At 36.2% G+C, this 72,089-nt stretch overlaps 4 protein-coding genes and 2 long non-coding RNA genes across 7 annotated transcripts; 3 read left to right on the forward strand and 3 right to left on the reverse strand.

Moving 5' to 3' along the window:
• Positions 1-16,760: 16,760 nt before the first annotated feature.
• Positions 16,761-27,160, forward strand: LOC107814213 (adenylyl-sulfate kinase 3-like). The gene is made up of 7 exons (XM_016639578.2): positions 16,761-16,934; positions 18,357-18,505; positions 18,737-18,886; positions 19,598-19,716; positions 19,792-19,876; positions 26,455-26,501; positions 26,634-27,160. Exons 2-7 carry the CDS (start codon positions 18,382-18,384, stop codon positions 26,730-26,732), a joined length of 624 nt encoding a protein of 207 aa, XP_016495064.1. The 5' UTR covers positions 16,761-16,934; positions 18,357-18,381; the 3' UTR covers positions 26,733-27,160.
• An 885-nt stretch (positions 27,161-28,045) lies between these two features.
• On the forward strand, positions 28,046-28,769 carry LOC142178441 (uncharacterized). Its single transcript, XR_012706583.1, has 2 exons — positions 28,046-28,183; positions 28,500-28,769. It is a non-coding gene; the product is annotated as an uncharacterized LOC142178441 (long non-coding RNA).
• Positions 28,770-28,961: 192 nt separating this feature from the next.
• Positions 28,962-31,071, reverse strand: LOC107814212 (uncharacterized). Its single transcript, XM_016639577.2, has 3 exons — positions 30,703-31,071; positions 30,014-30,409; positions 28,962-29,285 (listed from the first exon to the last, which is right to left on the reverse strand). The coding sequence occupies exons 1-3, from the start codon at positions 30,925-30,927 to the stop codon at positions 29,133-29,135; spliced, it is 774 nt and encodes a 257-aa protein (XP_016495063.2). The 5' UTR covers positions 30,928-31,071; the 3' UTR covers positions 28,962-29,132.
• A 680-nt stretch (positions 31,072-31,751) lies between these two features.
• Positions 31,752-37,937, forward strand: LOC107814214 (eukaryotic translation initiation factor NCBP-like). Of its 2 annotated transcripts, XM_075247018.1 has the most exons (7): positions 31,752-32,521; positions 32,836-34,062; positions 35,541-35,636; positions 35,719-35,823; positions 35,939-36,016; positions 37,363-37,482; positions 37,572-37,888. In XM_075247018.1, exons 2-7 carry the CDS (start codon positions 33,955-33,957, stop codon positions 37,701-37,703), a joined length of 639 nt encoding a protein of 212 aa, XP_075103119.1. In that variant the 5' UTR covers positions 31,752-32,521; positions 32,836-33,954; the 3' UTR covers positions 37,704-37,888. The 2 variants fall into 2 exon arrangements, with proteins under 2 accessions (XP_075103119.1, NP_001312848.1); NM_001325919.1 differs by lacking the exon at positions 31,752-32,521 and having other exon boundaries at positions 33,770-34,062; positions 37,572-37,937.
• A 4,509-nt stretch (positions 37,938-42,446) lies between these two features.
• LOC107814211 (ethylene-responsive transcription factor ERN1-like) lies at positions 42,447-43,340 on the reverse strand. The gene has a single exon (XM_016639576.2). It carries the CDS (start codon positions 43,302-43,304, stop codon positions 42,447-42,449), a length of 858 nt encoding a protein of 285 aa, XP_016495062.1. The 5' UTR covers positions 43,305-43,340.
• Positions 43,341-57,575: 14,235 nt separating this feature from the next.
• Positions 57,576-59,565, reverse strand: LOC107772982 (uncharacterized). Its single transcript, XR_001645201.2, has 2 exons — positions 59,451-59,565; positions 57,576-58,098 (listed from the first exon to the last, which is right to left on the reverse strand). It is a non-coding gene; the product is annotated as an uncharacterized LOC107772982 (long non-coding RNA).
• Between the last annotated feature and the right edge of the window lie 12,524 nt (positions 59,566-72,089).

A 72,089-nucleotide genomic window follows, 5' to 3' on the forward strand; every position in this document is an offset into this window, starting at 1 on the left:
TTAAAAAAGCCCAGACCCAGCTCACATCTTCTTTGTCCTTTCCCTCTTGCTGCTTCCCAAACTCCCCGGTAAACATTACGTAAAGTTCGAGCTGAGTGTGATACTGCCTCGGTTCCAGTTTACGTGAACCTATTTCCTTTTTGGTATGTTTCAAAAAAATAATTTTGCTTAAACTTATAATTCTACCCTTAATGAGAAGTTTTTATAACCACACAAATACTCTGGACCCATTTTTGACTTGTTTAGGACCACAAATTCCAAAAGTGTTCATTTTTTCTTAAACTCCGTGTACAGTCAAACAGATTCACATGAATTGAAACGAAGGAAGTAATAAAATAGAGAAAACTACCCTCTATAGCCCCTCAAAATTTTAATAGCCTATGGTTTTTCCCACTTACACAAAATAGCCCTTCGGCCCAAACATATTACATCTAATAGCCCGAAATGTCTATTTTGTATATTTTTTGTATAGTGACAGTCTATTTTGTATAATGACAGTCTATTTAGTATGTATTTTGTATAGTGACAGTCTATTTTGTATATATTTTGTATAATGAAAGTCTAGTGTATATAAATTGTATAGTGGCAGTCTATTTAGTATATTTTTGTATAATGAAAATATAAATTGTATAGTGGCAGTCTATTTAGTATATTTTTGTATAGTGACAGTCTATTTTGTATAGTGATAGTCTATTGTATAAAAATTGTGTAATGACAGTCTATTTTAGTATGTTTTTTGTATAGTGACAGTTTATTTCGTATATACATTACATAAAATTTGTATATAGAGTGTATCGTGCATCTTGCAATGTATCCATAATATATCATTAATGTATCCCGAGCGCTTTTGTGTATCCCAGGATCAAACTCTTCCTTTCCGGTTACATTGGCTTGGCCTTTTGGACAAGCAGATAGCACATGACCAAAAGTTTTTACACCCATGAGCTAAGGCACCACCCTTCTTTCCGACCCGGATTGGAAGAATTTTCCACATACTGAGGTTTTGGGTCTTCATGAGTAGTTCTTGTCGACGATCCCTTGAAAAAAGTCCTTTGTTGAGCCGGCTTTCGCCCCTGACAAAGGACTTTCCCTGTAGACTGTTGTACAATGTATAAATTTTGTATATATAAAGTGAACCTGGCTGACGGATTTGCTGTAATTTCTGCATTAAAACAGATGCAGATATGAATACAACTCATACAACAAGCTCGCGCATAATTATTCACTTCCCAAGATGCTGAAATATATTGAAGTATTGAACTCTCTACCCATTGTTCTCTTTTAATTTTGGTTTTTCTAAACTCTACATGTAGAAACTAAAAGATTTCCATGACCAGTGACTACAACATGTAGAAATTAAAAGGCCATTAAAGTCTCAGACCGACAAACAACTATATATGTTGCTGAGGTAAGACTTAAAGTAGTAAAAGTTACAAATCTATAGACCATGAACATGAAAATTATTGCAGCTGAAATGAAATGTCTGATTTCCAGCTAGTGTGACCACATATGAAACTTGCATTCTTGGTGTAAGCTTGTGGTCCATTTTAGAAAATTCCAGATTGGTTTGACTTCCATTATTTTGGATCTCAACCAAGACCTGAATATATATCATCATATAAGATGTATGAATTAGTTAGAATCCAATAATCAAAACGATTGAATTAGTGGACCTTTTTCTATTAACTGAAAGTGCAGCCCTAGAATGTCACTGAAGCAAATTCAAGCTTTTAAGTAATTTATTGTGGTTGGCTATTAACGGATTGATCTGTGGGTTTAAGTTTGAGATTTGATTGATTCTGAATCAATATTATATAAAAATGGAGGATAGGTACGGGGATATGAGAGTTCCTCTAATCTGGCCGGCCATTATAATTTGTTTGGGGCTATAAATTGTATGGATTAATTCATGGCTAGCAAATGATAATAGTTGTTGCGGTCAAACACACTCACGCAAGTATACGTGGTCGTCAAGTAATAGAGTAGTGAATAAAGTATCGTTCACACGAAGACTTATGATTAACTTTTGACTAATTCAAACTCGAATAGCTTATCGATTCAAATTATTTCTTACAAAATAGATAATTTTCTGAATTACTACCTAAAGACTATCAAGTAATGAAATACTAGGAATCAACCACAACACTTAAATAGTTTTGAATAACAATCAATAGGATATAATATTCCAGGGTCACGGGTTATCTAACAATCATGTTGCATTCTTAGTTTAAAATAACTAATTGATTTATCTGGATTGTTGATTGACAGGGTTGATATTACTCATAAAAATCTGTCAAGTTCTTACTCGCCTATTCAAGCTAACTTAATGCCTATATGTCTATGGAATTAAGATTAACAAGAACGTATTTACAATTCCTGTATTGCAACCGAGAAAGGCAATTAGGTATATTTCTATCCTAATTGCGAATCCGTTTCCCGATGTCCGGGTTCAAGAACTTGCTCTATTTAATTCTATATGCAATCTAGAATTCCCACTTTTGAGTTCAACTCTAGATTCGTAGATAGTAATTCACTGTTAACTACTCAGCAAATTAATTAAAAACAGAATTAAATAAGCAACCCAATATGATAAAATCAACTTTGTCAAATTAAACTTCAAACATCAACATTCATGTATCGCCCATGACCCTAGAATAATAGGGTTCTTAGCCACTCATGTTCATGCAATCATCAAATAATTCACAAGAGTGCATAAGAATCAATAAAATAAGGAAAAATAAGAACTCAAGATGAATTCTGTAGTTCCCCAGCTTTGTCGTGGCTTTTTCCCCCTTCCCAATATGTTAGATGACCTAAAGGAGGCGTTTTTGACTTATATATTGCGTACAAAAGTCGTGGGCCAAAGTTATCCTATTCCTAGTCCAAATCGGCTTCAGGGATTGATGCTAAGGTGGATGCGACGCATCCACCTCGTCCTCCATTTCTCAGCTTCACATGCGAGGGTGGATGCGACGCATCCAACCCTTGTTCCTCCATCTCAGCTTTGCCTAGGTGCGGATGCTATGGCGGATGCTATGGGCCGACTTCACTGCTAAGGGTGCAAGAAATCTGATTTTTATCTAGATTGGATGCGACGCATCCAATCTCTCTTCCTCTACCTAGAGCACATTTTCTTCATATTTTTTGCACTCCAAACACCCTAATTCATCACACACAACTCAATTAGTCATAAAACCAATAATTAAACCATGTTGGGCATTTTAAAGATCAAATAACATCAAAAAGTGGTTAAAACATGGGTAAAGTAACATCAACACATATCGAAATATGCCAAATATCACTACCCCACACTTAAACCTTTGTTCGTCCTCAAACAAACCATCACTATAGTAGACAAAACAAAATTAAGATCTTATCATTCAAAGCACACCACACCTATGACCATGGTCATTTGCCACAATTAGGCTCTAGAATATGCATCATATGCACTTACCTTTACTTGTGTCATTCTTTTAAAAATATTCAAACAAAGACAACATGCTCACAACAATCCTAACCTCAAAAACCGACTCAATATCACTATGCACTCATGGATTGAACACCCAACATCATAGAAAAGTCTAATAACGCTACCTATCCCTCGTGAAACCATGTGCCCTCACAACAAGAACAAGAGAGCGAGTTCAATCCACACATTCGAATCTCATGATCAAATATATTTTAATAACTCACATATATCAAAGAAAATCGCTCACTCTCACAAAGAAGTCACATGCATGCAATTGGTACCATAGGCTTGCCCTTAATGTAAATCTCTACTAATGTAAGCTCGCTCGATCTAGAATCAATTAGGACTTTTTCATGATTGTAATGTGGGCTGAGGGACGGGTAGGATATATTTTAGGAATAGTGACTCAACCTCCTAAGCACTTTAACACATCACCAAATAACTTAAGCGCAAATTCTTCAACACCATTTCAATTTCAAAAATAATATCATCCCCAACAATATTTCCTCTTTCTTTAAGCACTACTTTAATTCATACCCACTAGCAAGAACAAGACAACAATTTATTCATCTATATTTTTTCTTTTCTTTTTTTTTCTTTTTTTTAACTATTTTTTCAATTTTCGCTAGTGGTGTATTATTTTACAAAACAAGTGCACTTTTCTTCCTTTCATTGGTTCCACTCAAAAGCCACCTCACACTTAGTTCCTTCTTACTTCTTTTAGCGCTCATCTAACAACTAAAGTGCTTCAAGAGGTAAAAGGATAAAAACAATGTCAATTAAGAATAAAAAGGGTATAGACTTATAATGTGGGTACCAAATAAAAGTCAATAGGCTCAAATTGGTTAACTAGGGATAAATTTTATTTATGATAAGCAATAAGCTCAAAAAGATCAAAGAAAGCCTAAAATCATTTTTCAAACCGAGCATCACCTCAAATTTCGCTTCAACTCACATACCGGGCAAGTTCTAGACACAAGTACAATATATGAACAACACAAAAACCTCACCCCACATGGCACATGACTCACTAAGGACACATTCCGACTCTCAAACAATGTAAGTATTCACGGAGCAACGAGATATTAAGCATTAAGCACAAAGTGAACATAAGTCATGTAAACGAGACATAGGTGTCACAAAACATGCTATCCAATTTATAAAGGCTTCATGATCAATTTTAAAATATAGGAAAGGCACTACACATGCCAAAGCCTGAATATGCTACTATCAAACAAGTCAAGAGATCCCTAGGAATCTCATATTTCTTCCTCTATTTATTTTCTAACTCTAATCTATTCTAAAAGAAAAAATTTACTACCCGGTTCAAAATACATCTCATGAAAAAGAACCGATGCACAAAGAAAATCACAGGGGATTATTACTACCTACACAAAATTTTTACTAATTACTCAAGGCTACTACTCTATTTTTGTGCTTTTCTTTAGTTTTCTGTCAATCTCCTAATACTAACACTAATTTCAAGAATCAACTGAGAGTTACTCCATATAGATGAATTTACTACTATTGCATGCCATTAATCTAGTGAATATTACAGCCCCCAACAGTCAAATTGTAACAGTTAAGTACATTCATCCACACAAAAAATATGAATAACCCCCACCCCACACTTAGAACTGTGCGTTGTCCTCAATGCACACAAATAAGGTAAAGTAGGGTGAGAAGAAACTCCCTCAAGTCAAGGTGGAAGGCTCATCCGCAGTCTGTGGAAGAGCATCTGCATCCATGGCATTCATCAAGACCCCCTCCGGCCTTGCAATATAATCCTCACGCATAGGGAGAGCTGTCATTGTCCTATCATCACCAACTGGAGTTGATTCTGTAGCAGGTGGTACAACGACCTCAGTAGGCCTGGTGTGTGGAGCCTCAGGGACTATAGGAGGAACAGGAGTGGATGGTCCGGCAGTGGACGATGCAATCAGCTGTGAGATGTCTATATTTGCACGTTGAACCAGAGCTCTGAGGAGTAATGATATCTCCCTCATCATCGTGGCCTGCTCAGTCCGGACTCGGCTTAGATCCGCACGAGTCTGACTCAACTCGTCTCTGGTGGCACTCAACTCTACACGAGTCGCTATCAACTCAGCCTTGTTCTCTTGCATATCCGCTTGCATTTGCTCAAACAACTGTTGAATGGTGAGCTTAGAAGACCTTCCCTTGTTCGGCTCTAGTACCTGAGTAACATCATATGGTTCTGGAGCATTAGGCTCAACGTCGTCATTCTCCTTGTCCCATAGTACTCCCATCTCTGTCAAGAAAGCTGATAGGGTATTTGCAAAGAACAACCTCCACTTGTAGTTCATCCTGGTACGTTGCATTTGGTCATGCATGATGGCTCCCAAGTTGAGCGGTATCCCCTCTAATAAAGCATACAATACTAGTGCTCGGTGTCGAGGGACATCAGTTTTGTGTTGGCATGGCATCAGGCAGTTGCATATGAAATTTAAAGCCACACGTGCTAACACACTCATGAATTCCTTGGCTATATAATGGTACTCCATACTCCCATGCTTCCAATTTGCATCCTTCCTGGTAGGGCATAGGACAGACTTAATGTGTGCATAATCTGGTGTTTTGTATATGGAGTCAAACCTATCTGTTAGTGTGTGTGGCACCCCTAAGAAATTATTCAGAGCTTCAGCTGACACATTAATATCTACCCTTCGTACTCTCACAATGCTGCCCCTGGAGTGACGCCAATTGGCGTAAAGCGCTCTGACGATAGTGAGGTTGGCCTTGCCATGGCCCTTCAAAATAGGTCCCCATTGTTGCACCTCTCGAATTGATTGTAGAAACTCTGGGTATTTTTTCTTAAGTGCTCCGATGTTGATAGGCTTTTCTGGAATGTACTTCTTTGAACCCAATATCTTATTATAAGCTCGAAATGCCTTTTCATTAACAAAGCTCTTCTCCCAAGCAGCTCGGTCTATTGGTTCACCCTCATCTTCGACACTCATGTCGCCATGTAGAAGCTCATTATCCGAATCTGACTCGGACTCAGATTCTGCAGTAATCTTCTGCTTTCCTTTATCATTCGGGTCACTCTGCTTGGAGGCTTTTCTCTGGTATGTCACAGGTTCTCTTATCTCTATCCCTTTGCTTGGTGGATTTAATGATGTTGTTGTAATACCCTTTTTCAATGTCCTCATTACTAATGGTTCTTCCTCTTCTTGCTCTGATTCATCAATCAACTGCCTAGTCTGCAGTTCCTTCTCATTCTCAGTCCGCTTCCTTTTTTCTGTGGATTTGGGGCACCTGCTGCCTTTCCGGTAGGCTTTTTGGGCGGTTGCTTGTTATTATATTTGTCTTGTTGCTTGGACGGTTTACTCGTTGCGGCCATTTATGAACCTAAGTACCTACAATGCAAAGAAATCAACAATTAGCGTATAAAACAGTGAAGTTCAGCTATAAAGCAGTTGCAACAGCTTGCACTTCCAATTATTCGCAGAGTCATGCCATTCAATAATTCATGAAACTATAGCTCATGGCTTTCAGCAGGGATGTGATAACTCTCTTCAAATTTTACAAATAAGCATTGCGCTATATAGATATCATTATGCCCAACATGAGGTTTATCCGAGCGACGCTCACTAACCATGTTCAATTGCACATAGCACCTCACTCGACCGCACACTTATTCTCACGATATATCATTACGCATATCGCTCACACAATTTAAATCAAGTAACACTTTATAATTCACGATGTCTAGCATGTGCCGGATGTTCAATTTATTTAGACAATATATCATAGGCTCAAAACATTGCTGTACACAATCAACACAAACGACCTCACACTTATTCACTAGCATATACTAATGTTGCTCGGTTACTCAGACTTCACCGGCGCCTAAATTTACCTCATGGGCAATTCGTCGAACATGTGATATGCAACAATTGTGCCTAGTTCATTCTATCAGTTGTGTAATTCGACTACCTTCCCAAAATTAACGAGATGAAAGGAATTATAGTTTATCATCTCGCAACCATTACAACTAACAAGAACGACAGCCCTAAACCTCAAACTTTTTCAGTTCCTCTCTTAATCACATGTGTGATATTTGAAATTGGCAAAACCTAACTTGTTGCTACCATTGAGAGAGGGAAGAGAAGAGTAATAGGAGAGAAGAAAAAGAAAGAACGAGGAAGACGATACGTACCTGTCGTATTTGGATGCGTCGCAAGAATTCCTTTTTTTGCCAATTAAATTAAAAGAAAGAACGAGGAAGACGGGTTGAAGGGAAAATTGTGAGGCAGGGGATTTAGGTGGTTAAGTGTTTTAAGTAATACTTACCTGAGATGCATATTTGGACGCGATGCGTCCTAAGTGACTTCTCTGAATTATTTTTGGAAGCTGCTGTGGACGCGATGGGCAGACTTCACTGCCTTGTGCAATTAGTCCATCAATTTTTTCATGTTGAGGGGGATGCGACGCATCCGCCTCATTTTCCCATATCTGGACCCCTTTTTTTATTTATATTTATTTTTTATATACATACAAGATCTAATTCCTACAAAACAATGAACTAACTAACTTGGGTGGCCTCCCAAGAAGCGCCTGATTTAACGTCGCGGCACGACGCAACACGTTCTTCATGCCTCCACTAAATCCATCGAGGTCTTGTGACGTGAAATGTCACCACCCCAATAGTGTTTTACTCTCTGGCCATTTACCAAGAATGTCGCATTGGAACCCGTATCACGCAATTCCACCGCACCATGAGGTTTCACACTAACCACTTCAAACGGACTCGACCATCGAGATTTAAGCTTTCCTGGAAAAAGCTTTAGCCTTGAATTAAACAAGAGAACTTCTTGACCTGGCTCAAACTCACGATGTTGGATGTGCTTATCATACCACCTTTTGGTCTTTTCTTTATACAATTTGGCATTTTCATACGCATGCAATCGAAACTCATCAAGCTCGTTGAGTTGTAGCAATCTCTTCTCACCGGCCAAGTCCATCTCCATATTTAGCTTTTTAATCGCCCAATATGCTTTGTGTTCAAGCTCGACGGGCAAATGGCATGCCTTCCCATAAACCAACCTGTACGGAGAAGTACCTATGGGGGTCTTGTATGCAGTGCGATACGCCCATAATGCATCATCCAGCTTCCCGGCCCAGTCCTTTCTATTCCCACTTACTATTTTTTCCAAAATCTGCTTTACCTCTCTGTTGGAAACTTCTACTTGACCACTCGTTTGGGGATGATAGGCAGTGGAAACCTTGTGCTTAACTCCATATTTTGCAAGAATATTATTCAGCAATTTGTTACAAAAGTGAGTTCCCCCGTCGCTTATCAACACTCTTGGAGTCCCAAAACGTGTGAAGATGTGCTTCTTTACAAAGCTTACCACTACCTTTGCGTCATTAGTAGGAAGAGCAATGGCCTCCACCCACTTAGAAATATAGTCGACCGCCACCAAGATGTACCTGTGCCCATTAGAATATGGGAATGGTCCCATGAAATCAATCCCCCAAACATCAAAAAGCTCTACTGCCAGAATATTTTGCAAGGACATCTTGTGCTTCCTCGTGATAGTTCCGGTTCTTTGGCATCTATCATAATTTTTAACAAAGGCATGTGCATCCTTAAATAATTTTGGCCAATAGAAACCTGATTGTAGCACTTTTTGGGCGGTTCTATCCCCGCCGTGATGACCTCCATATGGCGAAGCATGGCAGTCATGCAGTATAGCATTCATCTCTTCCTCAAGAACACACCTTCGCACCAACTGATCTGCGCACTGCCTATATAAGAATGGCTCATCCCACATGTAGAGCCTCACATCATGTAAGAATCTTCTTCTATTGTCAGGTGTCAATTCTAGTGGCGTCACCCCACTTGCAATAAAATTCACATAATCTGCATACCATGGGGCTTCACCTGAGGTGACTGCTAATAATTGCTCATCAGGAAATGTTTCTTTGATTGACCCTCCTTCAGCTACATGGTTCCGACTTTCTAATCTGGACAAGTGATCAGCCACTTGATTTTCTGTCCCTTTTCGATCTCGGATCTCTAAGTCAAATTCTTGCAAGAGGATGACCCAACGAATCAGCCTCGGCTTGGCGTCTTTCTTTTCAAACAAGTATCTGATAGCTGAATGATCTATCTAGACGATGACTTTGGTTCCCACTAGATAGGATCTGAACGTGTCAAACGCCCACACCACTGCAAGCAACTCCTTTTCAGTAACTGTATAATTCATCTGAGCTGGATTCATAGTTTTGCTCGCATAATAAATGGAGTGAAAGATTTTATCCCTCCGTTGCCCCAAAACCGCTCCGATTGCTATGTCACTTGCATCGCACATCAACTCAAATGGTTGTGCCCAATCTGGGCCAATGATAATTGGTGTAGTCACCAATCTTCCCTTTAGCTCCTCAAATGCTTTCAGACATGCATTATCAAACTTGAAGGTGACATCTTTCTCTAGGAGCCTGCATATCAGAGAAGAAATTTTCGAGAAATCTTTAATGAATCGACGATAAAAACCTGCATGGCCCAAGAAACTGCGAATGCCTTTGACGGATGTCGGTGGGGGCAATTTTTCAATCGCCTCCACCTTTGCTTTATCCACCTGTAGACTATCTTTTGACACCTTCTGCCCCAAAACTATACCTTCACGTACCATGAAATGGCACTTTTCCCAGTTTAGCACCAAGTTCGTCTCTTCACACCTAGCAAGCACTTTATCAAGGTTTATCAAACAACTATCAAAAGAACATCCAAACACAGAAAAATCATCCATGAACACTTCTACAAATCTTTCAATCATGTCAGTAAAAATAGCCATCATACACCTTTGAAAAGTCGCAGGTGCATTACAAAGACCAAATGGCATTCTCTTGAACGCATACGTGCCATAAGGACACGTAAATGTAGTTTTCTCTTAGTCCTCTGGGGCTATAACAATCTGATTATACCTCGAATAACCGTCCAGGAAACAGTAGTATTCCTGGCCAGCTAACCTATCAAGCATTTGGTCAATAAAGGGAAGGGGAAAGTGGTCTTTCCGGGTGGCATTGTTTAATTTTCTATAATCTATGCAAATTCTCCATCCAGTGACAGTTCTTGTAGGAATTAAGTCATTATTTTCATTAACTACTACAAGTCATCCCCCCTTTCTTTGGCACACATTGAACGGGGCTTACCCATTTGCTATCAGAGATTGGAAATACAATACCTGCATCAAGCCACTTAATCACTTCTTTTCTTACCACTTCTTTCATGATTGGATTTAGTCGGCGTTGATGCTCTACACTTGGCTTGTGTCCGTCCTCCATGAGGATTTTGTGCATGCAGAAAGCTGGACTAATGCCTTTAATGTCAGACATTGTCTACCCAATTGCTCGCTTGTGCTCACGTAGCACTCTCAATAGCTTTTCTTCTTGCAATTTAGACAAGTGAGAAGAAACAATAATAGGTAAAGTGTCAGAACTACCCAAATAAGCATATTGAAGGTGAGGGGGTAGGGGTTTAAGCTCCAGTTTTGGAGCTTCTTCAATTGACGGCTTTGGAGGATGCCCGCTTGGCTTATTCAGAGGCTCAAACGGGTGTATTCTTTGTATGTAAGCACATGATGTATCTAGGATATGCATCATCTCCTCAACCTCATCATCAATCGTCAAGCTATCGAACACTATGAGTGCTTTTTCTAGAGAGTTGTCTAGATATACACTTGTGTCAAGAAGTTGCTCGTCCGCCTCCACAACAGATATCATAGAGAGCTCCTCATAGTGGCGGGGAAGTTGGATTGCTTTGTAGACATTAAAGAATGCTTCCTCGTTGTCCACCCTTATAATCATTTTTCCCTCTCTCACTTTAATTATTGCATCACCAGTAGCCAAGAGAGGTCGTACCAATATGATTGGAACTTGTTCATCAGCCTCAAAATCTAGAATAATGAAGTCAGCTAGGAAGATAAATTTTCCAATTTGCAGCAGCACATCTTCAATCACTCCTTCCGGGTAGGCTATGGACCTATCAGCTAATTGCAACATCACAGTGGTTGGTCTTGGAGCTCCCAAACCCAATTGCTTAAACAAGGACAAGGGCATTAGATTTATGCTTGCCCCCAAATCACAAAGAGCACGACCCACATCACTATTCGGACTGGGATAGTGAAGCTGCCAGGATCCTTAAGCTTTTGGGGAAGCTTGTTTTGGACCCTTGAAGTGCACTCCTCAGTAAGTGCAACTGTCTCGAACTCAGTCAATTTCCTCTTGTGAGCCACTATATCTTTTATGTACTTAGCATACTTTGGAATTTCACGAAGTACATCCACCAATGGAATATTTAATTGAACCTGGCTCAGCATAGAGAGAAATTTGTTGAACCTTTGATCGTCATTCTTTTTCTGCAATCTCTAGGGGAAAGGTGGTGGTGGCCTTACAGCCTCCACTGGCTCTGAACTTGCATCATTTTTCTTTGACTCGTGTATTGCCTTAGGGGTCAGCTCCCCCTCAGGTATAGGTTTGTCCTTTCTCTTCTTTGGCACTTCCTCTAGTTCCCTCCCGTTTCTAAGTGTAACTGCATTAACTTGAGGGTTTTTCTCTGTATCACTGGGAAGAGAGCCTGTAGGTCTAGTATTTTGATTTGCTGCTAACTGCCCCATTTGCCTCTCAAGATTTCTGAAATCGGTCCTGAGCTGTTGATTGTCTAGCAACAACTTTTTCAGCAAGTCATTCGTACTCTCTTCTATTTGTTGGGGTGGCTTCTGAGGCTGATTAAAATTTCCTTGAGGCCTATACTGATTCTGATTCTATTGATTCCCGCCCCATGAGAAGTTAGGATGATTCCTCCAATTTGGATTGTAAGTGTTCCCATATTGTACATGCTGATTCATCGGACCTCTATTTTGTTGCTCCACATAGTATATAGATTCAGGATTTGTGGGACACATGTCACTCATATGACTGTCACCACATAGTTCACAACAAATAGACATCTGTTGTACATGTTGCATCTGTTGTGTTTGTTGCATTGTCATTCTGTTCATCTGATTTGCCAGCTTTGCAATATCTGCTCTCATGGCTGAGAAGTCATCAAGCTTAATCACCCCGGCTGCCTTCTGTTTAATTGCTCTTCTTGCGTCCCCATCTCCTTGCCAATTATGGTCATTAGCAGTAAAGTTATTTAGCAAGAGTTGTATTTCACTATACGGCCTTGCCATGCAACTACCCCCACAAGCTGAATCAAGATTCATCTTTGATGCCTCGTCTAGCCCATCAACAAAAGTGTGACCCAATTCCTCATCAGTCTGACAATGATATGGGCAGTCTCTGAGTAGCTTCTTGTATCTTTCCCAAGCTTGACGAAGTGTCTTGCTATCCTGTTGTTGGAACCCAAGAATTTGGCTCCTCAGCGATTTGGTCTTCTTAGTAGGGAAAAACTTAATTAGGAATTTCCTTGCTAAATCATCCCAAGTGTGGATTGAGTTCGCAGGCTCCTTTTGCAACCATTCCTTAGCTTCCCCCAACAATGAAAAGGGAAATAGTGTTAGCCTGACATAGTCTTTGGAAACGTTCAGATAATTGTAAGTGTCCGTAATTTCCAAGAAGTTCTGAATGTGCCTCTGCGGGTCCTCATGAGATAGACCCACATATTGCCCTGTGGACTGAATCAGCTGTACCATTTACTGTTTGAGTTCAAAATGCCCCGTGATATCAGGCTTTACGATAGCCTGAGTCATATTAGCAAGATTGGGCCTTGCGGCTTCTATCACCGGACGCTCCTCATTACCTGCCATCTCTATTGGCTGTGGTTGAACTACGATGTCCAACTCTCTTTCTATTCTCGTTCTAGCTTCGACTTCCCTCCTCACTCTATGAAGTGTTCGTTCAATCTCTGGATCAAAAGGAAGGAGGTTGTTTGCACTTCTAGTCCTTCGCATTTAAGAGAAGATTCTGCGTTAACACAAACAAGGCAAACTGAAAATTAAAACTTGAACTAATAAGTAATAAAAGCTTAACTCAGTCAAGTAGCTAATTTCTAAGTCCCCGGCAACGGCGCCAAAAACTTGTTGTGGCCAAACACACTCACGCAAGTATACGTGGTCGTCAAGTAATAGAGTAGTGAATAAAGTATCGTTCCCACGAAGACTTATGATTAACTTTTGACTAATTCAAACTCGAATAGCTTATCGATTCAAATTATTTCTTACAAAATAGATAATTTTCTGAATTACTACCTAAAGACTATCAAGTAATGAAATACTAGGAATCAACCACAACACTTAAATAGTTTTGAATAACAATCAATAGGATATAATATTCCAGGGTCACGGGTTATCTAACAATCATGTTGCATTCTTAGTTTAAAATAACTAATTGATTTATCTGGATTGTTGATTGACAAGGTTGATATTACTCATAAAAATCTGTCAAGTTCTTACTCGCCTATTCAAGCTAACTTAATGCCTATATGTCTATGGAATTAAGATTAACAAGAACGCATTTACAATTCCTGTATTGCAACCGAGAAAGGCAATTAGGTATATTTCTATCCTAATTGTGAATCCGTTTCCCGATGTCCGGGTTCAAGAACTTGCTCTATTTAATTCTATATGCAATCTAGAATTCCCACTTTCGAGTTCAACTCTAGATTCGTAGATAGTAATTCACTGTTAGCTACTCAGCAAATTAATTAAAAACAGAATTAAATAAGCAACCCAATATGATAAAATCAACTTTGTCAAATTAAACTTCAAACATCAACATTCATGTATCGCCCATGACCCTAGAATAATAGGGTTCTTAGCCACTCATGTTCATGCAATCATCAAATAATTCACAAGAGTGCATAAGAATCAATAAAAGAAGGAAAAATAAGAACTCAAGATGAATTCCGTGGTTCCCCAGCTTTGTCGTGGCTTTTTCCCCCTTCCCAATATGTTAGATGACCTAAAAGAGGCATTTTTGGCTTATATATTGCGTACAAAAGTCGTGGGTCAAAGTTCTCCTATTCCTAGTCCAAATCGGCTTCAGGGATTGATGCTAAGGTGGATGCGACGCATCCACCTCGTCCTCCATTTCCCAGCTTCACATGCGAGGGTGGATGCGACGCATCCAACCCTTGTTCCTCCATCTCAGCTTTGCCCAGGTGCGGATGCTATGGGCCGACTTCACTGCTAAGGGTGCACGAAATCTGATTTTTTTCTAGATTGGATACGACGCATCCAATCTCTCTTCCTCTACCTAGAGCACCTTTTCTTCATATTTTTTGCACTCCAAACACCCTAATTCACCACACACAACTGAGTTAGTCATAAAACCAATAATTAAACCATGTTGGACATTTTAAAGATCAAATAACATCAAAAAATGGTTAAAACATGGGTAAAATAACATCAACACATATCGAAATATACCAAACATCAATAGTTTCCACCTACCGGGTACAAATGATATTTGCTCTAATAAATAGGGTATCGTGAATACCTCAAAGTAACCGACCAATATGCAAAATCAAGATTCCATTCTCCCATAAGAATTAGTAGTATTTTTTATTATTATTTTAATAGAAAAATATTTATTGTCCTTAAAGGCATAGCTCTTTGTCGCCAAATTCTCAAACAATTTTTTTTTTAATTTATATTTAAAGTCTACTTCTACTAATACTGTAGTGTAATCTTAAGTTAAGCCATTTGAAATGAAACAAAAAGTTTTGAAGTTTCTGTTTTTATACGTTACAACAATAACAACAATAACATATTCAATAACATATTCAGTCTTACTCCTACTTGTGAGGATAAGGAGGTTGTTTTCAATAGACCCTCGATTCAGGAAAGCATAAGTATCACATTAATAAAAATATAAACAAGAAGAAACAGTACCAAAAAACCGTATAAAAGCAGAATAAAAACAACAAGATCTTAAGGTAATCAACAATGAAAGAAAATAATGGTTAGTCATGAAAACCTATTGCCCACAGAAAGCGAGACTGCGTGCCAATACTACTGTTATGAACACTCTAAACTACCTACTTTACTACCATAATTTTCGACCTCCATACCTTCCTATCAAGAGTCATGTCCTTGGTCAGCTGAAGTTGCGTCATGTCTTGCCTTATCACCTCTCCCCACCTCTTCTTTGGTCTACCTCTATCTCTCCGTAGGCCCTCCAATGTCAACCTCTCACACTTTCTCACCGGGGCGTCTGTGCTCCTCCTCCTCACATGACCAAACCACCTAAGTCGCGCTTCCCGCATCTTGTCCTCAATAGGGGCCACACCCGCCTTGTCGCGAATAACCTCATTTTTCTGATCCTATCTAACCTGGTGTGCCCGCAAATCCATCTCAACATCCTCATCTCTGCTACTTTCATCTTCTGTACATGAGCGATCTTGACTGGCCAACACTCATCCCCATACAATATCGTTGGTCTGACCACCACTCTGTAGAACTTACCCTTAAGTTTCGGTGGCACCTTCTTGTCACATAAAACACCAGAAGCGAGTCGCAACTTCATCCATCCCGCCCCAATACGATGTGTGACATCTTCATCGATCTCCTCATCCCCTGAATAATAGACCCAAGGTACTTAAAACTCCATCTCCTAGGGATGACCTGCGAGTTCAGCCTCACCTCCCCTTCCCCCATTGAGTCTCGCCACTGAACTTACACTCCAAGTATTCTGTCTTGGTCTAGCTCAACTTAAAATCTTTAGATTTCAGGATCTGCTTCCATACCTCTAATTGCGCGTTCACACCGCCTTGCGTCTTGTCAATCAATACAATATCGTCTGCAAATAACATGCACCACGACACCTCCCCTTAGATGTGGCGCGTCAGTACGTTCATCACCAGAGCAAACATTATATTTTTCTCTAAATAAAGAAGAAGATGCATTTATTTCTAATGAAAAATTTTAATAAAATTAAATGGAATAGAAAATTAATCAAACTAGTAAAATTCAAGTCCTGAAAATGAAAACTCTTGCGATATGTAATGCTTCAGCGCTAACTCTCGTCCGTGAGCTTTTTGTGCACGAAATTTTTTATTTTGTGTCTCACATAACTAATACTAGTTGGGTGAGACCTCCTTTTTGTCTCGTAATTTTGTGGTCCCAAAATTTTGTGGACCCAAATATGTAATATATGAGTCCGCAAATATATAACATAAAAGAGGCTTCACGCAACTAAAAATCATCCATGTGCGCTAATTCTTTATATTCCTGCTGACAAAATTTAAAAAAAAAAGGAAATTCCCATATAGTTTTTTCTGGTAGAAAAGATAATTAATATTAGGCCGTTGCTTTCACTCAATTAACATCGTACTCGGTCAGCAACGGCTACCGTCACACTGCCTAAAACTTGGGAAAATCACAGAGCTTGACTAGAGTGCCTACTACACTTTTCTACAGTTTCCATATTCATAAATTTGGAAGAGGAAAAGAAAAACTCCCAATTCCAAGTTCATATTTCTGCTCTTCTTTCACAGGTAAATGGTTATATTTCCGGCCATTATTCTTTTACTCGTTTTTTTTTTTTAAAGTTCTCTTGATCATTTAGTTTCTTAATGAAGGGTAATATAAATTTGCATTCTTGTTCTACTTATCTATTAGCTTTCTTCAAAATGTGTTCAAATGATGGTTTCTTGCTTTAATGTGCATGTTTCTGCGTTTCCTGTTCCTGCCAATGTTGATAAAAACTGCACAAATCCCTTCGATTTTTGAGCTCTTGTTAGATCTCTTTTTTCTTCATAGTTCACATGAAATGTAGCAACTAGAGTTTGTAAAAGTGGCAAATTTGAAGGACTAAAACTGCTCAAGGATATATTTAAGGGATTATTTTAAATCTACCCCACATTTTTTTTTTCATTTTCTCAAGGAAATTCCAAGATAGTGAGATTCCATTTTCACTTGAGTACTCAAAATCCCATTTGGCTGATGGCGAAGCGTTTGTGTTTTTATTGGGGAACAAAGATTTAGAAACTTTTACACCGGATATGTTGTCGTTGAAAGAATTAGAAACTAAAGTAGCTACATTTGATTGATACATTTATCTTTTGTTTGGGAAAGAACCTTATCATTCTTTGCTGAACTTATATAGCTCAATGTGTACCATGAAACGCCTTTTTATTACATAAGGTAGAAGTTGGTATGAAGAATGAATGAGTCATACCCATCTAGTCATTGATTTTAATATTTTAAATTCACTATTCACTCGTTTTTTGGGTCATAATTATTAAGTAGGAGGGCTTGTGAAGTGGTCTGATGCGTAGCATTGGTATTGCTATGTAGGCTTTCATTTAGCGAAGGGTTTAAATGAGAAAAAAATCTCAATGTATAAAACATCTGTCCTTTGGAAGCCATAATCACAATGTCCAAAAGGTGCTAACTTCTCATATCCCCATCTTTCCTAATCAAAGTTTAGACTATTTTGTAATGTTAGTTATTGTATGTCATGGTTACCTTCTTATGCCTTTAACTTGATTTGTCAATGCTTTTCCAAGAAGGAGCCTGTTTTACTCCCTATTGGGTCATAACTTGTTAGGTTAATATTAAGAGTTATTTCTTTACCTCTGAACTTTATTACAAAGATCATAAGGAAAAGGGGAGTTCTAAAGCATAAAGATTCTTAAATACTCCAAAATCTACTATCCTTTCATCTGTATTGAAGTAATTGGTCAATGAAAATCCTGTTATAATGCATCAACTGCTTAACTATGTAGCGAAACCAAGAATTTCGCTAAGGGTGTTCAAAGTTTAATATATATGTATAAAAAGTAAATTTTGATCTATATACACAGTATAATTTACCGATGAAGGGTGCTCAACTGACCACCCTTCACTCTATGTGGCTATGCCACTGACCTAGTGTACTGCTCTTATTAATTTCTCACATTTTCATGTGTTACTAGGAAAGGCGAAGGGTGTTATTTCTTGATGTCTACAGTGGGAAATCCTGCAAACATATTCTGGCATGAAAATCCAGTTGGTAAGGCAGAAAGGGAAAAGCTGCTCAACCAACAGGGATGTGTTGTGTGGATCACAGGTCTCAGTGGATCAGGTTGATGTTAATATGTGTTGTTGCTTACTATTTGTCTATTGTATCAGCTGTGTCGAATTCATATAGTGTGGACGTGTGTTTAGAGGTGGAGGAAAAAATGCCCTCCCATATTCAGTTTGAAATTTAGTCTGAAGTCTGAACTATTATTATAAGGTGTTCAAAAGTTTCAGATGCTCACCTTTGCAACATATGTTTACCATTAGTTTCAAGATTCAATCTGAATTTGTGCAGGAAAAAGCACACTTGCATGTTCCCTAGGTAGAGAATTGCAGTCAAGGGGTAAGCTTTCCTACGTTCTTGATGGCGACAACCTTAGGCATGGTCTGAACAAGAATCTTGGGTTCTCAGCAGAAAGCCGGGCTGAGAATATACGTAGGACTGGTAAGTGTATTCTTGCCAAATACTCCCTCCGTTTTAATTTATGTGAACCCATTTGACTGGGTACGAAGTTTAAGAAAAGAGAGAAGACTTTTGAACTTGTGGTGTAAAATGAGGCACATATATTTTGTGTGGCTATAAATCATTGCATAAAGGTAAATTGTTTCCAAATAAGGAAAGTGGTCATTCTTTTTGGCATAGGTTAAAAAGGAAATATGTTCACATAAATTGAAACGGAGGGAGTAAGTACAACAACCACGAGTTCAGTAAATTGTCTACTACTGATGTTTGAGATGCTTGCAGAAGATATTTGCTGATAACTTGAGCAAACAATAAGTTGCATATCCGTTTTTCTACGACTCAAGATGAATTTTAGATTTGGAAGAAAAGTCCAGTCTTCAAAATTTCTCATTTCATTATTTTAAGCACGCAAACGACTTGTAAACAATTGGAGAAGGTGACGGTTAATTTCACCTTCCATTCGTTTCCACACTTCACTTCAGTTACATGAAAATTGAGTGTATGATGAAGTGGGAATTGAGTGTTTCTCTCGCTTTAGGTTCAACTCCATCCTGATAGGAGTAGTTTGAGGAACCTTTTTATTTTCTCGTGGATTAAATTTAAATTATTCTAGATACTTTTCAGTTTGGTATGACAGATATTGGTAAACATTTTGTGTTCCTGATTATCTGTACTCTCTATAAACTTGATCAGGGGAAGTTGCAAAGCTCTTTGCAGATGCTGGATTAATTTGCATTGCAAGCCTGATATCTCCTTACAGAAAGGATCGAGATGCTTGTCGTGCGTTATTGTCAGATAAAAAGTTTATTGAGGCAAGTCTAATGTTGAACGAATTATTGTAGAAATCTTTTGCATTATCTAATGTTCCTTTTCTCGTGATTTTCCAGGTTTTTCTGAACATGCCTCTACAATTGTGTGAAGAAAGAGATCCAAAAGGCCTCTACAAGCTAGCTCGTGCGGGGAAGATCAAAGGTGTGTTTTAGCTTCAGGGTAGTAGCCTATATTGCTTTTTTTATATATGTTGCTCGCAAACGCACACGCAAGTATGCGTGGTCGATAAGTAATATAGGATTGTAAGTGCAGATATCGTACCCACAAGGACTTGTGATTAACTATTTACTAAATTAAACTAAAACAAATAATCTATTCAAGCGATTTTCTAAAGTATGAATCTTTAACTAAAACTAATCTAGAGTAACAATCCCGTTGAGTCTTCCACTTAAATTGTCTAATTAATTTTTCTGGTTTATTGGTTGACAGGGTTAATATTACTCGTAGTCTTCTCCCGAAGTATTACTCGCCTATTCAAGCTAACCTAATGCCTATATTCCTATGGAATTAGGATTAACAAAAACACATTAATAATTCCCGTATAATAACCAAGTAAGGCGATTAGGTATATTCCTATCCTAACAGCAAATCCGTTCCCGATACTCAGGTTCAAGATCTCGTTCTACTCAATCTTATATGCAATCTAGAATTCCCTCTCCCAAGTTCAATCCTAGATTCGTAGATAGTATTCAATTGGTGATCAAGCAATCAAATAATTAAGCGCAAGATTGAATAAATAAACCAATATGCTAAAATAATAAGAACAATTCAAGCTTCGACTACAACGTTCATGTAGCACCCCACAACTCTAAAACTAATAAACTATGAAATTAAAGGAAGAAAAGAGAAGAAAAACTAGTTAGAAGCCTCCTCCAAGCGTGGTGTGTGTTCCCCCACGTGAATTCCCCTTCAAAGTATGTTAGATCCACTCCAAATCAAGTTTATGACTCCTTATATACGAGTTGGGATCGTGTAGGACCGAAATAACCTTGTCTCGGACGAAGTAGGAAAAATCCCGTCACACAGGGTCCAGGCTAGCGCCTCACGCTTGCCCTGGCGCTGAAAGCAGTGAGTTTTCCGCCTCCAATTCCTTCCTTGAAGCCAGTTACGTTTTTATTTATTTGCATTGTGTATCTCTTTCTTGTCTTCAATAGGGGGGACACCAAATGGTGTCCCCTTTTTTTTTTTATTCTTTTAATTTTCTTTCTTTTTCTTCCGCGTTTTATGCAACTTTGCTCCAAATCTCTTCATCTTCACACCGTTTTTCCTACACAATTAAAATATATTTTTAAGCATAAAGTAATATAATTAACACTCAAAAGACGATTAAAAGTACTAAAATGTGAGGCAACAATGGGTAAATATATGCATTTTTGGCCGAATATCACAACCCCACACTTAAACTCTTGCTCGTCCTCGAGTAAGCATTAGAACCACTCTCAATAAATCAAGCCTAGAAACACCATCACTTCGGTCGATACTAACAATTAGGCTCTATAGCAACTCAAACCATCAGATATATACTTCCTGATCATCGTGCAAAATATACGAGTCACAAACAAACAACAAACTTGTAACCTCCTAACCTCAGAGACAAACTCTAGCTTATCAAATTTAAGCTCGCTCACCTACTCTGTCAAATTAAGCTAATAACATTACCTATCTATCATGAAACAAGTGCCCTCACAAAAATAAATGGTCCATACACTCAAATCAAAGAATGAATATAATTTAAGGACTTAGCATCAAAGAACAACTCTCTCACTCACAAAGAATTCACATGTATGCACAAAGAACCATAGGCTTGCCTATTATGTACATCTCTACTAATTAAGTATGCTCGAATATAATCAAATATGACTTTAACGGGTTGTAATGTTGGCTAGGGGATGGGTAGGAGAACTATCTAATAGTGACTTACACTTCCCTAATCACTTTGCACTTTTAGACTTCATCATCCATTATTTTCATCTCTTAATTTTATTTTTCAGTCCTCTCTTCCCTATCTTCATCTATTGTTTCACAAGTATTTCCCTCATATCAAGAACGTTTCATTTTTTTTTCAACGCAATTTTTTTTCATCTTTTTTTTTTCATGTCACATTCTTTTAAAGAGAGTCTTTTCATCACTTTGCAGCTATGATTGGTCACCATTTTTTACTTAATCATCCTTTTCTTCAAATTTATTAATTTATATCACAGTCTAAGCAACCGTGCTCAAGGAAGCAGGGTGCAAAAACTAGGGATTCAACAAAAGAATAAAGGTAAAAAATACAGCTTCCAAACAAAAGGCTACATGCTCAAAGGGTTAATTAGTGGTACAATATCTGAAAAGGCTAAAATTCACATATCAAAGAAAACCTACTATCATCTTCTAAACAGAGCAACACTTTTATTTCGCTTCAATTACATGCAGGGCAAGTTCTAGACTAAGATGCAAAACATGGAATATATGTAAGAAATACTTCACCCCCATGGAACAAGTATCAATCAAGATGGATCAATTCTACTCTAAGATAGAGAGGATCATAGCGAACAACAAAATATGCTATTTTATTCATTACTCACTCAAGCTCAGGCCTAAATATGCAAGTATCAAACAAGTCACAATGTTTTTCTTCTCCATCTTTTACTACTCCTAAAAAAAATCTATTCCTTAAAATAAAAATAAAAAGTTTACCAGGTTCAAGTTACATCCCCTGGAAAAGAATCGATGCACAAAGAAAAACCAAGGGGGATTATTATCTAACTAAAACTAACTAGAAACCAAAAGAAAATATTTTTGGATTTTATTTTTCATTGGACCTTAATACCTCAAGAAATTTGTCCACAAAATCCATCATCGGGAAAAGTCTAAATTTTCTGAAGTTTTTTTTTTCTCAATTTTCGTTTTTTTTTCCTTTTTTTTTTCTTTACACAAAAACTAGTACACTAAGAAAGAGTACTATAACTAAACTAGGATAGCACGGAAAATCACCAAGACAATCTCCTCACCCTACACTTAAAATTGTGCAATGTACTCAATACATCCAATAAATAAATAGAGGGTAAAAGAGACTCACTGGTAGGCCAAAGGCCGAAGTATTAGCAGCTCACGGGATACTCAGACTTCTCCCAAGTATGGTCCTTTGTGCGGGCACCCCACACTTAGTTCCAACCGCTTGCTCGCTTTTGCATACGCCTATTGGCTTTATTCCATGCTCCTACTCAGACTTCTCCCAGTATGGTCCTTTGTGCGGGCACCCCATACTTAGTTCCAACCGCCTGCTCGCTTTTGCATACGCCTATTGGCTTTATTCCATGCTCCTACTCTTACAAAACACAAACACTACAACGATAACACAATTAAAAATAAAAAATAAAAAATTGGGTTGTCTTCCTATAAGCGCCTTATTTATAGTCGTGGCACGACTTACACTACTTCATCACTTTTCCTTCCACTTTGAGGAAATGAATTGCGCTCCCTATTTTGCATCAATTTTTCTATCACGTTCCTGGGGCGGTGGTGTAAAAATAAGAAACCAAGCAATAGGTATCGCATCTTGCACTTCTTGGCCTTTAAGTGAGGGATGTCGTTTTGTCTCCTTGGCATCACAAATTTCAGAATACATGCACTTTGTTCCCCATTCATTGACTCTTCCATAGGCTCGAATGGATCAATTCTCGTGTCACCAACCAAGCACAATGTTGAAAAATGGTTAGAACGAGGTCCGATGCGCTCCAACTCTAAAATCGCTTCACTTTTGACATCCTTACTTTTGCACACTTCCTCAACCTTGGCATCATCAATAATATTTTGGTTGAATAGTTGGAATTCCTCTTTTCGCTCCACAAGCTATCCATTATCCACAACAATTGGTTGTAGGGCATCAGACGCCTCAACCTTTTATTCAATTTAGCCTGCAGGTCATGGATATCTGAGCCAAATTGGTCTATCTCTTACCTGAGCTCAGTTCTTCCTTCTATCAGTTGTTCTGTCATATTTGAAAGACCATCACGAAGAAACTCATGAGATTTTTTTCAGTTGAGCTTGTTCCTCTAGCCAAGATTGGCTCACTATATCTGCTTCTTCAAAATTATCTTCTAGTGGGAACTCGCTCTCTTTAGCCACTTCGTCCGCCTCGCCCTTCATTCTCATGATTGCTACACTAATTCTTTGTATAGCCTTTTGATTTTCATCTTGTTGCTCGGCTACTTGCCTCATCATGTCCATAATACGAGCAACACGTTCTACATCCTCCACTTCATTGCTCCTATCAAGCTCATAAACATTATTAGAAATATCATAATAAGGGCTCAGAGAAGGGTAAAAAGAATTAGGACAACCTTCCCAATGGCCACTTTGACAACCACACACATTACAAAAATTTCACTCATAAGTTTGAGATTCACAATTTTGCCATAAGTGTGGTCCTCCACAATATGGACAGGGATCACCAAAATAAGAATAACTAATATTCGACCAATTCTCATTCCAAGATGCCATGTAAAAACAAATATAATACTAACTACACTAAACTAAAATTAAAAACTTGAATAGAAAAAAAATAAAAGTCAAAATAGTCAATTTTAAAGTCCCCGACAACGGCGCCAAAAACTTGTTGCTCCCAAACGCATACGCAAGTATACGTGGTCGACAAGTAATATAAAATTGTAAATCTAGATACCGTACCCACATGGACTTGTGATTAACTATTTACTATATTAAACTAAAGAAAATAATCTATTCAAGCGATTTTCTAAAGTATGAATCTTTAACTAAAACTAATCTAGAGTAACAAACTAGGAGATTAAAGAAACAAGTTGGCGAAATTAGACAAGAATTCAATGGGAGCCGATATTCTAGAACTATAGGTTAGCTAACAATCCCGTTGAGTCTTCCTATTGTCTAATTATATTATCTGATTTATTTGTTGACAGAGTTAATATTACTAAGCAAGGCGAGGCGAAGTACAACTCGCCTATTCAAGCTAACCTAAACAAGAACGCATTAATAATTCCTGTATAATAACCAAGCAAGGCGATTAGGTATATTCCGATCCTAACCACAAATCCGTTCCCGATACTCAGGTTCAAGATCTCGCTTTACTATCTTATATGCAATCTAGAATTCCCTCTCTCGAGTTCAGTCCTAGATTCGTAGATAGTATTCATTGGTGATCAAGCAATCAAATAATTAAGCGCAAGATTGAATAAATAAACCAATATGATAAAATAATAAGAACAATTTAAGCTTCGATTACAACGTTCATGTAACACCCCACAACTCTAAAACTAATAAACTATGAAATTAAAAGAAGAGAAGAGAAGAGAAGAAAAACTAGTTAGAAGCCTTCTCCAAGCGTGGTGTGTGTTCCCCCACGTGAATTCCCCTTCAAAGTATGTTAGATCCTCTTCAAATCAGGTTTATGACTCCTTATATACGAGTCAGGACCGTGTAGGACCGAAATAATCTTGTCCCGGGCAAAGTAGGAAAAATCCCGTCACGCAGGGTCCAGGCCAGCGCCTCACACTGGCCCTAGCGCTGAAAGCAGTGAGTTTTTCGCCTCCAATTCCTTCCTTGAAGCCAATTACGTTTTTATTTATTTGCACTAGGGGGGACAAACACTAAAGGGTGTCCCCCTTTTTTTTCTTTTTCTTTTTTAATTTTCTTTCTTTTTCTTCCGCGTTTTATTCTACTTTGCTCCAAATCTTTTCATCTTCACACCGTTTTTCCTACACAATTAAAATATATTATTAAGCATAAAGTAATATAATTAACACTCAAAAGACTATTAAAAGTACTAAATGTGAGGCAACAATGGGTAAATATATGCATTTTTGGCCGAATATCAATATATGTATGAATCTGGATTCCTAAAATTGATGATTAACTCAAGTACAGTGGCGGAGCCACATGCACCCAAGCCGACACCCCTTCGTCAGAAAATTACACTGTTTAGCTCGGTAATTTTTTTAAGAATATGTATATATACTATATAATGACACCCCTTGACTTCTTGGTGAGTTTGTTTCTTTATATTTTGACTCCACTTAATAAAAATCCTGGCTCCAGCACTGGTAATCATGAAATTACAATGTTTAGTTATTTGATACAGAATTTTACAACAAGTCTAAATAATACTCCCTCCGTTCCAATTTATGTGAACCTGTTTGACTGGGCACGGAGTTTAAGAAAAATAAAGATTTTTGAAATTTGTGGTCCTAAACAAATCAAAAAGGGGCCCAGAGTATTTGTGTGGTTATAAAATCTTCTCATTAAGGGTAGAATTGTAAGTTTAAGCTAAATTGTTTCCAAATTTAGAAAGGGGTCATTCTTTTTGGAACAGACCAAAAAGGAAATAGGTTCACATAAACTGGAACGGAGGGAGTAAATTGCATCTGTCTACAACTGTCGTGGAGAAAATTACACTTGTAAACTATCTGAGGAATCCTTGTTGCCATGGTGTTTTAAGTTAATAAAAGTTAAAAAAGCATTAATTTGAAATATGTTACTCAGACGACTGACAATTTGAGTCGTGAATTCTATTGGTAATCTGGAACCGGAGTGAATTATCTCACTATATAGTAAGCATCATTTGCTTGCAAAGTACTGTAGTGTAGTGGTTTATAATTCATAGTTTGGATTTGCTTAATTGGTGGTGAAATGATATCTTTGACTTTATTACTGAAATGAAGTACTTCAAATTATTATAGAAATTTAAGCACCTCAATTCCCAGGTTTTACTGGAATAGATGATCCTTATGAACCGCCTTTGAATTGTGAGGTATGTATTATATTACTTCTGCTGGCTGCTAAGCTTTGAAGAAATTGTTAACTCCCTTCTGTTTTTTTCATAATAACTTGTGTTCAGAACTGATATCTTTCACTTTTTTTTACTTTTTGCTTCTCTTGTTAGATTGAAATACAACAAAAAGATGGATTAGTTCCTGCACCAAATGAAATGGCTGGGCAAGTAGTTTCTTATATGGAAGACAGAGGCTTTTTGGAAGCTTAGCGATCGCGCTTGCTCCATATAACAAGAAAAGACTCAACAGATGGGAATTACAGAGAATTTTTAGTTCTCTCCATCTGTTTCTACCATTACATTTTCTGTTTGATATCATCAGTTTTAGATTTTACATAGATGATCTCATCTATGTACTACAGTCGGCTGGCTTGCTTCTTCCGACTAGTTAGATGTGTTACTTAGATGATGAATATGCTACTCATCAATTTGCCACTTTCTTGAAGACAATGTTGAATGCCAGAGTCTCCTTATAAGTTCAAGGTTTTTCAAGCAGAGAAAACAAGAAAGTCTGACATTCCATGTTTTTATGGAGAATCTACACTACCAAGAAGATATTCTTGTTGAATTCTCTTAGCAAAGGCGTCTTGTGCTGAGGACTTTCACCAGTGGAAATAATTAAAATTATGCAGCTTGCTTATTTTTTTTTTACTCTTTAGTGATTAATTTACCTTTCACTTCTCGGAAATGAAATGATGTCAAAGATATCTTTGTTTCCACGAGCAGTTCTTCTGCTGGTAATGATTTTGATGTTAGTGACTATATTATAGAGCTGAAACTGGAAATAGACCTATTTTATATGGTGTCACCCCGTCAAACTTCAAGAATGTTGTGACATGTTTGGTAGTGAATTGACAAAAAATAAGATAAGCTGAAAAGTTCATGCCGGAAATTTTGGGTCTGCCCATAAGGGATGCTCTAAGGCTCATTAAGGTAATTATTTTAACCCTAATTGTTTATATAAGCACACCTAAAGTGTAGAATTAAATATAGAAGAGAGGCAGACTCTCAAAGAATCCTATTTTCTACCGCATATCATTAGGGTTTAGACCCTGATTTAGGGGTTGATCCAATATACTGTGACAATCACCACCGATCGATAATTCCAGCCGCGGTTCATCCATTCCTTCCGCTTCCGCTACGCGAACTAGTAAGTTCTTGTTTTAGATTAGTGCGTTCCTTCAGTTCCAAACATGATGCCAATACTGTTCTGCAAAGACTGGTGCCTGCATAATATCTGAAGTTAGAAAATGTAAGTTCAGCTCCACTTTTTCAAATGGAAGCTCACTGCTTAATAGTAATTCTTTACTTTTATTAATGATGTGAAACAACAACAACTCTCAGGATTAGTCACACATTTACTGGCTCTTATTACTTTATTGACTGATTAAATCATAAAAGAATAAAGAAAAACATGCTAAATGCCGTCAAAAAGAAAAATAAATAAAAAAAAGAGCTGTTTGCCAAATGTAAATGGCCTACGTCACTTAACCACCCACTTGGCTTCCAAATTCCACAATATTCTAATTAGTAAAGTTACTTTGGTTTAAAAAATAAGACGAAATGAAAACCATAAAGCAAGAATCAGACAGAGATTTTCAGCAAAAGAGAGAAAGAAGAGAGAGAAATTAAAAGCAATGGTTTTTAACAGTCCAGTGGTGGTGAGTGTGGCGAATTTATCTGCAGATTTTTGCCAATATATAGCTTGCAATCCGGAAAGACTAAGCAGTGATCAAGTTCTTTATCTAATCTTTTGTTACCCCTTTCAACAGCTTCATCGCTTCACACTCTGTCTCTGGACTTTCTTTTGTTTCCCTCTGCCTAACACATATCTCTCTTTTCCCTCCTCTGGTCTGTTTTAAATGTCCAAGATTCACACCACATGCTACTTGAATAATCTTTTGTTTTATAACCTTCCCGTATCCGATACTTACTGGCTTGACTAATCTGGATCCGTGTTGTGTATGCTCGTTACAGGGGAAGCGCTTCCTACCAAATGGGACTTGAGTCGGACATCTTTGCTAAAGAGCGGAGGGATCCTATCAATCCGTCACACCCTGTGGTAGTTTCTGGAATAATGTTAATATATGCCCACATGTACTGTGTCTGTAATAATCATCCTTTTTCCCCTTACTGAGGAATATGTCATTTTGATAGTCTTACTATGATTTTCTTGTAACTCCCTGTTGGTTATGCGGGAAAGATTTTCTGGACTGGTTATGATATCTAAATTGGTTAAAGATTTAATTTTTGGCTGTTTTTGTTGTCAATTAAATGATTAGTTAATGGTTGTCCTAGATTTGATGATTAATTGTGCTGTTGCTTCTATTAGTTGTGTAAGATTTGTCAGCGTAGAAACTCTTTACACTTAGCACTACTCAAAGCATAAACTTTCCGGTGTCGGTTGGTTTGAAAACAAGTTATGCCTGAAACAATGCATTATTGAAATAGTTGTCTATTATCTGAATCAAACTCCACAGTTACAAAACATATGACTTTACTACAAATTACTCATGGAATAATCTGGGAATTAAGTCCAGAATATATACATCTGTATATTGTATTCCTATGTTTAGATACTGGGATCGAATATTGAAATGTTAACATGATTCATGAGACTGATAAACAGTCTTGAATATGCTCTAAGGAGCGTAATAATAACCCCTCAACGTCTGTTATGCGTTTCTTGGTTATTGGAACTCCACTTACTCCACAAATTGTTTCATTCAATTCTGTTGTCTGCTGAACCACTTGCTTCATTTTCTGCAGTTCCACATATATATAACACTTCTGTTAGATCAGTTAGTTGAAACGACTGCAGAGGCATATGATGAATGATAATTGAACATTTCACAATTACTAGATACCAGAAAATAAGATTTAACTTATGAAGACTAAAAGGGCAACCCGGTGCACTAAGCTCCCGCTATGCGCCGGGTCCGGAGAAGGGCCGGACCACAAGGGTCTAAGGGTCTATATTTAACTTATGTAGACTAATACTTACAAAACTTTTTTGTAATATCGGTTTATTTCAACTTGTTACACCAAATTGTGTACTCTATTTTTCAGGTTACCATATCAAACTTGTTATAGATACAGAAGTTACTTATAGGAAAGTTTTCCTAATGATCAATCCATAAAGCTATATTTTGACTATTGACTATTTATATGTATCTCATCCACCAGAGTGAATTTCTCTTGTATTTTTCAAACATGTTTTGAAAACGTTTTTCTTAAGCTGAAACATTCTTTCTATCTCACCCAAGATAGGGGTAACGTCTGAGTACACTCTACCCTCCCTAGACCTCACTTGTAGGATCACATTGGTATGTTGTTGTATTCAGTAGGGTGAATTTAAGTTCTTCCAATTACATACTTGTTTTTGGTAAACCAGTAATATTCAGTACTATAGTTGTTGATGTTGCATCAAGAAGATCCACCAAAAAAGGATATCAAAGCAGTAAATAAAAATAATGGAAATTTAGACAAACCTTGTCATCAGAAAATTGAAAGTTAAGCTTCTGATTCTGCTTATTTTGTTTCTGTTTTTGGTGATTTCCTATGAAGATGCAAATGGCAGCAGCAGCAATCCCAAAGGAGCAAATAGCACCAATTCCAGTGAAGCTCCAGTTCCATAAGTTCAATCCACTATTGTTCTTTTCAATATCTGCTTCCATGTTTTCTCTTTTCTTGATCACAGTACTCTCTTTGTCAATTACCTCAGCGTTATCCTCAAACTGCAAAGGATCTGAATCAATTTGAGACACACAAGTCTTGTTACTGAACTTGGGTGAGTCCAATTTCATGTTTTCATATTCTGTTTCCTTCATTTTCTTGAAGAAAACTTGTGACACTTGATCTTGTTCATTTTCCACCATAGTTGCTCCCTGTTGAGATACAATATACGTAAGTAATTAAAGTATGCTCTCTTTAATATTTTAAACTTTTCGATGAGATCACATAACTTTAACATGATATTAGAGCAAACAAGAGGTACTGGATTCAAATCTCACTACTAGCCAAAAAAGCAAAAAATATCTTCGCATATTTGTTCAATAGAAAACAATTATGCCCACATGTGAGATGACTTTAGATTAAAAGGAATCATTCTCACAATTCAATGCCACCAAGTCTGGAGCTTTGATCTTTTTTAGAAATGCTTAGATGGTAACATGTTTACCTCAACTGGAACCTTGGTGATAACTTCTTTAATAACCTCATCATCTTCTTGGATTTTTTGTGAATTTGGATTCAGCTGATTTGGGAGTGGAATAATTAGCTGATTTGGCACTCTAGAGTGTTCTGTTGAGTCGACAAATTGAGAATCATATTTCTTAAATCCATAATCATGGATTTCAAGAAGTCCATTATTAGGAAGAAGTTCCCACTCAGTTTCAAGATCCATTTTTCACTGAATGAAATTAGCAAGGAGTTGTTACAGTAGAATTGGTTTAAATAGTTTGGAATTCCGTAGAGTTCTTATTCTTTTAGGAATTGAAAAGTCATAGAGAGTAATGTGGGATTTTATTGAGAGAAGACACTCAACATAGATTATGTCTTTTTGCTCTTAGGAGAGTGAATGTTAAATTTCTCCTCTTAGTTATGATGGTGATAGAGTCATATAGGTGGAAGCTTATCACTGTTTGAAAAATCAATAGGATGGACCACATATAAGGAGGCTAATCTATACCAGATATTTCTCTCAATTATTAATTGGATTAATTAATATATAGTCATTCTCATTACTTCAATAATGTCATTTCGGATAAACTTGAACCATGACGTGAATTAACTATAGATTTTCTTTATATTTGTGGCACATCCACTCGATATTCACTATTTGCTTAGATTTGAATTACCTTAGTTTTTCATAATTTTTCCTGTCACTTTTCAATATCTACTGCTTCCTTAAATTTGGATACCTTAGTTTCTCATAATTTTTGCCCACTTTATTAATAGTAGTTAAGCCATATCCTTTTTAATACAACTTTAGACTAAACTATGTTCTCAAAGTCCTTTTATTTCATCTCTCTTTTAGCTAATGTGATTCTCAGCCACGGTGTAACTGTAACTCCAATCTCTCTATCCACCAAAAAAAAAAGGACAATGCAAGATATTATTATTATTATTATTATTATTATTATTATTATTATTATTATTATTATTATTATTATTATTATTTTGATAAGGTTATTATTATTATTATTGTGGTGGTGTGTGAATTAATATAACATATTATTCATTTAAGGCTCTTCCAATTTCTTTAGCAATTGATGTGAATGGTTTTTTCATTCTTACTTATATGGGGTGGTAAAGGCCAACGTCATCCTATAGGCTCCAAATTCTACCTAATTGCTAGAAAGTTGAATATGAAATTAACAGCAGAAATGTAAACTCCAAACTCTAATGATGCAAAAGAGGAGTATTAACCTTAGATGATTATTCAATTTGATCAATTTATCACTCAATCACAGGCCGTTCTGTCATTTTCTGATTTTTGATTGTCTGATCACACTCAAAATTATGTATCTATTTATCGTATTTTTATCCCTGCTCGATAATTTTGTAGCAGGTTGTTTCAGACGTTTTCTAGGAAAAGAAGGAACCACTATAATAACCACTACGTGTGTTTCATTCTCTTCGATTGATTTTTATGAAGTCACACCAGGAACTAGTGTTTGCTATCGAGTTTACTTAGTAAAATTATTTTTCTTTGGTTTAAGACAAAAAAGTTACTAAACTATTTATTTGTTTCTCCAGAAGTCATACACCACCATAAAAACCAATTTTTATATTAAAAAAATAATAATTTAACCATCCTCAAATTGTATATATTTATCCCTTAATGCTATTACATAAGTACTTTCTTGGCTTAGCATTTTTATCATTTCAATTCTGAAGTACATCCACAATATTCAAGTAACTATGAATTAGATAAGAGAAATATTAATTAAGGAATTGAGATAAGTTTAACTTTAACCTAAATTTAAAAAAAATAAGTAGAATTTCACTCCTATTTTTCTTCTATAGATTTTAAATTTTTTATGTTAAATTAATTATTGAAACTCTAACTAACAGATACACTTGCGACATTTCCATGAGAATAATTTCGTATATATATTAGGCGAACAAAACTAATGGTTATCTAATTATTACACCTTTTTAAAGTACTTTAGTAGTTTTCATAATTATTTAGAGTATACTATATAGTTTTGAGTTTTTTCTAAAATAAAAAGATAAAGCACTAATAACTCATATGTTAATTTTAATTTTTAAAAGTAATGATGACTCTAATATATAGATATATGCTGAGGAGTAGAAAATATGTTCCAGAATAATTATTAGAGTGATGGAAAAATAATACTTACTAACAGTGTTGATATTAATTTAGATATGAAAAGAGATTTGTTTGACTACCAAAAAATAGATTAAACTTTTAAAACTTTTTACACTATCTTTATTATTTAAATAGATAAACTATCTTTATTATTATATTTTTAAAAATGACTCTATTTTTCAACGATAAGGTTTTGAACATCAAAAGAGTGCAGGAGTTGGTGGTTGAGCCTAGAGTTTCTACATATAAAAATAAATTTATATTTTCACGGTTGGATAAAATTATTTCTTTTTATTAAAAGAGGTTGTTTCAGTGGTTCTTATGCTTTTTATGGGTGTATATGACTTTTGAAAAAATAAATGAATAATTTCGTAATTTGTTTATTATAAAATAAAGAAAATTGACTTTGATAGGTAAAATTTATCAAGTTAAGTGACCATTCGAGGAATTAACTCTGCGTTACTATTTCTTTGTCTAACTTTCAACTTGTGCTTTTAGTCCTTGAAATATTGATAAACTATAATATTTACTTGTGATATCATATCTGATTAAGCGCATTTAATTTCTAATTAATTAAAATATGTATTTTTGGGGTCTTTAGTGAACCTTCACCAATTAACTAATTATTAACTATTAAACCGTTTAATTACTCATTTGTTATATTAAATTTATGTTGTTACTTCATATTTTAAGTGTATTATAGATTGAAAATTAATCGAAATCTAACATATTTCCTATGTAACATGACCAAAGACACATTTCAATAAACTGAAGGTTAAATAGGTGGGGGAAAAAAATGAAGGTTAAATATGCTTGGTCAATAGTACAAGGACCAAATAAAAATTTATCAGTTATAAAGGAATCAAAAGTGAAATTATCCCTAATGAAAAGAAAATGGTTTCTGTGGTCGGTACGGGTAGACCCGATTGAATGCGTGACTCGTCAATCATTTGGGCCAACCCGATTCGTTTCAAGGGAGCCGCAATCAATATACAATCGTCTTCATTTTTCATTCTGAAAAACTTCGCTCTTATCGAACACGGGAAACCGGCGAGTATACATATAGAGTCGTGACCGGAGATTCGCCGGAACTAAATGGAAGTGACAGCTGAGAAGAGAGAATCAGAATTTGCAGCCCATAAAGAATCTGAGGATCGCGAACGCGTCGCCGTTGACCTCAAAGCCGGCTTGCATCCTCTCAAGGTTTGCATTTTTCTCACTTTTTATTTTTATTTTTGTGCTATTTCCGCAAAATCTCTTGTATTTTATTTATTTTTAGGCTCATTAAGTTCAAATCTACACGTTGTTTTCCATAAGTTTTAGGTTTATCAAGTTTAAATTTATATGCTTTAATTCATACTCGTTTTGTTAGGATGTTTGATGCAATTTGTGGCTATTTCTCAAAAAAATATTTTCTATTGAAGAATTAACCCAAATAGCCTCTTATCCAACTATTTAAACTAAAAATAGCTAGTGGAGGTATAATATATGCATAATTTATGTATTATATGTGTATAATTGTGCGTAATCAATGTATAATCTATATATATGGCTAGAAAAAGTAAACAAAGAATATGGACAACTATTTGTGTAAAAATCCCTTTTTTAATTTAATTTTTTAGGTTCATCAAGGTAAAATTCTTATATGCTTTTGTTCATACTCGTTGTACTGTTAGGGCTCGTTTGGTACAAGGAAAAAAGGATAATTAATCCCGGAATTAAATTTGTGATGAGTTTATCCCACGTCTGGTTGGGATAAAATCGTAGTATAACTAATCCCGGGATTAGTTATCCTGGGATTGTAGTGCTAGGGAGGGTGGGATAACTAATTCCGGGATAACTAATCATGGGATAATTTGTTTCCCAACCAAACGACCCCTTGGGTTGTTGATTCAATGGCGCTGAACTCTATAATGTGTCATATTGAATAAATTTATTTAGAAACTTCTTGAACTAGAGAGAACTAAATACACAACATAATAACTACTAGTAAGCCGGTTCCTGTTAGAGAAAGGAAATGCAACATATGGTATAAACATTTGAATATGCCAGAGTCGTGCACAAATAAGTATATGAGCTTGGGTGATAAGGATTGGACATAGCGTTTCTGAGAGAATCTGCATCGAATCTCACCAATATACATAATATACTCCAGAATTTTGGTAAATATTATAGTTTCAGGAATTGGAAGTGGGACATGAGTACGAGGTAACAAACTTGAGGCATCAAGTGCCATACAAATAATGCTTACTTCCTGAAAGTCCATAGCATAATCTTGTAGGATCCAGTGATTCAAGATTCTTGCATTTCTTTCCCATTTGATTTATACCTACTTCTATTTTTTAGACAATCAACATCCACATCGATGTTCAAATTTTTGTGATGTCCCTCCAAATTTCTGCATTTCTTTTTCAGAAATAGCAATATGCTAATCGTTCCAAGTTCCAGTCAGGGCAGGAAGAGTTTAGAATTGCAGAAACGTCTAGGAGCATGCTCACACGATGACTAGGACATGCTTGCTTCCCCTCTCTTTATAAAAATTAATATGCTAGGGACATGTCTTATAACTCCATAAGCACAGTATTGTTTTCTAGCCATGTTTACTTTTCATCTTTTTCTTTCTTTTCCAGCTTTTATGAATTGTGCTTCTGGTACTCAGTTTGCTTCATTGTCATGATCAGCACAAGTTTGCTTTCTGGTACACTCGTCGGACACCTGGGGTTCGAACTCAAACATCGTACGAGGATAATATAAAGAAAATTGTTGATTTTAGTACTGTAAGTAAACTTATTTCTGGCCATTTTGTTTATTTGTTAATTGGACTGCCTTATCACTGTATTTTATGTTTGTTATGCATAGGTTGAAGGTTTTTGGGTTTGCTACTGCCACTTGGCTCGTCCATCAACATTGCCAAGCCCAACTGATTTGCATCTTTTCAAGGAGGGTATTCGTCCATTATGGGAGGTAAGGTTTGGTGCTCATGATAACTATTGCATTCCTTTGTTCTCAATTTTCTTTAAAAGTTTTTAACTATGTATCTCTTACCCAAGTTAATTTCCTGATTATATTGTTTATGAAGGATGCTGCTAACTGCAATGGTGGAAAGTGGATAATTCGTTTTAAAAAAGCTGTCTCAGGACGTTTTTGGGAGGACCTGGTAAGCGAGCTGTCTCAGTGATTCTTGGTTCTGTCAAGTGTCAACTTAACTAAACTTTATGGCTATCTCGTTTAATGCTGAAATAAAATCTTAAACTGAATTTACGGGTAGCCACGACAAAATTAAGTTCGTTTTCTTAAGCAGTTGGAGATCTTTTTGATTGTTTAAAATAGAGGAAATTTCTAGTCCGTTTTATGCAAAGATTGTTGAGATGCCCCTTCAGAAACAAGCTCACATAGATTTCCTGCCATACATGAGCGCGAGAAGCTAACAAGAGGGGGAATGAGGGATAGCATAGTGAAATTGACCCTTCATTTGCAACCATGACGGAGGGGGTTTCGTCCGGGGGGGTATGAAAGGCCACTTCTGATCCATGTGAGGGGTTAAAGGAGAAGGATCTACCATATCAAAAGGAAAAAAAAAAGAGTGAGGAGCAGTGCACCTGAAGCTGAAGTTACATTTCTAACCAGCCTTTAACATCATTATCCTCTAATCTGCTGGCCTAAAGGGTGTTTTGTTTCAATGATGTTCCTCATTTTTTGTCAATAATCACATAGCTGGCTTTTTCATGCTGTTTTGGATTCAAAGTGTCTAACCAAAAAGTTGAGAGTCAGTTTGAAGATATTCTCATCTCTTAGTTTATACATTTGCTCCTTGTGAATTTACTTTACAGATGTTGAAGGTAGGATTGAAGTTTTTGTTTTTGGATATTTAACGATCAACATTAATTTAGACTTTAGTCAATCAACTACTCCTCACTCCTGAATCAGTTTGGGTTGGCACTAATTTGGTAAATTTCAGTTGACAAGTTGAGCACTAATTTGGTACAACTCTTTTAAGATGTTTCGTCACGCTATTCTCATAATCATATTTGTTTCCAAGCTTTCCGATAGGGGGAATTATTATACTTTCTAGATCATTATTCCCTTTTGGAGCATAAGAGGATGATATTAAGAGCGCAGTCATCACTAGAGCAAATCTGAATGTTTTAACAAATTTTCCCTTCATCCTCAAAAAGGTGAAATTGCAAAATTTTAGCAACTATAGATGGATGGAAAAGATAGCAAGACGCTATTTTTTTCAATTAATATTTTATGGTGTGGTGCCCCAGGCCAAGACTGTAGTGCAACACCTAGGCGACACTTCAAGGCCCGAGTGTGAGTAGTAAGCCACTCTTATGGCCTCCCTCCTAAAGAATCGACGTAATATCATGTGGATGGATTGCGCACGTATCAGTGATTGAGTGCTGCTATTGTGAATCATACTCATAACGTCAGGCTCACTGATAAACTGGTAATGGTTGAATTCATTTGAACTTACAAAATTGTCATGGATTTCCTGTATAGGTTCTGGCTTTGGTAGGTGATCAACTCGATTATGGTGACAACATATGTGGTGCAGTTTTAAGCATCCGTTTCAATGAGGACATATTGAGTGTGTGGAATCGTAATGCATCAGATCAACAGGTAAGCTATATCTAACCCTTATTCCACACCCAGTTAGGTCCTTATAAAGCCAAAAAGTAAACATGCTCACATCACCTTGGTTTTTCTAGGCTGTGATGGCATTGAGAGATGCAATCAAACGACACCTGAAGCTTCCTAATGGCTATGTCATGGAATACAAAGCCCATGACGCTTCGTTGCGTGACAACTCATCATACCGCAATACTTGGATAAGAGGATAAAAGTAGCTAGTTTTTTTATTTCGCTGTTAAACCTTCAGAAGTGAGATTGCTTAGTTGTTTGGTTGGTATTTGGCCAAGTGGTAGTCATGACAAAAATGGTTAATCATGTAATGCAATCTAATAGCCATGGGGAAATCTCAGTTACCGACCTCTGACTCTTTAATACTATCCATCACTTTTTAAAAGTGTTTGCACTTACTTACTCTACTGAGAAATGAGTTATTCCCAGTTTTATGTTGGTAGCTACCACAAGCATACGGTAGCAGTATTAGCTGTTTCGTATATTACTTGTGCACGGGCTTGAAAATAAGCCTTTTGTTGCTCTTGCATGGTCCTCCATATCATGTGCTCGACAATTTCATTTCAGTTGTATCTGCTTGTGCCTTCATGTTAGCATGTCTGGGATTTAGCTTCATCTGTATCTCCCACCTGATCTCTTGCCAACTTTTAGAGATGGTGTTAAAGCTGTTTAAGGTAGAGATGAGCAGATAGGCAAATCCAAGACCAGAAACATTGTTAAACTAGTTGGCATTATCTTGATGTAATTCAGATTACTCCCACTATATAATCTGTCATTATAAAGTTGAATTCAGGTCAATTGCTATAATTACTAAGAGATCATATAGAGATGGGGCGAAGTTACTTAAGGATAAAAAGTCCAAGAGTTGTATCATGTGACAAGAGTTAAAAAAAAATTAGTGAATAACTAAGAGCCAAATTTTGGGTTGACCTGAAAAAAACTAATGCAGAAGGAGCCTTGAGGCATCATTGCAACAACAGTGCTTCTTTCTCGGCCATTGTCATATGATCATAGATTTTGGCATCCTTATCATGATCTTCCTTCACCGAATGAGGATCTTTTTTGTTTGTGGATGATCCATCTATATAATATTCCATTTTTCACAAGTGTCGATACTATAATCGTCCTATCAACATTATGATTATTCCATTTCATTTGACAGAAAAAAATATGCATAAAGAAACACTCAAAACAACACCAAAATATAACAGGTTTAATCATTTATCATATCATGTGTTATAAATAAAGAAAGGAAATAAAAATGTGAAAAGAGTACGAAACTTGAATAATTTCATTCATGTCTTTGAATATCATATACATGACTTTATATACAAGAAGAGGTTAGAAACAGAATCATCTAAATCCCATAAAATCTGGGATTATACAAAATAAAATAAAAAAAGAATCAGAATTTGATAGTCTAGATTACAACAATTATCTTTAAAATCTTAGAGGATCAGATCTTGATATGGAGAATATCTTCCTGGGAATCCTCTATCATTCAACACTCCCCCTCAAGCTGGTGAATGGGTATCTTCCATTCCTAACTTGCTTATCATGTCTTGAAACACATTGTTTGGTAGTCCTTTTGTCAAAACTGATCTTTTGTAGATACAAATGGCATACAGATGAGTCCACTATCTAATTTCTCCTTAATGAAGTATCTATTTACCTCAATATGTTTAGTGCGATCATATTGTACAAGATTATGAGCTATACTTATTGCTGATTTATTGTCACAATATAGTCTCATAGGTCCTTCCCATCTTATCTTCAAATTATCAAGGATTATCTTTAACCATAACAACTCACAAACTTCCATCGCCACAGATCTAAACTCAGATTCTGCACTTGATCTGGCCACAACATTTTATTTTTTACTTCTCCAAGTCACAAGATTTCCTCCTTAAAAAGTACAGTATCCAGAAGTTGACCTTCGATCCACTAATGAACCATCATAATCCGCACCAGTATAAGCCTCTAAAACCATGTCTCCTCCTCTTCAAAATAGTATTCCTTTTTCCGGACTTCCTTTAAGATATTGTAGAATCCTGTTGGCCGCTTGGAGATGCATTTCTCTAGGCTCATGCATAAATTGGCTAATGACACTTATAACAAAAGCAATGTCTGGCCTTGTATGGGACAAGTAGATCAATTTCCCTACAAGCCTTTGATACGAGCCTTTATCTACCACAGAATCTTCTGGAGCATTGCACAACCCATGATTATATTCAATTGGTGTGGCCACTGGTTTACACCCTAATTTCCATGTTTCTTTCAGCAAATCAAGCACATATTTTTGTTGGGAAATAAAGATTCCTTGTTTAGAATGTGCTACTTTAATTCCCAAAAAATACTTTAATTTTTCAAGCTCCTTGATATCAAATTCTTTGAGTAAATAATTCTTCAAATTGTGTATGATATCATCTACATAGACTAGTAGAGCAGTTACTAGTCTTTCAAACCTTTGTAAATCTTTCAAACTATGCACAGGGTGATTGCTTTAGTCTGTAGAGTGCCTTTTTCAGTCTACATACCATTCCCTTCTTGCTTTCAAAACCAGGTGGTACCTCCATATAGATCTCCTCATCTAAATCTCTATGTAGAAAAATATTTTTAACATGAAATTGTTGTAGGTTTCAATTAAAAATCGCAGCCAATGACAATAAGATCCTCATTGTGTTCATTTTTGCCACGGGGAAAAAAGTCTCCAAATAATCAATTACATAGGTATGTGTCCAACCCTTTGCTACCAAACGTGTTTTAAATCTTTCTATAGACCCATCTAACTTGTATTTTACGGTAAACACCCATCTACACCCTACCGGCTTTTTCCCTTTTGATAATTCCACCATTTCTCAAGTTTTATTCTTCTGCAATGCTTCAATTTCTACCTTCATAGTTTCTTCCCACTCTTTGTTACCTAATGCTTCAGACAAATTTTTTGGAACATGAATTGTGTGAAGGTTACTAAGAAAAGCTTTATGGCTTGGGGATAGGTTTTGATATTTCAAGGAAAGGCACAAAGGGTGTTGTACATGTGCAGGTTCTGGTTCCTTTTCTAAGTTCAATGGGAAGGTCAAGGTCATTTGGTTGGTTATTTTTTTTTTCATGATCAGTTTGGTTTGGTGTTTGTGATGGTTCAACTGGTTTAGGATAGGTATTAGGAGCAGTAACATGAGCAGATAATTGTGGTTAAGTAGTTTGATCAGTTAGCTTCTTTCTTCTGGAATAAATCTGCAATGGTGGATTACTTTCTTGAATTCCTTTATCTATATCAAGATTAGATAAAGGAATTCAAGAAAGAACAACCCATTTACCCTTGTGCTAACCCATTTATAATTAAGTCGATGCTAATAATATATTGGCTAATACTACTAGAAATCCGGTAAAAACCGACCAAAAAAATTGATCAAAGTTGGTCGGTAATGACCAATAACCGACCAAAACGCGACCATTTACATGTGGACGGTATTTTAGGGGTCGGAAAGGAATACCGACCAACTTTGGTCGGTCAATTAAATTCAAAAAATAAATATTGCAAAAAAAAAAATTGACCAAAGTTGGTCGGTATTTTAATTATTTAATCAAAAGATTTACCATCTGGGAATCGAATCGAGGTCTGTATTGTGGCAGGATACTATTCTACCACTAGACCATTGGTGCATTTTGTTTTAAGACTGTCTTTTATTTGATTTATACTCTTTAATTGTATTTTCGCACGAAAATAACCGACCAAAGTTGGTCGATTTTATTAAAAAGTAAAATTACCGACCAAAGTTGGTCGATTTTTTTAAATGACCGGCCGAATTAACCGACCAACTTTGGTCTGTTTTTTGGTCGGTTTTTTGACCGACGAAAGTTGGTTGGTCGACCTTGGTCGATTTTTGCCGAATTTCTAGTCTTCCTAGAAAAGAAAGAACAACTCAAATAGAAAACGTTGTGAATTATACTTATTTTTACCGGTAGGTGCATCTCTGCAAAAATTAGCAAAACGCGACCAGCTACACTTTACGCTATGGGAAGATTAATATACCTTTAGTGCATGGTTTCTTTCTAGTTTTTATTTAATTAATTTTTGGTGAGCTTCACTAAAGCTAAAAAACAAGCGGTCATCTCCCAATGATCTCCAATATTCATGTGTTACTGAACGTCTGAATCAATTATGCACATTCAATAAAGTCAGCAGGTAGTTTGAGTTTAATTGTACACTGAACTCTTATCATTACTTCAAATTCGATAAAGGATTCTTTTATTTGTGAACGGAGTTAATTTCTTCTTCATTTTTTAGTATAGGTATAAATTAAATCTATGAAAGAAAAATAAAACGAAGTACTAACTGCTGGGAGAGTCATTTTATCGTTTTTAAGTGGAACTTCTTGTGTCATAATAATGCACGAAACAGCGCTTTCAAAAGATAAATTGGTAGAAGTGATATTTTAATTTACTAATAAAATTATTAAGTACCATACTAGATGTCAACAAATCAGAGTGGCGCAGCGGAAGCGTGGTGGGCCCATAACCCACAGGTCCCAGGATCGAAACCTGGCTCTGATAAACTGTGAAAAGAGTAGCTTCCACGCCCTTTCTTTTTCTGCTTTTTCCTCCTTTTAAAACTTTATCTACACTGTCTCTAATTCTCATAAGTTAATAATCCCAGAGATTACTGTTCATACGCCACGTATAGTTAGTCATTCTCATCCTTGTAATTTGCAACATACATTCAGGATATTAAAAACAACATTTTTAATTCAAAAACGATTAATTGCACCAATATCAAGAACTGCTTATGTACATATTTTGCTCAATCTATGACTGACTGCCAAAGTAAGAAAACAGATCTCTCTCTCTCGCTCAATTTCAGAGTGGAGAGAGTCCAAAAATGAAAATAAAATAAAATAGGAAGACAAAAGATAAATGGTAATTAGAGACTCTTTGAAACATTACCAATAATTTGAAAGGGGTTGATCCCAAAGAGACTCATAAGAATGATAGACAACTTCCATGTAATCTTGAACACCATTCACTGCATAAAGTGATGCTGATATCTGCCTTTCCACTTTCATTCTCTCAAATTCTGTAAACCCCATCTCAGCTGAAACCACATTCTTGGGAATATCCAACAATTCTTGTGCAAATTCAAAACCTTCCTCAAAACCCCATGATATTTCAGGCTGTAAAGATGAAAAATAAGAACTTGAGAAAGAAGAATATGCTGATGTGCCCATGTCAATATCAGGTATGTATGTGTTATGAAACAGTTGACTTTCATCTTTGATTTCCTGATCACAAGAAAGTACTGTTTCATAATCAGCTGTTGTTGCATGTTCACTAGAAATTGAATCCTCACAATTGCTAATTGGACTAAAACTACTGCTGTTGTTTAAACTAGTCACATTACTAGTACTTTGAACAGAGTTACTACTTATAAAATCAGCACTATATTCCAGGCTACTCTTTTTTGCAATTTTCTTGCTATTGAGAAGATTTCTAATCCGGGAAGCAAGAGGTGAATCTTGAGAAACATGAGTAACAAAGTTCGTTCGAGTGTTTGATCCACGAAGAAGAACAGCAGCTTGATCGTAAGCACGAGCAGCTTCCTCTGCAGTTTCATAAGTTCCAAGCCACATTCTTATTTCCTTTGTTGTGTCTTTAATTTCAGCTATCCATTTTCCTGAAGGTCTTTGTCTCACACCTACAAAGTTGTTACAGCTTTTGCTTCTTCTTTTCCCCTTGAGTTTGGCTACTTTGTTCATTGAAATTGCTTTTGTTTGCTGCTGTTTTTGGAAGTTAATTTCCATTGTAACAAATCTTGGGCAAAAAAGAACGAGCTCTTAGTCTTAGTTTGTAGTGGAGAAAGTTGTTGTTTACATGTTTTTGTTGCTGTTATTGTGGGGCTATATATAATATGTGAAGGAATGAGATACCTATTACTAATTGATAAGTTGCGCTCCTGTTTCATATTTTGTTATTTTCATGTATTTTTTTTTGTCTCCCGTCCAGTGTTCAGTACCTGCAATATTTGCCATTGGACTCCAGCTTATCGGGATTAGTACCGCATAAGGGATTAAAAAGGGTAGCATTCTCTACCAGGATTTCTCTCATTCTCAGTGTTAGAACCAGAGCCAAAATTTGAAGTTTATGGGTTCAGAATTATAATCCTTTTAAGTTATTGTACAAATTCTAAATTAATGATTTATATATATTCAATGGATTTGTTAAGACAAATACAAGATTCAGACCAAAGTTGATTCGACCGAATCCACAACCGTAAGGCTAGCTCTGTCCCTGGTAGGAACACAATATCTTTTATTAAGGGTAGAAAATTTCTATCTATATAACTCTCGGTAGTGTTGCTTTCTTGTGTTTGTTTGTTGTAGTAGATGATAGTCTTATTCTTTTCCTATTCAAATGGAAAAAATGTTTTTAATATTAAAAGATGGCTGCTAATACTTGTTCTAATTCGTGTGCGCTGCTCTTGTTTCATCACCAGACAAGTCAACCTATTTCCTTTAAATAAATTCCAAGATTCCATAAATCCTCTAGGCAAATAACGCCAAATGTGCACTTTTTACTGAAACCATAATCTATTCAAATTTGAAAATTGATGATAAAGACAAGAAGGTTGCTAATCTGAAGAGTGGAAATTTATGATAAGAGATTCGTACGCCCACTACCCACAGGAAAAAAAAAGAAAAAAGAAGAGGACATAATGATCTAAATTCTTCAACAAAATAATTGCACTCAACCTCAAATTAATCCACGAATTACAGAGAATATAAAATAACACGGAAAACCAAATTAACTACACAAATTCAGTTTGTATTATTATCACCACTCAGTATAAGGAAAATAAAAGGGTTTTAACATTTTAGGTAATTACTCCTAGTTAGTTCATGGAAATGGTGGACTAACAAGTACGCTACGGATAAGGATATTATAATTAATTAATTGGTAGTTTAAATTAATTAAGAGATAATGACGGAACAGAATTGAAAAATGTTATCGTGGAACTTAATTGGAATTCCCCTTTTAACACATTCCAAGATTCCATCAATCCTTTTGCCAAAAACGACAAATTCGCACTTTTACTTGGCAATCCTACTATATTACAATTTAATAAAGTGGATGATAAGACACGAATATTGCTAATAGCAAGACCCGTTATTGATGATAAGTAGATGCCAATTAATCTATTTGGTAACTCAGTTGGACTTAATAAAACTAACTTAGTTAGGGGCGAATCTAGTACAAAAGTTACGGCTTCACGTAAATCTAGTAATTTTTGCGTGGATCTTATATTAGTACTAATTTTTTTTTATTAAAGTATTAGAATATTTAGCTTGAAATAAATTTCGTTGGTCCAATTATCATGTTTATTAACTTGAGATCATTATAGAAACGTAAGTTTAAAATTCTGGATCTACATCTAAACTTAATTCATGACTTTTCTCCTCATGTGCCTTAATCTAAGGTCAAAATAGGAGAAAAAGAAAGTGGCTAAGGGTATTATGGGATCCTGCCAACGTTAACTTGAGGTTTTCTAGATAATCTAAATAAAAAAGGTTTCAAGATTTAGTTGAATTAAAGAAAATTCTTTTTTTCTTATTACTTTTTGGTGGGGATGGTAGGGGTCGGATTAAAATTAATTCATTATTAGTTTAAATTAACTGAGAGATAGTGATGGAACTAAATTAGAGACTATATTCGTGCACGTTAATTCTCTTTTTGTTACATTCAAAGATTCCATTAATTCTTTTGCCATAAACGTCAAATTTACACTTTTTGTTTGGATCATAATCTACTAGTATAATCTTAAAAGTGGGTGATAAAAACAAGAGGCTGTTTTATTTATTTTAAAGACATAAAGTAATAGAAATTACTCTCTCCGTTCATTTTTACTTGTCCACTATTTATTTTGCACACTCATTAAGAAATAATAAATAAAGTACATAATTTATCATGATACTCATATTAATTGGTGTATAGTCTTAATGAATTTGAAAAATGATTTAGAATGAGTAATTAATGCTACGAGTAAAATAGGAAAAATAAATATTTTTCTCTTGATATTCAAAAGTGGACAAGTAAAAATGAAAATTTATTTTTGAAACGGTGGACAAGTATTTTTCGTGAAAATCTGTTTGTTTATTGCTTTAAGGTATTTTTCGTGAAGCGCTATTCTGGAAATATTCATAAATTTTTAAGAACACTGCAACTAAACTACGTTTCTGGTCACATAATTTCCTTTCAATAAATGTTCGTGAAAGCTTTTGTAAAAATCATGCAAACTATTATCCATCAATTCCCCTCAGTTTGAAGACTATTTGGCCTTTTCTCTCAATATTATGAGAGTATGTCCTTTTCCTGTAGAAAAATCATTTGGCCAGGACGGCATTTTGTCCCTTTTTTTTTTTTTTTTTTTTTTAGGGTTCACCTCAAAACTCAAGGATTAAAGTGGAATATTCTATGAATTATTCTCTTATCTTCATTAGCTTATGCTAATAATTTAAAAGAGAAGATTAAACATCTTTTTCAAGTGTTGTCACTCCAAGATTTTTAATTTAGTTGACCCTATAATTGTACAAGATTAGTTGAACCAATGGGTGTCTTTGGCTCCAAAAAAATTGCACTGACGCCCTATTTGGTCGCCCCCATTTAATCTATACCTATTTTTTAGAAAAATTTTAACTTGTACCCACGTTTTAAACAATTTCAGGCCTCCTCCTCCTCCTTCTTCTTGGGATGACAGTGATTTTATATGGTGTTTGTGAACATATTTTAAGGTAGTTTATGATGTTTTACCGTGGTAAATTGTTATGATGCTTTATTTTTACTATTGTTTAGGGTTTCTTCTTCTCCTTTTTCTTAATTGCAAAATGGGTTCATTAGATTTATTGTTTTGACAAATTGATGATTAGGGTTTGTTCTTGTTGATATTTGGAGGCTATATTTCAAATTTGAGCTCATTTGGAGTAGATTTAGGTATTAAATTATATATTTGATTGTTATAATTCGAAGAATAAATTTCTGTTTCTGGGCAATTTGCACTTCAAGCCTATTTGGCCTTAAGTGCATGAAAACGTTGGTTGCACTTAAGACCTTTTTGCCTTAAGTGTATCCGAAGTGCAATTTTTCAATTCAGACTTATTAGCCTTAAGTATAGCAAAACGTTTGTTGCACTTCAAACCTTTTGGCCTTAAGTGCATCTGAAGTGCAATTTTTTACTTCAGACTTATTGGCCTTAAATGCATGAAACCATTGGTTATACTTCAGACCTATTTGGTCTTAAGTGCATCTGAAGTGCAATTTTTTACTTTAGACTTATTGGCCTTAAGTGTAGCAAAACGTTTGTTGCACTTCAGACATTTTGGCTTTAAGTGCATCTGATGTGCAATTTTTCACTTCAGACTTATTGGCCTTAAGTGTAGACAAACGTTTGTTGCACTTCCGACCTTTTGGCCTTAAGTGCATCTGAAGTGTAATTTTTCACTTCAAACTTATTGCCCTTAAATGCATGAAACTATTGGTTATATTTCAGACCTATTTGGCCTTAAGTGCATCCGAAGTGTAATTTTTCACTTCACACTTATTGGCCTTAAGTGAAGGAAACGTTTGTTGCACTTCAGACTTTTGACCTTAAGTGCATCTGAAGTGTAATTTTTTCACTTCAGACTAATTTTTTTTAACTTCAGACCCGATAAGTCTGAAGTTGATCGTAAATTGGGTACGCTTGCAAACATTTTTATAAAGTGTGTATAGATTCAATTGTGACCCCAAAATCGGGTATAAATGTAAAAGCGCCCTATAGCTCTTGAGCACATCAGGACCTAATTTTGAAAATTCCCTTTTAAAAATTTTATTCTTGGTATTTTTGTTAGATCTAATCTTGTTATTCGTCACTTATTAGACGCCAATGGCTCCAAGGTTAGTTATTACCTTTTCTTCCTCTTTCTCCTGATAACCCTTTCTGAACCTCCTTTCTAACTAAACGCCTTTTTTGTACATCCGAAAAAGAAATATGTATGTAGCATGTACACGATACATACAACAACAACAATCCAGTAAAATTCTATTAATGGGATCTGGGGAGGGTAGTGTATACGCAGACCTTACCCCTACCCCGAAGGAGTAGAGAGGCTGTTTCCGAAAGATCCTCGGCTCAAAAAAACAAAAAGATAAAAGGAGACAATGTTAGTAACATCACAGCAATCATAGAAAAAATAAGAACACCATGAAATCCCGAAGAAAGATGCAAAGCAAAGAGAGACAATATTAATATCACCACAATAATTATAAGAAAAATAAGAACACCATGAAATCCAGAAGAAAGATATAAAGCAAAAGCGATAGCTAGTAAATAGAACCTGCACTGAAAAGCGAAATAGTAAGACACAACATTGCCACTGCTTATCTAATTGCCATGAAATACATAGTATTTGCGATATTGTATTGATTTGTATTCTTTTAGATAACATCAAATGGAATTCATTTTTTTCCTTTTTAAATCGTGCAACAATATTGCGATCTTAGGGGAGCATTTCAATGTACACAAAAAAAAAAAAAACCTTAAAAGCTAACTTCTTCTTTTCTACATACAACTTTTGTCTATTTATTTCTTCAAGAATAAAATATTAAACTGGATCACTTTTGTGGTGTTGTATCATATGCATTACTTCTATTCCTTTGTTTTCTGCAATATTTTTGTTTTAGTTCTCAATGCCAAAAGAGAACGTTAGTACCATCCATTGTACTCAGTAAGTCTCAACGATAGGGGATGAAACTTTAATAAAATATACATTACGAGCAAAGATTCTAAATGCATGAAAAACATAAAGCTTATAAGAACAATTCTAAAATAATTGCATAATAGCAGTTTATTAATATTCTAAAAGAAATTCTTTTTTTTTCTTTCTTATAAAAAAAATACTTCACTTTATACTTCGGGAGTTCCAACTATCCTGACCTATTTCTGTCTTAGTCACCGTGTGATCGGCACGGGTTCGATCCCAACCTGATCGAATAGGCCCAATCCACGAGGTGCCACTCGCTTCATGGTTCTCAACGCCCATGTATCATACCTTAGCCTGGCTAAGTAAATTCTCAGCAACGAGACCCTCGGCTCGTGTGCTCCCTACTTTGGCACAAGTAGTTTCAGGAAGTAAACGCCTTGATCAGGACCCTCGGCCTGGACGATGACCCCTTCTCAGAATAAAAGATACTCCCAAAAAAATTTTCTTTCTAAAACTTCTTCTTGTGACTTTTCAAGTCTAAATCTTTTCTGGAACATCCTATACATACTCATACTGGTATCCTTAAATGTAAAGTATGGCATAAGAATGAAATAAACATTCAAAAGTATTTCTAAAGATTCTTGCTTCTTCATAAATTTTCAACATGAAAATGGCATATAAGAATAACAAAAACAAATCTAAAAATTTATGCACATATATCATAATAAATCATCTAAATTTTTGCTCGGACAATTCTAAGTTAATAGGTACTCACTCGCTCCAATTAAGTAGATATAAACTCTTTTAAGCAATTTATCAAACACCTTGTATGTGTGCTTTAGTGAGTTAGACTACTTTAGTAAAGGGCTATATCAACTCACCTCAAAACTTCTCGAGCCAATACGTAGGCCCCAGTCCAATTAACACTAGTCAAACAATCGATTCTACAACCACCAGTGCATTTTAATCAATTTTAAAGTTTCTCACCTAAACATGAAATTTACTGTTGATACAGAGAAAGAAGGGAATTAACTATTCAATTCTTATCTATTACCACTGTAGGATAATTGACAATAGAGAATTTTATATACCTAAGTCCAAGAATTAGTGATTTGTAAAGAACCTTAGAATTCTTTTTTGTTGCCTGCGTGCCTTGCGTTTGACTGCGTAAACAGAACAATGTTCTGTTTCTACTTAATCTTTTGCATTCCACCGCATTTTATGGGCTAAGGCACGTGCTTCCTTATTTTTTTTTTGCTTTCCCCTTTTTTTTTTTTGGTTTTGACTTAACTAGTATTTAATTATAACTACATTTAATAATTAATAATATTAAAATTATTAATATTCCCCTAATTGTATATCCAATTATTTATAAATAGAGAAGTAACTCAAAAGTCAATCACAACGGTTTAAATTCATAATAGAAGTATAATTTAAGATTAAAAGAAAAAAATTAAATTCTATATTTAGCATGTGTTGAAACTTTTATAGATTTGAGGAGTGTTACAATCTTCTCTCCTTAAAAACATTTGTCTTGAATGTTGCTAGCACTACTCACTTGAACTTCTTAAGTTTTCTTAGCGCTACTCGCTTTCCCAAGGGACTCAAAATTTTGGGTAACTCCCTAAAATTTCAAAAATTTCGGCAGAGTCTCCCCTGTAAATTGAACTATCCAAAAAAAAAAATATCCATGTCACCAATACCACAACTACACCAACAACAACTAAATATACCATAACAGGCCATTCATAGGCACCATACACAACTCATAGACTAATTACTCACACTCCGGTAAGGAGATACCATAATAACCGACCAAAATCTAAAGCACAATACTTAAGCAACAAGTAAATAACTTTAATGCATTAAATGTACTCTGGCATTGTACTAAATTATTTAATAACTAAATATACTCTCACAGAAACTAAATTACTTCAACAACAAAGTGTAATCTAGCAAGGACATAAATACATGCTAACTTGTATTTAATAAATGAAATATAAATGTCAAGCCAAACCTAGGTTCACATACCTTGTTCTTCAAATAAATAAGGATACTTCTTATTCATATCTTCCTCGACCTCCCACGTAGCCTCTTTTGAATCATGATTACTCCACAAAACTTTTACCGATCCTATATCTTTTGTTCTCAACTTTCTTACTTGCCTATCGAGAATTTCTATAGGTACCTCTTCATAAGTCAAGCCTTCTTTAATTTCTATGGTGTTGGCAGGTATTATATGTGACTCATCATGAATATATTTTCTAAGTATAGACACATGAAAGACAGGATGGATAGAGGAAAACTCAACAGGTAACGCTAGCTCATAAGCCACGTTTTCCTTCTTTTCTATAATCTCATAAGGTCCGATAAATCTAGGACTAAGTTTCCCTTTCTTACCAAACCTCATAACTACTTTCATTGGTGAAACTTTCAAATACACCTTGTCACCAACCATGAACTCTAAGTCATGATGCCTCTTGTCAGAATAGGACTTTTGACTACTCTGAGCCACTTTTAGTCTTTCTCTGATTAGTTGGACTTTCTCTAAGGCCTCACAAACAAACTCCGGACCAATCAATGACACCTCTGCTGGTTCAAACCAACCCACTGGAGACCTACATCTTCGCCCATACGACGCTTCATAAGGAGCCATACCAATGCTGGCCCAATAGCTGTTATTGTAAGCAAATTCTATAAGTGACAAGTGATCATCCCAATTATCTCCAAAATCTATAACACATGCTCGCAGCATATCTTCGAGACTCTGAATGGTCCTTTCTGCCTGACCATCGGTCTGTGGATGAAAAGTGGTGCTCAAGTTGACCTTGGTACCTAATCTTTTCTGAAATGCCTGCCAAAACTACGCCGTGAACTGGGGGCCTCTGTCAGATATGATTGAAACTGGGGTACCATGCAATCAGACTATTTCTTTGATGTACAACTGAGCATACTGCTCTGCGGAATATGTCGTCTTTACAGGTAGGAAATGCGCGGACTTTGTCAGCCGGTCTACAATAATCCAAATTGAATCATGCTTACGGTATGTGCGAGGCAGACCTACTACGAAATCCATATTAATCATCTCCTATTTCCACTGTGGTATCTTTATATCTTGAGCTAGGCCACCAGGCCTCCGCTGCTCGGCTTTGACTTGCTGGCAATTCAAACATTTGGCCACGTGATCTGCTACTTGCTTCTTCATGCCTTTCCATCAATACAACTCTTTCAAATCCAAATACATTTTAGTAGAACCTGGGTGGATAGAGTACTTTGAGTTGTGAGCTTCTTTCATTATGGACTTCCTAAGACCATCTACATCAGGCACACATAACCGATCATTCAACTTCAAAACTCCATCACTTCCTAGAGTGAAAACATTGATTTCTTTGTTTCTAACTCCTTCTTTTAACTTCACTAAGTACGAATATTCGTCTTGCCTAGCCTTAACATGTGCAACAAGAGAGGATTGCGCTAAGGAATAAGCAGTTATACCTCCTTCTTCGGTCTCATCCAATCTAATTCCATCATTTGCTAGTTTTTGAATTTCTCGACCCAAAGTTCGCCTTTGTACTGCAAGATGGGCCAGGACACCCATTGACTTCCTGCTAAGTGCATCTGCTACCACATTAGATTTGCCCTGGTGATAAAGGATATTGATATCATAATCCTTCAATAGCTCGAGCCACCTTCTTTGTCTCAAATTTAATTCTTTTTGCTTGAAAATGTAGTGGAGGCTTTTGTGATCTGTAAACACTTTAGAATGCTCACCATAAAGGTAGTGTCGCCATATCTTTAATGCAAACACCACTGCTGCAAGCTCCAAGTCGTGTGTGGGGTAGTTCTTGTCATGATTCTTTAACTGCCTGGAAGCATAAGCAATAACTTTGCCTCTTGCATAAGAACACAACCAAGACCAACTCTGGAGGCATCACAATACATTGTGAACCCACTGGAACCTGTCGGCAAGGTTAACACAGGTGTAGTGGTCATTTTAACAATTGAAAACTCTGCTCACAAGCGTCTGACCACTGGAATTTACTCCCCCCGTTCCAATTTATGTGAAGCTGTTTGATTGGGCACGGAGTTTAAGAAAAAAATGAAGACTTTTGGAATTTGTGGTCCTAAATAAGTCAAAAAGGGGCCCAGAGTATTTGTGTGGTTATAAAAGCTTCTCATTAAGGGTAGAGTTGTAAGTTTAAGCTAAATTGTTTCCAAATTTAGAAAGGGGTCATTCTTTTTGAACGGACCAAAAAGGGAATAGGTTCACATAAACTGGAACGGAGGTGGTAACTGCTTTCTGAGTCAACTTAGTTAATGGAGCTGAAAGTGAGGAAAATCCCTCTACAAACCTTCTATAGTAGCCAGCTAACCCCAAGAAACTCCTGATTTCGGTTGGCGTTGTCGGCCTAGGCAGTTCTTGACTGCTTCTGTCTTCTGAGGATCTACTTTTATACCTTCACTAGATACCACGTGGCCTAAGAATGCCATTGACTGCAACCAGAACTCACATTTTGAAAACTTGGCGTAAAGCTCATTCTCCTTCAAGGTCTGCAAGGTTATGCTGAGGTGGTCTGCATGATCTTCCTTGCTCTTAGAGTATACCAAAATATCGTCTATAAACACGATAATAAAGGTATCAAGGAATGTCTTGAAAACTCTGTTCATGAGGTCCATGAATGCAGCTGGAGCATTTGTCGACCCGAAGGACATTACTAGAAATTCATAGTGCCCGTAGCGAGTTCTAAAGGCTGTTTTAGATATATCCTCTTCTCTGATTCTCAACTGGTGGTACCCCGACCTCAAGTCTATCTTTGAAAAGTACTTTGCACACTGAAGTTGATCAAATAAATCATCAATTCTTGGCAGTGGGTACTTGTTCGTAATGGTAACTTTATTCAATTGCCGATAGTCGACGCACATTCTCAGAGACCCATCCTTCTTCTTGACAATCAGGACCGGGGCACCCCACGGTGAAACACTCGGCCTGATGAAGCCTTTGTCAAGGTCTTTCGACTGTTCTCTCAACTTATTAAGTTCTGGTGGAGCCATCCTATAAGGAGGTATAGATCTGGGCTGAGTGCCTGGCATGAGATCAATGCCAAAGTCTATGATTCTTTCGGGAGAAAGTCCGGGAAGGTCATCTGGGAAAACTTCTGGAAATTCTCTAACAACTGGCACAAACTGAAGAGCTGGTGGTTCTGATTCTGCATTAATGATGTGAGCCAAATAGGCAAGACACCCCTTGCCGATCATTCGTTGTGCCTTAAGGTAATAAATAAACTTACCTACCAGCGATGCGGAACTACCCTTCCACTCTAAGACTTCTTCATTTGGAAATTGGAACCTGACTATCTTGGCATGACAATCTAACATGGCATATCAGGAAGACAACCAATCTATACCCATGATCACATCGAAATCCACCATTTCTAACTCTATGAGATCGGCCTCGGTTTTGCGACCTTGGACTGAAACTATACAACCTCTATAGACTCGTGTGACTTTCACTGACTCGCCAACTGGAGTAGATACTAGGAATGGCTCACTAAGTTGTTCCGATTCTAGCCCGAGGTTAATTGCAAAGTATGGAGTCACATATGAAAACGTTGAACCTGGATCAATTATGGCATAAGCATTGTGTGAACAGACTAGAAGTATACCTGTAATAACTTCTGCAGATGCCTCTGCACTCTGACGATCAAGTGTAGCAAACAAATGGGGTTGTCCCCCTCCTTGAGTAAATCGATCTGCACCTCTGCCTGCTCCATGCCCGGCCTAATTATGAGAACCACGAGCCTGTAGTGGTGCAACTGTAATAGCTGAGGAACTAGAAGGGCGAGTTGATCCCCCACTGAAATTACGTCGCAACTTTGGGCAGTTGGCCTTTATATGACGAATGTCTCCCAGTGATAGCAACCATGAAACCCGAGCTTGCACTGACCTGAATATTGCCGCTTACATGTTTCACAAAGACCTTGTTGTGAATGTTGCTCAGCATGACTCTTGCTATGTGAGGATGATTTCCTAAAATTTTGATTCTGGCGAGACTGGTTTCCATAACTCTGAGTACGTCTGAAGGAAGACTCACCACCTAACTGATGACTGGATTGAGCCGGTGCTAATGACTCCTTATTGGAGGAATCCCTTCCACCTCCGCTGGATGTACCATTAAACCTGCCCGCTGTCCGGGCTTTCTTGTTATGCTCCTTTTCTTCTCTCATTTGTTGTCTGTCTTTTTCTAAGTGCTTGGCGAATCCCACAACAGATGAGAAAGCTGTCATTCCTACCGCTGCAGCTGATGCCGTATCCTTAATGTGGTAAGCCAAACCGCCAACAAACCTGCGAATTTTTGTTTTTCTGTCTTAACCATGTGAGGAGCATGCTTAGCTTACCTTATGAATTCCATGTAGTACTCTTGCACACTTTTATTCCCTTGCTTGAACTGTTCGAACTCTGTAGCCTTAGCTTCCCTATCCTCTTCCGGGATAAAGTTAGCCATGAAGGCCTCTTCAAATTCTTCCTAAGTAGGCGGACCATTATCTTTATCTCTTTCCTTTTCCCACATCTCAAACCAAGCGCCAGCCACATCTCTAAGTTGGTAGGCATCCAGCTCCACAGCTTCATCATCAAATGTCTTCATCGCTCGGAGGGCTTTCTTGACACCCTCCAGCCACAATATTGGATCTTCATCAGCTATAGAACCATGGAACAATAGAGGACTCAACTTTAAAAATTCATTTACTCTTGAGGACTCATAATTGTTTTGTCTATTTAATTGAGGAGGAATCTCATCTCTTCTCTCGTTTTGGTTGGCCATGAAAGTTTTAAACATCTCCATAGCACTGTTGACAGCATTAAACATCTGACCCACCTTTGGAGATATAGTTGTCTGACCCGGAGCTGTTATTGGGGGTGGCACTGGATCCTGAGTTATTTGCTCATCATGCTCCATCCTTTCTTCATGTTCAACCCGGGGTACTTGAACCCCCTTTGTGGATTTACCCTTCCTTTTCTGAGTTGAAGCCTTCTTAGTTCTACCTTGAGCCACAATAGTAGCAATAGTCTCTTGAGCAGCATCCTGAGTATCGGTGTCAGAGTTGCGAGTACGAGCCATTTCTGCGAATTTTGGAGAAACGAATACATTAGATAATTTCTTAGAGGTAGGCTCTACTGCACGATCTAAAGTATGAAAAAATGAGACTTTTTCTAAATGCTTGTAGCCTCCTGTTTATAAGTATGGCGCGCTTCATACCTATAAACAAGACTCTACTAACACAGCTTCATAGACTCCTAGGACTACATAAGCCTGAGGCTCTGATACCAAGTTTGTCACGACCCATTTTCTGAACAAGCCATGACCGGCACCCGATCACTAAACTTGACCGAACGAATCATCTACACTTATCAAATCTATTATAACTTCAAACTTTATATTCAACAAGGCAATACTTTAATCAAATACTTTTAATTAATTTAAATATCTAAAATAAACCAACTCCAAAACTTTATTCGTAGTAACCAATGAATTACTGCTAAGTTATTATCAAAAACATCTGAATCTTAACCCACCGACTGTGTCTATGAAGCCTCTACTTATAAACTGATGCACTGCTCAGGACATGAGATTGCCTGGCTAGTTCTCCAAGTAAACAAAGAAATAATTAAACAAAGATGACTCTAAGGAATACTCCACGAACAAAAGTGGAGCTCACCAGTAGCACTGCAAGAGAGGGAAGTCCTAACTTGTAGCCTGCTCGCCTGATGGTTCCTACGTTGTACCGCAGACCAACGTAGGTTCACAAAAGAGAACGCCAGTACCATCCATTGTACTCGGTAAGTCTCAACGACAGGGGACGACACTTTAATAAAATATACATTACGAGCAAAGATTCTAAATGCACGAAAAACATAAAGCTTATAAGAAAAATTCTAAAATAATTGCATAATAGCAGTTTATGAATATTCTAAAAGAAATTCTTTTCTTTTTCTTTCTTATAAAAAAAATACTTCACTTTATACTTCGGGAGGTCCAACTATCCTAACCTATTTCTATCTTAATCACCGTGTGACTGGCACGAGTTCGATCCCTACGTGATCGAATAGGCCCAATCCACGAGGTGCCACTCGCTTCATGGTTCTCAGCGCTCATGTATCATACCTTAGCCTGGCTAAGTAAATTCTCAGCAACGAGACCCTCGGCTCGTGTACTCCCTACTTTGGCACAAGTAGTTTCAGGAAGTCAACGCCTTGATCAGGACCCTCGGCCTGGACGATGACCCCTTCTCAGAATAAAGGATACTCCCAAAAATCTTTTCTTTCTAAAACTTCTTCTTGTGACTTTTCAAGTCTAAATCTTTTCTGGAACATCCTATACATACTCATACTGGTATCCTTAAATGTAAAGCATGTCATAAGAATGAAATAAACATTCAAAAGTATTTCTAAAGATTCTTGCTTCTTCATAAATTTTCAACATGAAAATGACATATAAGAATAAAAAAAAAATCTGAAAATTTATGCACATATATCATAATAAATCATCTACACTTTTGCTCGAACAATTCTAAGTTAATAGGTACTCACTCGCTCCAATTAAGTATATATAAACTCTTTTAAGCAATTCATCAAACACTTTGTATGCGTGCTTTTGTGAGTTAGACCACTTTAGTAAAGGACTATATCAACTCACCTCAAAATTTTTCGAGCCAATACGTAGGCCCCAGTCCAATTAACACTAATCAAACATCGATTCTACAACAACCAGTGCATTTTAATCAATTTTAAAGTTTCTCACCTAAACATGAAATTTACTGTTGATACAGAGAAAGAAGGGAATTAACTATTCAATTCTTACCTATTATCACGGTAGGATAATTGACAGTAGAAAATTTTATATACCTGAATTCAAGAATTAATGATTTGTAAAGAACCCTAGAATTCTTTTTTAGTTGCCTGCGTGCCTTGCGTTTGCTGCGTAAACAGAACAGCGTTCTGTTTCTACTTAATCTTTTGCATTCCACAGCACTTTATGGGCTAAGGCACGTGCTTCCTTATTTTTTTTTTTGCTTTCCCTTTTTTTGTTTGGTTTTGACTTAACTTGTATTTAATTATATCTACTTTTGATAATTAATAATATTAAAATTATTAATATTCCCCTAATTATATATCCAATTATTTATAAATAGAAAAGTAACTCAAAAAATCAATAATAGAAGTATAATTTAAGATTAAAAGAAAAAAAATTAAATTCTATATTTAAATTTTTTTATAGATTTGAAGTGTGTTACAGCAACTATGCATATTTTAAAGTTTTCACTAGATAAGAACATCAGACATACTCAAAGATCCATTGCATAGAATGACTATCATGGAGGAAAGTTATTGAAAATAGATTCTTGGAAAGTTAAAACAGCCACGGAAAGAATCAAACAGTTCTAGCTACTACACATCACGGCATTTTCCAGCAATAACTTGCAAGAGAAAGAAAATTACTCAACATGTCATGGTCAAAAGCATCACCAAACAGTTCTAAATATATGCTAATACACACTTAGCACAAGTCCTGAAAACAATACCAAACATTTTTCTTGGAGAAGGACTAAGACAATAGCTATCACAGTATCAAGGTAATCAAAACCATCTCGACAATAAATGAAATGCTCAGCGCAACCTTCTGGCTTCCCTCTCAGACTCCAGCAGTGTGAGAACATCTCCCTCTCTGACTGGTCCCTTGACGTTTCTCATGATAAACCGGTTCTGGTCATCTAAGAACTTGACTCTCACCTGAGTCACCTGCCCTCTTGATCCTGTGCGGCCCATGACTTTCACCACAATAGCGTGCTTGGTTGCAGATTCCATTCTGGAGATACAATATAGATTTGTAAGAACTAATGGAGGGAGGAAATGACAGAAAGATTGAATGAAACAACAGCACAAAACACCCAACAATTAAAGCAAGAGCATAACAAAGCTTTCTTGTTCACTAGATAAAAGTGTCCCAACAACTCTCTCTGTTATAGCATTTGATGCTATTGCAAACAAACCATTTTCCAGTTCAAAGATGCAGACAATATACGTCAAAGAAAACCTGGTCAGAACAAAGTGACATAGCCCATACCTTTAAATGTTCAGCAGAAATTTTTTCCAAATTCCATAACTGTTAAAGTATTTGATGCTATTGCAAGGATATACATTGTCCAGTTTAAAGACGCACACAATATGTGTTAAACAAAACCTAGAGATCAGAACCAAGTGTCGCAGCTTCTGCAACCACATCCTCAATATGCTCTCTCAATCAAAAGCATTCAACAAAACTACGAGATAGGTTTGAGGATTTTTATGAATGTTTAAAAGCTCTTTTAAATTTTTCTCTTTTGTGCTCACAGTTGTGTTTACTTTTTTTTTATTGAAGTTCATAAGCTCTTCTAAATTTTTTACCTTCGTGCTCACCGCTTTTCACTCAGTTGGCATATTATTTTCGGATGCAAATACTGCTTTCAATAAAATTTCTACCTTTTAACTATGCTACATGGATTTCGACAGCATTAAGGTACCTAAGAGGGTATTGGGGATTCAACAAACTAGTTTCTAGGAATGTGACATAAGTGTGGGTATTTAGTGCAGATTCACTAGAATACACTAAAAACGATATAATACATGTTTGTATGGCATAGGTTTTTTTTTGTTATGAGCCATTTAGCCAAGCCAGACATGTCCACTAAAAGGCGACAACGACTTTCTTTTACAACAACAACAACATACCCAGTATTTCTTTTACAACATCAAAATCAACTAAAATTCACTATGCTGTTTCTCCATATCTTAAGAGGCATCACATATAGACACAACTGCACAATAATTCCACTTAAATACAGTATTTCATAATTCTCTTATACACCCAATGCAACAAGACAACATTTAATAATTTTATGCATTTACAATATCGGCAACCCCGGTTACAAATAAAAACTTCTCATGAACATATCTGTATGTAAATACAATGCCCCATCTGAGCAAAACTAGTCCTAGAATTTCAGGAAACGAAAAATTAGCTATCACAACTTAGATCCAATTGAAGCAAACAAAAACCAATACAAATTTTGAGCAAATACAACATTATTGTCCAATTCACTAAAATTCTAGTTTTACAATTAAAAATTTACTGCAAAAGAAATAAGGGCTGCTGTCTAATTAGAGAAAAGACAAACATACTTTTGATTCCGCTGGAGAAATAGAAGCTGAGTTCGCTGCGATAAGAGTTAGCGGCGGAGTGCTTGCAGGGTTTAGAGGGCGCGCAGGTTTGGTTTGGCTTTTAATTTATATATCAGCATTTAGGGATTCAATCACAGAGGTTATATTGTTGTTCGTCTGGCCCGCTAGAATAATTGGGCTTGGGCCAAGACCCACGATTTTTTTCCAAGAATTTAAGCGGGCGGTGTATCTTTTGGCCCTGTTAAACAAGGGATTTTTAGTAAAAATTGTGTGGGGTAGCCACTCGGTATTTACTTTTTATCCAGCATTTTTAATGCTGTGCAAAAGTAGCCACTAGTCTATTAAAATTAATATAAAAAGACGGTGTTACACTTTTTTCTATCTCTTTTCCTTCCCAAATGGAAATGCAATATTTATACCGGCGACTGTGTTTCTTCTCATTCTCAAGTGGATTCAGTTGGAAGTTCTAATGTTAAAATGATTCATGTTCCAGACTAGTCTATACTCAATATGATTCTTTTATCTTTTTCTTGAGCTTGGCACAAATGTTTATTAACAGTCGCTTTCATTTAGGCAAGTACTTCTATAAGATTCATTTTTCAGGATGAGAAAATAAATAAATGAAAGAAATTGTGTCCTTGGTTATCGGAATAGTTAAGGACAAGTAGTCCTTAACTTAGACTTACAAGCTCATAAATTAAGGACAACTAGTCCTGAACTTACAGTAACAAGCTCATAAGTTAAGGACCCTTGGTCCTGAACTTAGAGTTGGAAGTTCAAAAATTAAGGACACTTGGTCCTTAACTTATAGTTACAAGCATAGAAATTAAGGACATGTAGTCCTTAACTTAGAGTTACAAGCACAAAAATTAAGGACATGTAGTCCTGAACTTCGAGTTCCAAGTTCAAAAGTTAAGGACATGTAGTCCTGAACTTAGAGTTACAAGTTCAAAAGTTAAGGATATGTAGTCCTAAACTTAGACTTATAAATTAAGGACAGCTAGTCCTGAACTTATAGTAACAAGCTCATAAATTAAGGACACTTGGCCCTGAACTTAGAGTTGGAAGTTCAAAAATTAAGGAGACTTGGTCCTTAACTTAGAGTTACAAGCACAGAAATTAAGGACAGGTAGTTCTTAACTTAGAGTTACAAGCACAGAAATTAAGGACAGGTAGTCCTGAACTTCGAGTTCCAAGTTCAAAAGTTAAGGACATGTAGTCCTGAACTTAGAGTTACAAGTTCAAAAGTTAAGGACAAGTAGTCCTAAACTTAGACTTACAAGCTCATAAATTAAGGACAACTAGTCCTGAACTTACAGTAACAAGCTCATAAGTTAAGGACACTTGGTCCTGAACTTTATGAGCAGAAGGGTATTTTCGTCCGGACGGGTAAAATTTATTAAAGCAGTGGCTAAAAATTAAAAATATTTTAAACAGTGACTTAAAAGTAAATACATGTCTTATTAGTGGCTAACTGTGCACTTCCTCCTTCAGTTGTGGCCCTAGAGGCCATAGGCCGAAAGCTAGCTTCTCTAGCTACTTAAGTTTTAATTTAATTATATAGGCATATATAATTTACCAATTATATATATTTTAGAAATTTAATAAGAATCAATTAATTCATATAATCTCGCTAACGTACAGAACCCACTCCCCCACGTTTTTCTGTCCATACTCCTACGATTATGTACTCTCTCCCTCCATTAATGCTCTCTTTCATTTTTGTTCAAAAATCTTTTACTCTCTCAATATTTCTGAATTCTCGCTCAAAATCCTACGAAATCAATAACAACTTAAAATTTACCTTCTCTTACAATGAAGAAGAAAGGAGTTCCGAAGAATAGCCCTAAAAACTAATGTTGGTGATATTCCTACTTTTGATTTGGGTGTTTTCTCATAGGATTCACCCAAAAAAGTAGTGAAATCGACACATGTAAAACCAGAGACAAAGTCCAAGCTTCCCCCTCGTGAAATTAAGACAGAAGCTCGGACAAAACTCAAGCATGACAGGGATGTTGGTGAAGCTTCGACATCTGCTAAATCAGTAAAGCGGAAGGGCAAAGAAATTGCTTGTGATGATGATTTCATCGAAGAAAAAATTATCCCGAAACTTGCAAAAAAAATCAAAGTTTCTCCTACTGTCAAACCTTCAAAAAAGAAGGAAGGTTAAAAAAATCCCTAAAAATATACCCCAATAGTTATTGGAGAAGGTAAAATTTTAATAGTTACAATTTTGGTTTTATTGTTACAAAACCTATTCTCATTCTCACGACTATACATATTTTTTGTTTTTTTTTTTTGTATTTGTAGAAATTTTATCTACATTGTGTTTATTTGTTGTTGGTTATCAACTTTTCTACATTTCCCTGAAAATTATAGATTTCTTGTATATTATTCAAAATTATTTTGTTAGGGAATGTACTACATGATTTAGTTGGTTATTATTTGCTCTATTTGTATATGTTAGTTTTATTTTCTGTAAACAAATTATATATATTATGTCAAGTTCTTAGTTTTTAATTTCTTGCTCTAAACATAATTTTATCAGTGTATTTGTAACTTCAATGTAGTCAGTTGTTATATATGTTTACTAATTTTGTAACTTACTTGTATGTAATATATTAATGTCTTTCTAACTGTAGATAAAGCGTAGTAGAATTGTGATTATTTTATTTTTTTGGTCTTTAAATAAGTTTTATTAACTTACTGTTTCTTTTGGTACAGAATCGAATATTTTTTGCACCACATGATGTTGATTATGGCATCACTAGGTTCCAGTCATTATCCGACCTTGTTATTCCTGGCCAAATCAATGTGTTATTGTCTGAAAATGGGTTAAAGTTCTTTAAGAAGATATGCTTTGGGCATTTTCTTTCCCTGCCCAAAATATGTATCCAAAATCAGGCAATTCACCTTCTCATGAAGTATGAATTGAACGCATCCGATTCTCATTTTTTTACAGCAGAGATAAAGGGTGAAAGGCTGAACTTTGGGTTGAGGGAGTTTGCCCTTATCACTGGCCTTAGATATTTTACAGAAGTAACAGACTTTGGATACACACTAAGTATAACAGTAAAACAATGAGGAGCTATTTTCCGAACAAGGAAAAAGTTGAGAAGTCACACTTGAAACAAATTATAACCAGCCGTAGTTGGGTGAATAATGAGGATGCAGTCAAGCTATGTATTCCCTATCTAATAGAATTCTTCATCTGTCCTTCAAAGAAAGATAATAGTTTGATAGACCATTTTAGGTTCTATTTGGTGGACTCAGGGCAGTATGCGAAATGGGGTATCGAAACTTATACACAATTGCTTCAGTCTGTTAGGCATAAGCTCAACCCTTTTGTGCATTTTTATCTCATTCGACACTTGAAACAAATTATAACCAGCCGTAGTTGGGTGAATAATGAGGATGCAGTCAAGCTATGTATTCCCTATCTAATAGAATTCTTCATCTGTCCTTCAAAGAAAGATAATAGTTTGATAGACCATTTTAGGTTCTATTTGGTGGACTCAGGGCAGTATGCGAAATGGGGTATCGAAACTTATATACAATTGCTTCAGTCTGTTAGGCATAAGCTCAACCCTTTTGTGCATTTTTATCTTATTCGAGGTTTTCATGCAAATTTGGTTGTATAAGTATTGATCTACAGTCAACACTGATATAACTACAAGGGTTGGTAATTCGATCTCCCGCATACTTAACTGGACAACTAGTAAGGACAAGATATGGATATCTGCATTGGAAGATAGAATGATCAAACCATCATGGATCAAGGTAAATATTTTTCACTTTTGGACATACAATTTAATACAAATTATCTACACATTTTATACATATAATGACTAGGTCCCTCACTTTTGTTTTCCCACTCAGTTCACCAACATGCTTGAAGCCCCATAAGAGCTTTCTAGAATGACTTTGCCATACAAAGTTGAATACATCTTTGAAGAAGGTGAAACAAAGGCCGAGCATCCGACATATGCTCCATCTTCATCTGGACATACATGCAATGGGAATAGATGACAAGAAAAATATTGCGAAACAATAAAAAAATTCAAGAAAATATGTTGATAAGGTAACATCTTAAGATAATCCTAAATGGTTTCTTTAATTTATGTTATGCAAATTATTTCTTTAACTCTTTCTATTTTAATACGTAGGTCGGTTCAGACCTTGGATTGTTCAAGAAAGAGGTATACCTAATTCTTGATTTTTAGTCTTCTTTATATATTTGTAAGCCTCTAATTGTCAGATACATTATAACCATTTTTTTGTTCTTTATATATATATATATATAAGCTATATTCGATATAATATTAGCTAGCATTCGACTGCTACTCAGTGATTCTATCAAGTTTGTTTTACAGGCAATAAAAAGTCAATAGGATACGAACATTGATCTTAAGTTTTCATTAGAAATATATTCATTTTGGACAATATTTTTTACCATGTTTATGTTTATATTAGCATTAATAAAGTATATAGCCTAACAAATTCTCATTGCAGTTTACTGGCAATTCTACGAAAAATGATGAGCATTACAAAGAAAAGAACAAATAACAGAATCCAGGCATGAGTACTAAACTAGTGTTGGGCAGCAGCAGTAAAATAGGTATTTTAACAATTTTAACACAATTTGATGACAAATAATCTACATTATATCTATATATAGCCTAAATTACCAACAAATAATCTACATTATATTTTCAATTATTGTCTTAGACACAAGACACATGTCTGACATTCAAAATGAGGAGAATGTTCCTGTAGGTATTGACTTATCTTCCCAATTTCAAGGGGCATTGGAGGAAGAAACTGCAAGTATGATTTAGTACATTTTATCTATATATTTCACAATATTACATCTCAGTTACAGGACACCATTTCAACAAATTAACTACAAGTAAACTACAGTTTAACTACAGTGTTGTTTATGTTTATTACAAATGATCTACAATTTTATTAAGTTGTACACATTTATTGTAATAGAGAAGGAAACTATGCATATAGATTCTCCAAAACAGGATGCAAAAGTTGGCATACAAGGAGAGCATTTAAATGAGGAGAAGGAGATTATGCATTTACAATCTCCCATTCAACAAGTAAATGTTATACAACAAGGAGACGATTGCAATGAAGATTTCAGTAGTATTATATGTTATAATATAATTGTAGGAAAAAAACAACTTTCATATAAGTTTCAGTTTTTCCAAAAGAACTAATGCAGCCAAAATATAATGTTGTTCTTTTATTTTAAATTTTGTAGGTGAACCAGCCGACTACATCAATGTAGGTGATTCGGACAATGACTCTAGGTCTGGAAAAAGAGCAGTAACACTTGATGATTTTGAGCTGCGAGAGAACTTCTCACAGATTGTTAAGTTCGGCGAGGTAAATGAAGATGAAATAATCCCTGTGCATCAGGGAAGAACAAGGGTTCCTGGAAAGCATTCCATATCTCCATTTCTCCCTTATTTCAGTTCTGGGGGAAGCACTTTTGTTGGACCTCCTCCAATTTTCAACATCAAGCATCCATTTATTGGGGTTATTGGCGACGATATTGATCCTGACTTGTTGGAAGAATTCAATAAGTGGTTATATTTAGGTACCGACACGGTTTCAAAGAGATTAGATTATATAATTTTTTCATATTATCGAGTGCATACAATTTATGAATTTCCAACTGAAACTACATAATAATTGTACTTGCTACGTCTTTAAATAGGAGAAGGCGTCTTATACTTTAAAAGATAACCAAATCAAGTTGTGGTTTGATCTTGGAGTGGAGAAAATTGATAAACTGATTTTATACTTTGGCACATTCCGGACAAGTCCTTAACAACACGGTACACACATACCCTGGCTGAATTTAATGATTAGCTGTAGTATTATGTTATTTTAAAAATCTGTAGATTTTTTGTTCAAAATTATAGTTAAATTATATGAAGCATTGAGAAATAAGAAATCTATTTTTTTGCAGCACATTGATGTTATTTTATACTATTTGAGGAAGATAGAAAAGTATGGTCTTGAAAACAAAATACGGTTTACAACCACTGACGGTATGTTCAAGACTAGAATTGAAAATATTTATGAGAGTTACATTAATGCTCCTGCCGATAAGAAGCTTGTTGTTGTCAAACCCCAGGACGTCGTATCAAAATACATATTAGGGTACCGATTACTTGCAAATATTGTATGGAACAAAGTTAATTTTGTGATTATGTCCATAAATATTATGAAAAAATTCCATTGGTTGTTGGCAGTGTTTGACATTACCGATAGGGTTCTATATGTTTATGATTCTATGGTCTCTTCACGAAATCACAAACTTGTTGAATCTGTTGTCGACAAGTTTGCTATTATGACTCCTTCCCTCCCCCCCTCTACTTGTCATGCACCGGCTTCTATGGCAAGCGCCCAGACATCAAATTCAAGAACACAAAGGCATACATTCAAAAAGATGTTACTGACCGTCTTGACATTCAATGGTTGGTCGGTGAGATACCCCAGCAAAAAGAAGGATCACTGTATGTGCTGCTTTTCCTTCTATCTATTTAACTAATTGTACTTTACATTGAATGCTAAATCTTTTTTCCTATTATTTTTTGCAGTGACTGTGGTATATACGTGGCGACGTTTGCAGAATATGTCAGCATTGGAGAGCTATCGATTTCAAATGAAGACCTTTGTGATATTGATCAACAACCGTAAACGCTATAGAGCGCTCTTTTGGGATTATGCTAGGAAAAAGCAAGATCTTGGTGCAATTAGTGAAAGTGGGGTGACTGGCAGATTAGCAAGAAGAAAAGGTGCACCAGCTGTGAACGAGAGAACACAAGTCCGGAAAAAGAAGAATTAGTTGCCCTTTTCAAAAGAAAAATTGTAGTTAAAGTGTTTAGATGTAGCTGGATTGTAGTAAAGTTGTAGACAAATTATTTATTAAGAACAAGTTAGCTGGGATTTATTTGTAGCAGATTTGTGCCTACAATTATTTTACCTTTTATTTTGTTATTTTGTCCAGAATTCTACTACTTAGAATAGAAAACATACGTGGCTTGTTTTTTTGGTTGAAAGTTATTAGTACTTGATCTCGATATTGATACTATATAATTTCTTTATAACATAATTACAATTATGTCTACAACTACTATACAAAAATACATAATCTATTCAATTTTAGCAGTGTTTTTAGGAAAGGCTGAAAAGTAACAAATCAACCCAGTCTTTGAACAAAACAACTACAAACCAATTGCATTAAGAGTTAAAATCTTTTTAGCAAACATTCATTATAGGAGACAATCTTTATTCAAATTAGCAACACAATTACACCACAACTATAATTCTCCAGAACAGAACAAACATAACTTCATATGTCTTAAAGGAGTACTCAGTAAAAAAAAAATTTAAATTGTATCAATTTATATTTCCTTTTGGGAGCATTCCTACATGATCTTTTGTTATGCCCTTCTAGTCCGCAGTTGTCACATGAAACCTTGTAATTCATTGTATTTACTTCATCATATAGTTTGTATATTTATTTTTGAGGTCTCCCTGACTGCCTTTTCCCGGTAGGTTGCTTTACAGCTTCTTCAGCTATATGTTGTGGCATATTCCATTTACGTTTATCAGACAACGGGTCTACTGGTATTTCATAAGTCTGTAGAAGGTTCTCCCTCGTGTAATAAGGAGAACAATAGTTTTCATAAGACTTGTTCCTGTGCCTCAAAGCCGCCAAAGCATGTGGACAAGGAAGTTCATCAAGCTGGAATTGTCCACAACTACATCTATTGTTTTGAAGGAAAACAATGAATCGCTTCATACCATCTATCACAGTATGGATGTAATCTATTGAAGTCCTCACTTACAATTTCATTACAAACATACAACAAGTTGTCAGCAACAGATACAAAACAAAATAACTACAATTATACAATAACATTTCTACAATTAACAATATATATTTAGTTTGATGGAATCAATGATCTGATGTTATTGGCTATAACTTACTCTCATCTTCTGCGATAATGTCCTGTTGTCCTCCAACTCTTTGTTATATTTTTTTCTCAAGGTATGTGAACGTACCCTTTGCATTCAATAACTTTTCATTAGTCCAACGTTCAAGAAGAGTCCTCGTGTACTCTAATATGTTCTACTACGGACAGCTCTCTTGCATCTTTGGTTACCACGTTCAATGACTCTACAATGTTCGAGACCACCTGTGATAGCCAATATCGTATAGGTATGCTTTAACACGTGTGTCGATCTCTTCAATCTTTGACATTCTTTCATTAAATTCATCAAGCGTGTATGATCGTGCCGTGGAAAAGTACAATTTGCTTAACTTTAGATGACCCATTCTTGAACTTTGACCTTACATTTGTCCAAATATGCCACATGCAAGCATAATGTGGCATGCCGGTATAAATAATAGATGTTGCCTTCAAGATACTCTCATTCCGGTCTGAAACAACAAACATATTTATTTTTTCACCATGTGCATGTTTGAATTGCTCAAAAAATCACCTCCATGATGCATTATTTTCTGAATCAACAACGACGTATGCTGGTGGTAATATGCTACCTCTCATATAGGTAGCAAAAAGAAATTCAATTTCTGTAATAAAACTTGAAAATATAAAAAATACAGTCTCAAAAATAACTTTATAACAATATTTTTACAATTAATCTACATTACCTGCTGCATCAATTGTGCTAGTTGTTAGCATGATTCCCCTATATGCCGACTTCAAGAAGGTTCCATCAATTACTACAACTGACCTACAATGCTCCCAACCCTTGATGGACATACCAAGTGCAACAAATGCATACAAGAAACAATCATCTTCAGTCTTATGCATTTTCACTACCGACCCAGGATCAATCTTCTCCAGAATATACAAATAACTCGGCAAGCGACTGTAGGAATCATCAGGATGACCTCTCAAAAATTCCAAAGCATTTTCCTTTGCTCTCCAAGCTTGCATGTATGTTAAGTTCACGCCATGATTTGACAACATGTTAGTTTGTATGTCTTTTGGTATGTATATTGTCTTAGGATCCACATATAGCAATAGGTTTGCGTTGTATATATGTGATGTCCATCAAAGAGCATGTGTGCAAGTTGTTGAATTTTTGAACCTTGAATAATGCTGATTCATTTATGCTGGTGGACTTGAAGTGCCACGTACAATTGTCCCCAACACATACGAGGCAATAGCTACAGAATAAAAACAATTCAAAAAATGTTATGCAAATTGTAGCTACAGAATACGAGGTTGTTTATGCACAACAACTTGTCTCAAACAACTTATATACAAAAAAATACAACTTATACACAATATGAATTTGATAAATAAAATGTTCCTACCTTCTTGCACTAAACCTTCTCACCCTAAATTGAAACTTATTCATGACAGAATAGTACTTCATTGCACTGAAAATTATTTGCTTGTCTTGGTAAACCTGGCCTACTTCAATTACATTTGACGTATGTTCTGTTATGATGATACTTTCATATTCCATAATTGCCGTATATGTTTGCATATCAATCAACTTCACTATTTCAGATACTTCTCCAACTGTGTTAAAATTGCTTGACAATTGTACCACGTTAGTATTACGATAATCAGAAGAACATGCACTCAACTAAAAGTATATTAATTTATATCTCTGTATATTCATGTGTTTAGTATTTGACAGAATACTTGTAGAGACATAATAGTTAAACTATATTTGTTATGTAGTATTATTGTAGATAAGTTATAGTAAAATTGTAGAACACTTAAAATTGAAAAAACATCAGCACTGGAAAAACGGAGCAAACCTGCAATTGTGCTCGCATTCGACATACTGCATTCCAAATCGAAATCACGCACAGTTATACACATCGGATACATTCTTAAGTTTTTGTTTTCCTTTTTCGTCTCCATATACCCTCGAACTCCCATATCGTTTCGAATTTCCATTGGAGGACAACGCTCATTGACAGTGTATTTGATTTCGATAATTTTTGTGGAGGTATCGATCATTAGATGCTCTGCAATTGCGGAATTAAATTGACTATAATTTGAATCTTCATTGACTACAATTCCGTCAACATCAAAATTTTTGTATCTCCCGACGCTATCCCACCGACCATTGAGCTGAAGTATAATCGCTAATTTTGACATTGTATCATGAAAATTCAATTCAATTGTAGCTAATTGTTTGCAATTGTTTCCTTAAAAACCTTTGTTTATGGAAAATCAGAGGAAATAAGAGAAACCTAGAGAATAGAAGGATACTATAGATATGTTGCCTTGATTATGGTGCGATGATAACCAAAGAAAATCTGCGTAATAGAAGGATTCTACAAATATGTTGCCTTGATTGTGGTGCGATGATTGCATCAATAAAATCTCTAATTGAAATATAAGCGATCCCAAATCCCGCATCTAAATAAGGAAGACTATCGCTGTCACGACCCCAGTTTTCCTCCGTAGGATATCATGATGGCACCTAGTCTCTAATACTAGGTAAGCCTAACAATTTGCGGAATAATTGAATATAAGATGGAACTCAAATCTCAACATATGAAATATAAACAAGAACTGTGATTTAAATAATTAAAACTCCCAAAACCCGGTAGAAATAAGTCACAAGCTTCTAAGAGAAAATACTAAGTGTCTTTATACATCAGAGTCTACAGAGAATAAGGAAAAACAACATAATAAGGATAGAGGGGGACTCCAAGGTCTGCGGACGCTGGCAAATATACCTTGAAGTCTCCATGTACGGTCCAGCTCACTGGTATCTAGTCTGGTAGGAAGAATCCGGATCTGCACAAAAAGATGTGCAGAAGTTTAGTATGAGTATACCACAACGGTACCCTATAAGTGCCAAGCCTAACCTCGGTAGAGTAGTGACGAGGTTCGGTCATGGACCTACTGGAATAAAAGGAAATAAGGCAGAAAATATAATAATACAATGAAATAAATGAGGAATAAACAATGAGAAATTTCAGAAAGGTAACAGCACATCAAATAGAAGTAAACAACATGGGCGCTCCCGAGGTACCACCTCGTAGTCCCAAATATAAATACACAATAAGGGGGATCTCTCGAGGTACCGCCTCGTAGTCCCAAAAGTAAATATGCAACAGGAGATCTCCTGAGGTACCTCCTCGTAGTCCCAAAAGCAAATATGCAATAGGGGGATCTCCCGAGGTACCGCCTCGTAGTCCCAAAAGTAAATGCACAACTCATAGCCTATGGAACAACAAATTTACAACAAGGAATCATACAGTTAAAGACTGAATACAAGATCATGGAAGCAAGTAATTCAACTAAGCATATTGCACAAATTTCAGGTAAAAGTTAAGACACGTGGACATGCGATACTAGGCTAAACATGACAGCTACACCTGCTAAGGCAACTCAGTTAAGGAATTTAAAAGAAGACTACTCAGCAAGAACCAGAATTTTCACATTTAGGCCGTGTACAAGACTACTCAGCAAGAACCAGAATTTTCACATTTAGGCCGTGTACGCACTTGTCACCTCGCGTACACGGCACTTACATATCACAAATAGTTACAACAATACCAAATCCTAAGGGGATTCCCTCCTCCTCTCACAAAGTTAGACAAGTCACTTACCTCAAATCTCGCTCAATCAATTGATAAGAATGCCTTTCCCTCGACTTTCCGACTCCGAACGACCCAAATCTAGCCAAAAGCAATTACACATTATAAATACAACTACAAGAAGCTAATTTAAATAATGGAATTACGACTTTAGCAAAGAATCAAAAAATTATCCCAAAAGTCAACCCGGGCCCACGTCTCGGAATCTGGTAAAAGTCACAAAATACGAACATTCATTCGACCACGAGTCCGGCCATACCAATTTTAACAAAATCTGACACCAAGTCACCACTTAAATCCCCAAATTAAACTCTCCAAATTCCTAGCCTCAAACTCCCAAATTCCACCTTAAATACACACAAACTAGGCGGAAAAATCAATGGGGAAACAAGGTTATTGTTAAAAAATGAGTACAAGAGACTTACCTCAAGCAATCCCTCGAAAATGCTCTCGAAAATCGCCAAGACCCGAGCTCAAATTTTTTAAAATAAAGCAAAATCGCGAACCCTTGTACTTAAGTGTTCTGCCAGTACTTCCGCTTCTGAGAAAAACTTAACCGCATCTACAGTTTCGCAGATGCGGGGTGCGGACAAGAGGCCCGCTTCTACCGCGGCCTCGCTTTTGCGGTCGCCCAAGCCACTTCTGCGGAATCCAGTTGCCCCCTTCACTCCACATCTGCGGAGCATGGCTCGTATCTGCGGGCTCGTAGATGCAGAGACCTTCATGCACCTGCGACCTAGCCCCAGGCCAGCCCCAAATCCGCTTCTACGCAATCCAGGCTCGCTTCTGCGAGCTCGCACTTGCGAGATAAGTTCCGCAGGTGCGATTGCATCAGTAGGGAGCAAGTTTCAACTTGTTCTAAGTCCAAATTTGATCCGTTAACCATCCGAAACTCACCCGAGGCCCCCGGGACCACGACCAAATATACCAACCAGTGCTAAAATATCATACGAACTTAGTCGAGCCTTTAAATCACATCAAACAATGCTAAAAACATGAATTGCGCA

Source organism: Nicotiana tabacum, chromosome 24 (assembly GCF_000715075.1).
Source record: "Nicotiana tabacum cultivar K326 chromosome 24, ASM71507v2, whole genome shotgun sequence".
Lineage (NCBI taxonomy): Eukaryota > Viridiplantae > Streptophyta > Magnoliopsida > Solanales > Solanaceae > Nicotiana > Nicotiana tabacum.

Bases quoted from the DNA above. Each gene is read 5' to 3' on its own strand.
- LOC107814213 (XM_016639578.2), top strand. From the start codon at position 18,382: ATGTCTACAGTGGGAAATCCTGCAAACATATTCTGGCATGAAAATCCA. The intron at 18,506-18,736 runs GTTGATGTTAAT...GAATTTGTGCAG, and splicing joins CACAGGTCTCAGTGGATCAG to GAAAAAGCACACTTGCATGT. The intron at 19,877-26,454 runs GTGTGTTTTAGC...CTCAATTCCCAG, and splicing joins TCGTGCGGGGAAGATCAAAG to GTTTTACTGGAATAGATGAT.
- LOC107814212 (XM_016639577.2), bottom strand. From the start codon at position 30,927: ATGGATCTTGAAACTGAGTGGGAACTTCTTCCTAATAATGGACTTCTT. The intron at 30,410-30,702 runs GTAAACATGTTA...GTATCTCAACAG, and splicing joins TCACCAAGGTTCCAGTTGAG to GGAGCAACTATGGTGGAAAA. The intron at 29,286-30,013 runs GTTTGTCTAAAT...GTGGAACTGCAG, and splicing joins TTCAATTTTCTGATGACAAG to AAAATGAAGCAAGTGGTTCA.
- LOC107814214 (XM_075247018.1), top strand. From the start codon at position 33,955: ATGGAAGTGACAGCTGAGAAGAGAGAATCAGAATTTGCAGCCCATAAA. The intron at 35,824-35,938 runs GTAAGGTTTGGT...TTGTTTATGAAG, and splicing joins GTATTCGTCCATTATGGGAG to GATGCTGCTAACTGCAATGG. The intron at 37,483-37,571 runs GTAAGCTATATC...TGGTTTTTCTAG, and splicing joins GTAATGCATCAGATCAACAG to GCTGTGATGGCATTGAGAGA.
- LOC107814211 (XM_016639576.2), bottom strand. From the start codon at position 43,304: ATGGAAATTAACTTCCAAAAACAGCAGCAAACAAAAGCAATTTCAATG.